This window comes from Podarcis muralis, chromosome 8 (assembly GCF_964188315.1).
Source record: "Podarcis muralis chromosome 8, rPodMur119.hap1.1, whole genome shotgun sequence".
Classification (NCBI taxonomy): domain Eukaryota; kingdom Metazoa; phylum Chordata; class Lepidosauria; order Squamata; family Lacertidae; genus Podarcis; species Podarcis muralis.
In genome coordinates this window covers 39312851-39384939 of record NC_135662.1, presented here as the reverse complement: position 1 = coordinate 39384939, position 72089 = coordinate 39312851, and the positions used below count along the sequence as shown (strand labels likewise).

The 72089-nt window shown below is 41.9% G+C and overlaps 1 protein-coding gene across 4 annotated transcripts; it reads right to left on the bottom strand.

Moving 5' to 3' along the window:
- Positions 1–15527: 15527 nt before the first annotated feature.
- On the bottom strand, positions 15528–48583 carry ALKAL1 (ALK and LTK ligand 1). Of its 4 annotated transcripts, none has more exons than XM_028736973.2 (6): positions 48225–48577; positions 45644–46072; positions 19485–19535; positions 18067–18147; positions 17315–17391; positions 15528–16323 (listed from the first exon to the last, which is right to left on the bottom strand). In XM_028736973.2, the coding sequence occupies exons 1-5, from the start codon at positions 48334–48336 to the stop codon at positions 17327–17329; spliced, it is 738 nt and encodes a 245-aa protein (XP_028592806.2). In that variant the 5' UTR covers positions 48337–48577; the 3' UTR covers positions 15528–16323; positions 17315–17326. The 4 variants fall into 4 exon arrangements, with proteins under 4 accessions (XP_028592806.2, XP_028592805.2, XP_028592808.2 ...); XM_028736972.2 differs by having other exon boundaries at positions 19485–19538; positions 48225–48573; XM_028736975.2 differs by lacking the exon at positions 18067–18147 and having other exon boundaries at positions 48225–48583.
- Positions 48584–72089: the final 23506 nt, after the last annotated feature.

Sequence of the window (72089 nt, the reverse complement as noted above, 5' to 3'; positions counted from 1 at the left end):
TGGAGTTAGGATTGCTCCCATATTTATTCACCGGTTGTCAAGCCTACCACATATCTGCCTCGTCCTTTGAAGAGGCAATCCAGAATGTAAATGCACCTGCAATTCCCTGTGCCAGCTTTGTTGCATCTGCACTTGACAAGAGATGTAAAGCTGCAGACAGGGAAATGGAAGCAGATTTGTGGTTGTTTATGTAAGCAGTTTGACCCATTCATATTATATTATATGTAATATGAAAAGCCTCAATAAATGTTTTGACAGATATGATATAGTGGCAGAGAGCAATGATTGTAGGGTTTTAAGCCAGCCATTCTCTCAGTTCACACTGGCAGGCAATCAACTCTTGTCCACCCCCTTCCTGTCTGGCACAGCTTATTAAACAAGATGGCTTGGTGGAACAGATCCCAAACAATAAGAATCCTGGGCACAATTCAGAGAAATCTAGATAGGATGCATCCTTTTTGTACAAAATTCAGTGCTTCTGATACCTGGTTACATTCCCAGTAATTTTTGCACAGTAGTACCCTTTTAAGTGCTGTTCTCTAACTTTTGAGTTGAAATAAATAGCTGTAAAATAGTTGTATTAATCTTCATGTTCCCTTTTCAAGTACTGTTAAAAACTGGACACATGCTGATGGGCTGTTGGAAGTTGTAGTCCTAAACATCTAGATTTATGGAAGGCTGCAGCATTTGATACATTGTTGATGTTTGTACTGTGGAATTGCTTCAATGTATTTTATGGGAAGCAATTCATAACTGGAATCAAATAAATGAATACAGATTCTATTTTTTGCCGGATTTCATTTTGCACATCCTCCATGCTTTACTTTATGTTTCCCATTCATTTGAGTTCAGAGAGAGAGAGAGAGAGAGAGTTCACTGGAAGCTTTTAGGAACTGGCTTGGACTGACTAATTCTGCATCTGCCTAAATATTCGGCTGTGAAATGCCCAAGACTGATTTCTTTCTAGCCCTTCTGCAACTTGATTTCACCAGCTGTGTGGTGTAGCAAATCACTTTAAGAGCCGGACAAACAATATGAAGCCAGTAAATGTCAGAAAAACCAGTTTGCAACAGAGGGGCTGGATCAAGTTGGAAATTGCCTAGGAAGAAGATTTTACTATTTTGTCAAATTAAAACTGAAGGAGAATTCAAAACACACACACACACACACACAACCAAAAGCAAACCAGTTTAAAGCACTGCCTCTCCCCCTCAATTAAACAGTTCTTTGGAAGGGATACTGTATATGTTTTTGCAGATTTAGTACAGCTGTAGAATCAACATGATGATAATTGGAGAACCATAGCACTAGAAATGTTCATTCCCCAAATAGATCAACTGGAAATCAAAGCACAAAAACACCAGCTTATTTTTTTTATCAGCTGTTTACCTTTTTAACTGATGTCCTTTTGATTTCAGCTCCTAGCTACCCAGTTACTGAAACCTTTTTCAGTTATGGATCTTCTGTCACACATTGACTCACCAAAAGGCTGGACAAAAGAACTGGCCAGATTTGTTGCAGAAACATGCATAGCAGAACACAGAAGACAGTGGAAAGGATCTGAAGATACGGCATGCACAGGTTTGGGTTGGAGAAGACTTCATGCAGAGCTGCTCCCTATCTCCCTCAGAGCTGCTTCCACTGGCAAGGAAACTGCCCCATATGTGCATCTCTTTCTTTGGAACCCTGCCAACAACAATAAACCCAACACAGAACAATGGTGGGGCTGATGTCATCTTTATACCAAGGATAGGGAACTTGTGGCCCTCCAAATACCAATGGACTACAACCCCTATCATCCCAGACCATTGACTATGCTTGCCAGAGCTGATGGAAGCTGGAATCCAACAACATACAGAGGGCAACAGGTTCCCCATCCTTGCCAGGGAATAAGCTCCATTGGACTCAACTGTACTTTCTTCTGAGTAGTCATGTATAGAGCTGTGCTATTTGAGTTTAGGGGGGAAAGGTGTTCCATAACTAACAATTCACAGCATCAAGTTAGCCTGGAGAGTATCTATGCTGAGTGAAAGTCCTTAAGTACCCCATGCAACTCAAATAATATCTTGGAGAGCTTGTTAACCCTTCATTTTCAGCAGGTGATAATGTAAGCTGATATGAACTGGGCACAGAGAGGAAGTACTCACAAACCAACTTCACACACATGCCAGTCTCATCCCAGATTCACTCAATTCACATGCTCCACATACTGATCTGGCATTGTGAGTTTTTCACCTCAGTGAGGGACAATATGCCACTGAGTCTCAGGGACTGGGCAGAGAAGGAAGGGCAGAGACCATCTCCACATCCTGACCCTTCCAGGGAGGAGGAGGAGGAAGACAGTATAGATTTACAACAAGGTTTGAAGGAGGTCATAGCTCAAAGGTAGATGAAGGGGAAAGTTGGGAAATAATGGGAGAGCCAAAATACACCCAGCTGACATGTTGTCATTAGAAAGCATTCCAGACCCTCCATCTCCCAGAACCTGGCAAGCCTTAAAAGTAGGAGAGCAGAGAGCTCAAAGACAGAAGCATCACATAACATCACCCGTAGAGGAGATGATGATGATGATGAATCGGGAAGTGGGAGAGAAGGGAGAGGGATGGAGATTAACTCGGGACAACACCATTATTTGAGGGTGGGTTCTATAGCCTCTCTCTGTAAAGATTGAAATAAAAAAAAGGACTGTAAGAAACTTTTTATTTTCTTTATACTTTCCTGGGCAACCAGCCAGGAGCTGCTGACAGCATCCTGACCATATATCCAAGGTTGTAGTCCTGCTCATACCAGACTAGGAGAAAGCATGTGTGCTGCAGGGGCTGCTGCAGCTTCAAGGTCCATAGATCTCCTCTGTACCTTTTCCTGCATGGAAATTAAAGGTGATATCCAATGTCAGTCATCCTATGAGAGTTACATTGTTGGCTATCACTCCAATCTCTGTGTGGGAAATGTAATGTATGAAGTATGTAATGTATGGGAACATTTTGGATTCTAGCGCCTGATGCTTTCTCTCAAGAAAGATAAGTAAGTATGAATAAGTTCAGAGTAACTAAATAGTGGGGGAAGGAAGGGTAACTATGCAGCTTTGTATGTGTATATGTGACTGCAGATTTATGCTAGCTGTCATTCCCGAAATGTTAAAGAATGACAACCAACATTATTATGTGCTACACGGCTGTGTAGCTTCCATAGTAAACAACAATAACAGCTTATTAATTAGTGTAAAATGTTCAGTCAAAAGAGCATTTTTTCACCGTAAAATCAGCCAATGGCACACTTACAAGTAAAGCTAGCAATGCCACAGCAAACAACGTCCACTATTTTAAGAAGAGGTTTAGGAAAACAATGTATTCATGAGCCAAATTAGATCTTTCTATATGCTGGTCAGTCATTGAGTGTTCCCTTTTTAAAAGTTTTAGCTCGAGAATGAATTGTGCATTAAGTAAAGCCAAAATTCACACAGCTGGAATGACATACTGATAACTAACCAAGACAAGATTCTTGATTTGATGGCCTTTGGCCTGTGACAGCATGGTGGCTCTTTTTATCTTCCACTTTCCCTGGGGTGCAGTAAAAGAAAGAGAAGGACTCGTAGAGAGGACCTCTACACAATCAGTCAAAGCATGCCTGGCCACATTTTAACCTTTGCGCAAGATGCCCATAAATTCCTTTTCAATGACAATGGCATGAGATCCCAGACATAAATAACCAGAAAGAGGAATGGCCTTACTGGGGAAGATAAAACCTCACAATATAGACAAGCTGCCCTTCCTCCATTCTAAAAGGAAAAACAAGTACTGGTATCTAGCAAAACTAGTACCTGAGCTTGTTATTTTCTTTCTCCCTCCGCTTTCCTTTTTCTTTTCATGCTTTTTAGCTTGCAAGTCTGTGGACAGAGGCCATCTTGTTGAACACAGGAAGCCTCTGAAGAAGCTTTTTTTTTGATGGAAGGATGGAGTAAAAACACTTTAAGAAAAATAAAAGTGAATGTGTATTTAGCAGCATCATTTGCCACAACACTGCCAGACTCCTGACATCCACTTACAGAGAGATGAAGGGGGACAAGCCACATATTGGCAGCACAAATAGAGCAGCCAAAAGTAATTTTTTAAAGTGTATTAATATAATACCTGATGATGGGTAAGGTTCTTTTTGTATGAGTTTTAAAATTATGCTTACTTGTTTTTATGATAGGTTTGCAAATCACCATGACAAGGGGATTCATAAATCCCAAAATCACCACCATCCTTTCCATCACCTCCTGTTCCTCCTTGTCACCACCACTGTTGTCGAGGGCAGAGCAAGAAGCAAGTGAGCCAGCCAAGCAGGTGGTGATGGTGAAGAGGAGGACTGGATCTCCTTGATGACTCCCCTGTGGTGGTGGGGCCCCTCAGAAGAGGACCAACCATGCTGGCCCAGGATGCTAACCCACAGGCAGTCGATTGTTTGAAAAAGGGACAGTACTTCAGAGAGCTGAGTATTTCCTAGCTGGACTTAGCCAGAAACTAGGGTGCAACTGTTGGCAGAACTGTCCCGCTCACATCCATTTTAAACACATGGTTTCCCCCAAAGAATCCTGGGAGCTGCAGTTCACCCCTCACACAACTACAGTTCCCAACACCTTTAACAAACTACCATTCCTAGGATTCTTTTGGGGAAGCCATGCGTGTTAAATGTGCTTTAAATACGTAGTGCAAATGTGAGCTTCTGGGGATCTGCCACCTGCTCAAGGAGGTTCTGTGTCTTTCAGATTGAATTCTTGTAAACACATCAGATATTGCAAGGATGCTCTATGTCCACAATATTCACTCATCCAAAGGAAACTAATCTTGCTGGTGCTGCCCCTGGATTTTCAAGAGAGTTGTCCCGGCTCTTCACAGCTCTTCTCTGTACCATCTGTCTGCATTTTGCAAACATTCTAAACGTTATTATTACAGCCCCTCTTCTCCTGGGCTCAGTCTTATCCGTGTTATCCCTGATTATATTCCTGATGTTCCATCGCCCGCCCACCGTCTGCTGAACAATCTGATTGCCAGTATTACTGTCTCAGTGAACACTGAGAATTGGCCCTGGAAAGTCTAATTAAAGGATCCTAAGAGTTTTTGGTGACAATCTGTCAAGTGACATAAATCCGGCAAAAAGTTCTCAAGTCACTGATGAAGGTCTGACTTTCTGAACAACTGTGGAGCAACCTGCAATAGCTAAAATGCAAAACCAGTTAAAGGTTGCATTCTATAATAAACTGTTATCCTCCTATTTTTAGAGGAACTGGAGCCCCATTCATTTTTAGTAACGATTGCACCACTGATCATATCTGTTAGGATAATCCCTCTCTCACCCAGACACATGCTAACCAAACAACGAATTAAAACAGGTGTCACCAACAACTCAGCCCCAAGCAGCACTGCCTTTTCCAAAGGATTTTTGCTGGTTTAATATGTGTTCATATATCAACCTTTGATGTGTGTCGATAGTGATATATCGTGCTTCCAATGTTTATTATTGTAAGGCGCCTGGGGGGATGGTTGTTATGGCTGGGGACGTTGGAAGTTGTAGTCTAAAACACCAGGTTGGTGAAGGCTGCTTTAAGATAACAGTTGTAGCTCAATGCATGTACCTTTAGATGATTTAGTGGGTTGGACCCAGATTAAGGGCTCTTCCACACTTCTGCTTGTGCTGTGCCTAAGAAAGCATGGGTCTGGAGGGAGTTCCATTTTACTTGCACTTTCTTCAAGCAGTTTTCTCCTTAGCCTGCTCCTTCCCAAGGGACAATCTGCTCTTTAGCCAGTGGTGGACTTTGAGCTTTTACATTTCAACGGTGCCCCGAGTGGTGCCAAAATTTGGTGCCCCCTACCTCTCGCCCTCCATATCTTTGTTGTGGTGCCCCCTGCAGCACCCTCTTAGCTTGGCACCCAGTGCTGGTGAACCGGTCACACTCTCCTAAATCCGCCTCTGCTTTAGCAACAGATCATAACAAATGGTAATCCAGGGAAAACACAAATTGCCAGTTGCTCCAGTTGAGTGCTAAAGAGTGGCATTTCCTGGGAGAAAGCAGCAGGACAAGAGGCAGTGTGGATAAGCCCTTAGGCATGCATCAATTTGTCTGCAACCACTACGTATTACATTTATATGCCATCCTTCTTCTTTTGCATTTCAACTGAAACAAATGGCTGAATGCTATGAAAACTAATGCTGTGAAAGATCTGTGCCTGCCATCCTGGATCCCTGCTGCCAGTCAGAGTAGACAATATTGAAACAAGTGGGCAGATAGTTTGGGTTGGTCTAAGGCAGCTTCTGATATGTGTGCTCTGGCTCTTCAATGAATGCACGGAGCAGAACATGGGACCTTCATGGGACCTGTCAAGGCAAACTTCACAAAATCACCATAAATGATCCAGTGAGCCAGATGCTGCCTAATAAACAAGTTCACAAATTTTTGAAAACTCACCATGTCCAAGCGTTTGATAGGCTTGTCCACTGCGGTGTCAGGGAGGGTTGTCTATTTTTGGAAAATGGAGCAACTCAGATAAAAAGCCATGAAATGAATTGTGGGCCACATAAAAAGGTACATCTATGGCTGTGGAGCATGGAATCTGAGCAATCTAAACTTAGTTTATTTGGGCCTCCTGAAAAACACAATCGGGGAATTGATAGGGGTGTTTGTCCATTAAAACTAGATTGGCACAATACAGCATCACAGCACAAAGTATCCCAATATAGAGCTGTCCTGAGATGCTTTTGCATTGCTCTAATGAAAATATTATATATGGCAGGCCGGCACAATTATGCATAACTTCAGAGTGACATCAACAAAGGATGCACTATTAAGTTTTTATAAGCGATGATCTATAAAAATGTCCTGCTGACCAAGGATGACATTGAATAAGTGTGGTTATCAAACTTTGTATGACTTCAACATTTAAATAAACACACCAGCAGGACAGATGCATACTTACCAGATGTGATAAATACTTGAATTAATATAAATGATGCACATCGGTGCCTATAATCTTTTTTCCGAACTCAGTCTGTCCGTGTGTGAAAAAGCAAGGATGTTAAGTGGCAGCAAGGGCAGAGGGCATTGGAAAGGGCAAGATTTCATTTTGACAACTAGAAGAGCCCCTGTGACTTTTGCAAAAAATGGAGGGTGGTCAAACCGAGCCCCATTCATTCACAAATTCATCCTGAAATTATTTGCCTCTGGGAAATTTGTGGACACTTCCTACAGACTGGAATAGATGGGGTGGAGGTCAGCACTTAAGTCATGATGAGGTTGCTTCAAGGAAAGGTTGGGTTTGTTTTAGGAGAACCTTGCAGGTTGCTGTGCAGTTCCTCTGAAGTTGCAAACCCTTCACCCCTGTTGCTTTGGGTCTTCTGTCTCTGTCCACTCTCAACTAGCTGTGTGTGCAATCACATTGACATGGTGCATCAATGGAGGGGGGAAGACCTTGAATCACCCTGACTTGCCTCATTGTGATCATCATAAAGCTGATGCACATTCCTAGCACTTACCGCAAGGGCTGCTACAGAAACAGAGGAAGCTGTGTTATACTAAGCCAGGCTATTTGCCCATCTAGCCTAGAGATGCTGAATCTGACTGGCAGCAGCTCTCCATGGTTTCCAGCAGAGGTCTGTCTTTCAAGTGACGTCATCCCTTGTGCATCAAGAGAATGAAGATTTTCTAAATATTTAATCTCATGAATCATCAGGTATCCTTCTGATTTCTATTGGTGATATAACTGGAAATATAGATGTGCTATTCTTGAAAGACTTAATGAATAGAAATGTCCCTATTGGGGGGAGGGGAACAAAATTGCATGAGCCATGATCCTTCGGTCTGAGGCCTTGGTGCCTACCTGTAGAGGGATTCCTAAACCCAGAGCTTTTCCTTAGAATGCACATATGGATGCATGCAGCACGATGGGCTATTAGAACACATATTCACACACAATATATACTGGACATTTAAAACTCTTTAATGTGACAAAAAAATGATATGCTAACAAAAATAAAAGTATTTTACGAAATCACATCTCTCAGTTGCTTACATTTGCAGCTCTAAACTGAGTGTGTCCAAGAAGCACAACAACTAGTTGCAGAGCTTATTAAATGCCCCAAAATGAGTAAGTGTCTAGATCCTAGGTCTCTTTTTAGCTCAACCAAAGCCAAATGGCCCTTCCTAACCCACCAGGTTTGCTCTGTTCCTAAGTTCCTATCCTGTTCCTCTGGTCAAGTAAGTTATAAGCTTCAAAGCTTGTTGAGCCTGAAGGGAAAGCTTAGATGTGGAAGGGAATTTCACATAAGCCTCGCACTTTCTGTGTGAGTGCCCCAAGAGCTGGGGAGGGGACAAACAGGGATTTGCAATGATCTTCAGAGGCCTCTGTATTCATAGGTGCTGAACCCAAAAGGTGAAGCTTGAGATCCCTTGTTATTGAGCTGACATCTCATTTCAGTCTTTTATTCCTCCCTCTCAGTCGTGAAGCCGTCAGGAGTTGCAGGGGGTTGAAGACTGACTACTATTTCTGCAGCAGGGTCCTTGTATCTAGTGTCCTAGAGCTGCCCAATCAGCATTAAATGAGATCTTTTCAGCCAGTGTATGCACCAAAGCTAAGCATTTAGGAACACTGGAAACACAGGACACTTTGGTTTCAAGAGAATGACGAGCAAGTTCTGTTACCTACAATGGCACTTCAAGGAAAACACAACTTCAGTCACTCCAAAAGAAGCTCTTGGGGCCCTGAAAATCATTTACCAGTGTATGTGCACAGAATATGGTAGATCTAGCTGATCTCTGCATTATTACAATGCATTCCTAATCATTATTATTGTATAATGATAAGATTATTGTATAACGATAGAAAGTTGTATCATCTCAAAATAATAATAATAATAATAATAATAATAATAATAATAATAATAATAATAATAATATCTTTATTGTCAAATGGGTGTGGCTGTGAGGGTGTATCATGAAGGATGCTGCCTTTCTGAATCCTCCACTTTCCCCCTCAGAAAAGCACTAGGTATCTCCACATGAGACAAATAATTACCCATGAATTCAATACTTGATAACTTAATATGAGATAAATATTTAGTTTGAAAAATCTAATCTGACTGGCTTCAGCCATTCAGTTTCTTCCTAGCATTCTTTGACAAGACATTTATTCCATCACAGTCCTCCAGTCTTAAATCCTGAGCTGATTGTACTTTTTTTGGTGGGGGATATATACTCAGTACCAATCAGCTGTGGTTTCCATGGTTTCCTTCTATTATACAAATTGCTGTATGAGTTCCAGACCCATTGTGTTGACCTTGATCCAAGGGTAAACACAGCTGGCAAAAAAAGTAACATTTATTCATTTGATTTAAAACAGAAACAGCTTGAAACAGGTAATTCTTAGGTGAAGAGAAATAGAATATGTTAAACTAATATTTGCACACTTGTAGGAAGTAGGAGGTCAATGCAATAACCACTTGTTCCTGTTACTATTTATAATGTAAATAGTCAATGACTTGTCCTCTCTGGCTCCTGGGGTTGTTGTTTTTTACAGAGAGAGTATTTTGACTGAAATATTCCAGGATCCTTAAGGCAGGGCAATGATGTCCACATTCCCAAAAAGTAGAAATGCATTACCTAAAAAAAAAGGAAGGACACATGAGGGCACACATTTGCCTAGAAAATTAGTATGCTAATTTATATAGCAAGATGCACATGAGGAATAATTTGTCTAAATAGAAATGCAATACATCTCATATTCCCCATAGTAGGGGCAGAAGACTGATCAGCTGTGGCGGGTGCCTGCTCATTCTGCTGCTCAGGTGGTAATTGTTGATGGGCAACATCACAGCCTTTGTTCTCCTTTCTTGTGGTTCCTTATTGCTGAACCAGACTTAGACCAAGCAGTTTTTCAAAGAGAGGACTCCTTGAAATAGTAGATCATCCTTTGTAAAGGAATACATAGCCAAAGTGTTACTATGTGGCTGGTCACCATTACCTGCAAAGTCTCCTGGTGCCACCTGGTGGTACACAGATTATCTCACTGACTATTTTAGCCTCTTCTAAGTTATCTTACACAGTGTGATGGCCTGGGAATCCTATTCAGAGGCTGAACTGGAGGAATCCCAGCCTGCACAGGAGTCCCCGCCTCCAGGGCCGGCTGAACTGGGGCAGGACCTTGATTCTGAAGCACCTGCACCTGTGCCGGATCCTCAGGAACAGGCACCAGGTGAATCCACTCTGGCTCTGGAGGTGGTTGAGGACACAGTGCCTACAGGTGCGCCTCTCCCAGCCCTGTCAGGGGAAGGTGAGTCTCCCCCTGGGTCCAGTAACCCTCCAGCCTCTCCTGAGCTGCAGAGGCTCAGGGCAGAGAGGCGGAGGGAACTGGTTTCTCCCAGGAGGAGTGCTCGCCTTAAGGCCAGGAGAGGCAGGTCTCCTGGGGGCCAGGACCACCCCTGGCCTCAGAGAAGATAAAAGCCAGTCAGCCTGGTCCCAGGTTGCGGGAGCAACGTCGTTGAAGAGCTGTTTCGGCCAGCACCCAGACCGGTTCCCCCAGAGTTCCTGTCCTTGCCCGGCTCCTCACTTTGGACCCCGCTTCGCCCGTGGAGGACTGTCTGCCGACCCTCGACTCAGGTCCTGGACCTCGCCCCATGGTAACCTCCCCCCGGGACCAGCACACACAGCCTGTTGACCAGGCCTGTCCCAGTACCCACCCCTCCTCCTGCATGAGACAAATAAGTCTGAGAATCACTGCTTTAGAGAAAAACTCAAATGCTATTTTTTATGTTGCTAGGGAAACCTTTCTAATAGGGTCTGTGTCATTCTCCTCAGGTGTTCTCAAAGACTCATAAGAGTCTCAGGCAATTGTTAACTCTTGGATCCACTTAAGTGAGTGGTGTTCCATATGTCTTGGAGCACTTTGGATCACTTCACATTTGAGAGTGTTCAAAGAATCATAGAATCTTAGAGTTGAGAGGGTACCCCAAGGGTCATCTAGTCCAACCCCCCACAATGCAGGAATTTCAGCTAAAGCATCCATGACAGATGGCTATCTGTCATTTAAAAACCTCCAAGGAAGGAGACTCCACCACCTCTTGTGGGAGTCTGTTCCACTGCCTTACAGTCAGAAAGTGTTTTTGAATGTTCAGTCAGAATCTCCTTTCTTGTAACTTGAAGCTATTGCCTCGAATCCTACCCTCCTGAGCAGGAGAAAACAAGCATGCTCCCTCTTCCATGTGACAGCCCTTAAGATGCCTATCATATCTCCTCTCAGTCTCCTCTTTTCCAGGCTAAGTATACCCAGCTCCTTCCTTTACTACCTCTTTTCCTATCTTGGGCTGCAGCTCCCTCCTTACATCATTTATTCTATTATCACCAGGTTGGGCATCACTTTTCTTTTGAGTGAAGACAGAGGCAAAGTAGTTGTTGAGTAGTTCCACCTTTTCTCTGTCACCCAACAGCATTTCTCCGTGTTCCCCATGCAGAAGGCCTACCACTTGCTTGTTCTTCCTCTTACTTTGCACATAGCTGAAGAAGAAACCCTTTTAAATTATTTTTAACCTCTCTTGCAAGCCTGAGCTCATTCTGAGCTTTAGCTAGCCCAATCCCCCCCCCCCCTACAACTGTTGGCTACTTGTGTATACTCCTGCTTTGTGATTTTCCCTTTCTTCCATTTCTTATACATGTCCTTCTTAACTCTCAGCTCATCTGTAAGCTTCTTATGCAGCCACACCAGTTTCCTTAGATGCCTTCCACTTTTCTTTCTTGTTGGTATTGTCTACATTTGGTTCTTCAATATTTCTCCTTTTAGAAACTCACATGCTTCTTGGACTCCCTTCTCATTGGGTATTTCTGACCATGAGATCACACCCAGTAGCTTTTTCAGCTTTTCGAAATTGGCCTTCTTAAAGTCCAGAGTGTGTGTCCGACTTCACTCAGTTTTCCCTCACCTTTGTATCCTGAAACCTAGAAGAACACAATCAATTCCTCCCAAGTTTCCAAGCACTACCACTTCATCAATCAGTTCCTCCCTATTGGCGAGGACCCAGGTCCAAGATAGATGGTCCCTTTGTTGGTTCTTCCACCTTCTGGGAAATGAACTCGTCAGCAAGGCAATGGAGGAATTTGTCAGACCTTGTGCTCTTGGCAGAGTGTGAGTCCCAACAGATAGCGGGGAAGTCCCCCATGATTACTATTGTATTTCTCTCCTTTTTAAATGTTTGGTAATCTGCCCATAGCAATTGTCACAACTTTGGCAGTTTTAGGTCTTGGGTGGAATCCTGTAGTCTATCAAAAGAAGGGTGAAGTGGTGACGATACAAGTGTTCCCCATTAAAGGAGTTTTTGAGGGAAGTCTCTGGCCTCATGCGCTCAGCAGGCAGTCATTGAACTCCCCTCAACAGCGCAGAGGGGGGATAGCTGTGTAAACACACGTTTTGCAGTGTCCCCCCATATTCCAATTGATCCTGCTTTGCCTCAGACTCCCAGCAGGGGGCTGAGAGGTATACACACCCAATGCCTAAGCCAAGGTTTCCTACATCTGAAATTAAATAAAGTTGTGGCCATTTTAATTCCAAATTTGTTGTCATGCATATTCATTGATAGAGGTCAGGCTCCCGGAAGGGGGCGGGGACTGCGATTGGGCACGCAATAAAATATTTTGATCACATTCTCAGCTTGGACAATTGCCACATTTGAAAGAAACAGGATAACTTATCCCCAGACACATGTGCACCCACATCATACATAAACCCTCATATTCCATGGTACATTATCATTCCACAATAGTTTTCTTTCTCCAAAATACTACCGGTTCCACATGCAGGGCCAGCTAGGCAGGCAGAGCTTTGTAGTTTGTCTTGGATGTGGAAATGGCGTCAGGAGGAGGAATTTGTATTTGTTAGGCAGTGGGGAACATTCTGGAACAAGCTGGGCCTGTACAAAACAGCCACTTTCATGTTTAACTGAGCCTCTTGGGCTTGCCAATCAGGTCAGCGGTTCAAATCCTTGTGAAGGGGTGAGCTCCAGTTGCTTTGTCCAAGCTCCTGCCAACCTAGCAGTTTGAAAGCACACCAGTGCAAGTAGATAAATAGGTACCGCTGTGGTGGGAAAGTAAAAGGTGTTTCTGTGTGCTCTGGTTTCCATTAAAAATTTGCATGGTTTTTATTGTACTGTACATTGATACTTTTCTTGTAAACTTGCTTGGTATTTTGGGGGCTATAGTGGTATATAAATGTTTTTTTATAAATAAATAGAAAATATAAACTGTTCAAAGATCTTCATATATTATTATTATTAAATTTGTTATTCACTTTATCTTGCCCAAGGCAACCCAAAGTGACTTCCAGTCAAGCATATATACAATATATATTTCAGCTAGATGTATACAAATACTAAGTGTATAACACTGTGGAAATATAATGATGCTGTTTATTCAGAATAAATCACATGGCTTTCAAATTTAGACCCATATTTATATTTGTGCTCCTACACATCAGGGATCCATTTCGTTTGCTTCCATCTCTGAGGGCTCTGCATCTTTCTCACAGGTAGCCTTTGTACCAAATTATGGTACAAAAATAATCTAAAATGTATTTTAGTGCAATGTAATGACTCATTGCTACTTCTGTTTATTTTGCAATTGTGTCACAATTAATATATTAGCAGAAGCGGAAACACATGTGTAGTTTAATAGAAATAATATGACATGGAAAGTTTTAAGAATAAAGTCAGTTTAAGTGCAAGATCCAGTTAAAGATGCAGTTAATAATCCTTAGTTCTCACTTCAGGTATGGCTACGTGTGAATTCTCCTTCTCTCTCTCTCTCTCTCTCTCTCTCTCTCTCACACACACACACACACACACACACACACACACTGTACTTGAGTTTGGCATTATGTGAGACCCTGCAATCCTAGATCTAAAAGCCTATGCAGATACTGCAAATGTGTATGTTAATTGTAAGAATGAGGATGTGAAATGCCACCACAGCTCACCAAAAAACCATGTATACTTTTGAGATCACTAAGAGAAGTTTGATACAGAAACCAGGTTCTCAGAGTGATTTTAGGAGAGCAATTCAACTTTACTTCTACAGTTCACAGAATTTCTGGGTCCAGGTATAAAACTTTTTGAGGAAATATTGCTGGACAGTCATGCCATCAGCTTTGGGACTACAGATATAAAGGTATTGGATTGTTAGCTGACCTATTTGTAAGCCTTGCTCACTTTTTGGTGTATTTTAAATGAACTGGTAATTGTTGGATTCTTATTGTGTCAGTTTACAGTGATAACCTTTATTATGCTTATGTAATATTATAATAGGGTCATTTTATATTATAATATAAATTATGATAGGGCCATCGTTCTACCCAGACACTGAGGTCCAGCGCTGAGGGCCTTATGGTGGTTCCCTCACTGCGAGAAGCTAAGTTACAGGGAACCAGGCAGAGGACCTTTTCGGTAGCAGCGCCCGCCCTGTGGAACGCCCTCCCACCAGATGTCAAAGAGAAAAACAACTACCAAACTTTTAGAAGACATCTGAAAGCAGCCCTGTTTAGGGAAGCTTTTCATGTTTAATAGGTTATTGTATTTTAGTGTTTTGTTGGAAGCTGCCCAGAGTGGCTGGGGAAACCCAGCCAGATGGGTGGGGTATAAATAATAAATTATTATTATTATTATTATATGTGTGCCATTTTCAGCACAAACACGGTTGTGAATAGTTTGGTATATAAATAAATTGACTATGACTAAAATTAACAAGCATGTCTACAGAATTAGCACTGCCTGTGCAAATATGCACAGTTGACTTCAGTTTCACACAATATACCCTTGTTTTTATACTTAATTTTAGAAGTAAAGCACTTAATCAAGAACAGAGGAGGCTGCTTTGTGGATTTGCTTGAAGAATTGACTTTCTACAGTTTGCATCTGAAACCCTGTCATCTGCACACTGCAGATACTTTTCTTGTAGTCTTGTCCTCATTTGCCTGTAGACCAAAGACACAGATAGAATAAGACAGAACTTATATGTGTGGCTTTAACAGAGCAAATCAAATGGGGTGCAGGAAATGCCTTTCCTAACGCCCAGCTGAGCTTGCATGGGGGATAACTTTTTTCTATTCCGAGAGCTTCCTTTTTTAAAAAGGGGGGAGAAAAGCTTACCTCCTATTGATTTCAGTAGGAAGGAGATAAACTGTACCAGCTGCAAGACTGGCATAGTCTATTCGCTGTTCTGTGGGGAGGGGGAATCAGAAGACTAGGAGGGTTTTGGATCCTGCACATCCATGAATAAGCTGGTATGTTCTTTTTTTTGTCCTATCTAACATCAGAGGAGTAATGGCAGAGGACTTTTCCACAGCCTCACAGGGAAGGCTTGAAAGATCGGGTCTCCTCTCCAAGGGTGAACATCTGTCTCTTGCTTTTTTTCCCCAGAAACTAAAAACTAAAATGTCCTATGGCTCCTGGGATGCCCTCCTAGAGATCATAAGACTACAGCATTAGAAAGTATGTAGAAAGCATATACCTTCAAGTATGGAATAATTACTTTAATAGTATCCAGCTGCAATATAGAATATATTTAACAGGTGTTAGAGATAGTAATTAAAAGTCCCAAAATCACCCAAAGGGTCAAGAAAAACATGAAAATATGAGATCTATATTCTTTATTCCACCCAAACTGCATTGCAGTCTTCCAGTCTTTATATTTACATTATTTGCGACTCTTTCTATAAGTGCCAGTACAAACGTAACTGATGATAATCCAAAACAGCTTCACAAATGTTTCCCAAAGCAGTGTGCATTTTTTGAGCAATTTGTTCTGATGTGCAATAATATATATACTATGTAGGCATATATATATTTTACCAAAAGCTTCATAATATGAAATATTTTCCACAGAAAGTAAAACATCCCACTTGCAGCTTATTCAGATTTCAGTTACAGAGACTTCTGCTTTTCAAGTTAGTGCAAATAATGAAAGTAAGAGCCTGAGCAAAATGATGTACAAACAATGAAACAAGAAACAGCAAACACACCAGCCAACTCCCTGCATATAACATTTAATTAGTGTATATTATTAGTAGTCTTTATATACAACATATTTAAATAAATTGGCTTATTTGAGCTATAGGCAACATATTTACAAATACAAATAAAATACGTTCCTTTCACACGAATATGGAATGTCCGACATATATGAAAATAAAATGCATCTAGTAACAAAACAATGCTGTAAATAAAAAAAAGAGCAAGATGTCTTCTCTTTGTCTTGGGACAGATTTCAAGGCACTTTCTTGGCAAACCAGAGTTCAGGCTTAGCAGAAAAGTCTGAAACAAAAAACAGTTCACTTAGATTCCCAGCTATTGAATAATAATAGTAATAATAATAATAGTTTCAATAGAAACCAACGCATTTATAGGTTCTTGCTTACTAAAAAATGAAGAAAAACTTTAATGACTACAGGCTTTCCCAGTGCAAACACGAAATGCTCAGTGGGCAACATAACTGCTGGTACCACCCCACCATTGGCACATTCAACTGAAGATACATTTTGAGAGCCCTGACAAATCGGGGTTCCAGTTGTACAGAAAGTCTTTTGCACACAGAGTGGATATGCACACAGATTCTGTTCCAAATAAATGCAGATTAGCAGCAAAGTGGTGATCCTGTTCCATTTTTGAAACAAGAAATGCTGCATTTTTAATGCTGGCTTATTTGCATACCTCAGAAGTTAATAAATATTTCCTGCCCTCTACAAAATAAAAAGAAAGTTGTAACTATCTCCACCGTGGAGTCATGGTCTGATATTGTTGATAACCTGTAGTGCAGCTTAAAAAGCTAGTTGTTTGGAAAGCTGAAGCCATGTTTTACCTATTATATCAGAAGACTTCTCCATGGTCCTGAAATAGTGCAGAAGTAGCCCACCAGGGCCACATCAACAAGCATTTGACAAAACTGGAAAACGGCAGGTAAGTCATCTCTTTAAGTTACATAATTTTTTTTATAAATTCAAGTAGCCACAGGGGAGACTGATCAGGCTTAAAATGGTGGGAGTGGAAAGGGAGCTTAACTTTTTCCACTCTTCCCATGGCACTGATGAAAACAACATTTCCAAAGCAGGGAGTTCCAGTTCCAGTGCCAACAGAGGCTTCCTCTTGATGAAAAAAGTTGTATGTCTGGTTTTCTGTGATTTTCACTGAATACAAAGTGGGGAGAAGGCTAAATTCTTGTTACTGTTTGGCTTTTGAGAAAAGAAACTAACAGGAACAAACTGGTCATTAGATTAGAAAGGTGTTTCAATTAAAAAAAAATACTTACATAACAGGCCTCCTATGGCTGTGTACACAGTGGACTCATTGCTAATCTTGTCAGCAATCTTGCACACCTTTTATAATCTATTTAAAACCATAAAAATGAAATTAACATTAATCATCATGTGTTTAATTTCCTAGAGTGTAAGTCCAGTTTCATTTGCCATCAGCTGCAAAATGTAGGTGTTTTAGGGAGTTTTTTATATGTCTCCCTAGACGGGCTGCAATAAAACAATCATTTAACAAGTAACATTCCTTGTAGGGTAGCCCAATACAAGTGGAAACAAAGGATTCATATATGTCCCCTAATGAACAAAACATTGATATGAACTATTGGTACTATTGGAAAGTTGAAAAGGAAGGAAGTAGTTTTCAACATACATTACATTCAGCATGGCACTACATTCAGCTCTGGCACCAGGTGAAAAATGCCACTGAAAGTTGACAGCACTCAAGGTCGATTTAGCATAGCTCTGAACCCCAGTTCCTGGGAATCTCAAGTGGAAGAGTGCCACTATACTCACTACCCTACTTGTGGACTTCCCAAAGGCCTCATGTTTGCCACTGGAGAACAGAATGCTGGACTAGTCTAACCCAGCAAGGCTCTTCTTATGTTCTTAATGGCAGTGGACACATGTGTATTCCATTCTCAAGAAAGACTGGGGGAAATGACTTGGTGTTAAGAACCTGCTCAACCCTGGCCTAAGACCAGACAGACAGGACAATGAAACATGGAAGTAGTTTTTAGCTGGAACTTACAGGCTGGTGTTGAACAATCCCGTGTGTTGTGATAGAGCCGGTGGAAATGCTTACTACATTCAGCTGAAAATGTAACTGGACCTGTTTGAGGATTAATCAAACACAACATTTTGATTGCATTTCTAATTCTATTGCAAACTAAGTTGCACAAATAATTAATAAATAGTTAGTTCAGATTTGCTTCGTCTAATATGTTTCAAACCTTTCACCAGGTACTCTCCTTGTCAAATAAGGCAAGGTAGTGGTTAATAGAAAAGGGACCTTTTCAGTGATAGCACTAGGGGTGTGGAATGTCCTGCTCAGAGAAGCTAACTTGGCACCTACACTGTGGTCCTTTTGGCATCAAGTGAAGGTATTTCTCTTCCCCACTCCTGCCCCAGATTTTCAATCTTTAAAAATGTTAAGTGTTTTTTTTAGATATTTTGGGCTACTGTTTTTCCTTAGCTTATTTTGTCTTTATTCTCCTACTATATTCAGCGCTGTGGGTTAAACCACAGAGCCTAGGACTTGTCAATCAGAAGGTCGGCGGTTCAAATCCCCGCGACAGGATGAGCTCTCATTGCTCGGTCCCTGCTCCTGTCAACCTAGCAGTTCAAAAGCACATCAAAGTGCAAGTAGATAAATAGGTACCGCTCCGGCGGGAAGGTAAACGGCATTTCTGTGCGCTGCTCTGGTTTCGCCAGAAGCGGCTTAGTCATGCTGGCCACATGCTGTACGCTGGCTCCCTCTGCCAATAAAGCGAGATGAGCGCCGCAACCCCAGAGTTGGCCACGACTGGACCTAATGGTCAGGGGTCCCTTTACCTTTACCTTTATATTCAGCTTTTAGGTTTATTTATATGCTTTTAATTTCTATACTATAAACCACCCAGAGAACTATGTTTCATGGGTGTGTGGGGGGGGGGGTGATAAAGAGATACAAATATTGTGATAAATAAATGTTCACAGTACGATTTTACTGGAGTTTCTGACAAAATTACATATAACCATATTAATGTAATTAAAGCTATTGGAATAATGAAAAAGAAGGCCAGTGATGGGTGATGGGTTACAACTATAAAGGCTACAAAATTTTATCACCAAGACTTTTCACACCGGCTCCTCAACTCTATTGAGCCTTTTCCAATCTATTGGGGGAAAGGCATCTGAAGATATTTAGGGAAGTTAAAAGTTGGGAGTCACTTGCCAATGGAACAGCTAGCCTTTTAATGGGCCTTAAGATTCCATGCCCTAACCTGTGGGTCCCATTACAACCTGTTGGGAAGCAAGTAGGAAAACAGCAGCCCCAAAGGTTGGACCTAGTAATTTACAATATAGGCTTCCTTCATTGGGAGAGGAGATAAGACACGCTCCTTTATGTAGGCAACATCTGGCAAGAGATTAAACACAGAATTGCCTTCACACACAAAGTGTTCTTACCTGTGAAATGTTTGATGAACTTGTCCTTTAAGTTGGAATCTCTTGGAAATACTTCTGGGGAGGAAAAGATATTTCATTATCAATAATGTGTTAAAGAAAAGTCTACATCAAAATATGTGCATGCACAGAGAGAGAGAGAGAGACAGAGAGAGAGAGATACAGTAACTGTTTTTCAAAAGCTGTGTTGTTTTCCACCCTGAACTCCTCCTTTAGGAGGTTGGATGAGATTAAAAAACAACAACTAATCATCATCTGAGTATGACTTAGATATCAACATATGGGTTTAATAAATATAAACTATATTTGTCCATAAGCTGTTTCAAAACTAAATCTGATACAAAATAAAACCGAACAGCAGTATTTACATAGGCATGCTATACAGAGAATATATATATATTAGTTACCATTTAAATACCAGTCTCAATACAAAAACCTTTCTGCAGATGCAGGAGCTCTTCTGTATATACAGAGCTCCACATATGTAAGGCATATGTAAGGCCAGTGGAAGCATATATTTATTTGTGGGCCTAAAGCTGACCCCTCCAATGAGTTTTTGCTGTAAATTGTCCATGAATCAGAAGACCAAAAGAGTCTGAAACAATGTGAGGTGTGGGAAGTCCCCCTTTACTGTGAAGGTCCATGAATGTTACAATACACTCACAGCAATGGTACCCCCACATGGGGAGAAAACTGGCGAGGAGCAGGCATTACCTATGTGCTATACAGCATCCCAACACTTAGAGTTGCAGGGGGAGCAGTATTCAGCAAGAGTGGGGTGGCACCTGGTTGGGGGGGGGGGAGAGCACTCTTCCTTCAAGACTACTTCATTCCTTCACTCCCTTTCAAGAAGCTGCCAGCCGCCCACTACACAATTATTTTTGCATTACATTTCTGATAAATGATAAAAACAAAAAGCACCACTAAAAAAGAGAAGTACCAGATATGAAATGTGTTCTCATCAGTTCTGGTAAGTTATGTTCAATCAAACAATCAAGATGTAATTTGGTATTTATGGTGAATTTTTTTTGGGGGGGGGCACAATATCCACACAGAGTCCCGTCAAAGTTGTTAACATGGATCTTTGCTGTGCATAAATATCAACAAACTGAAACGACATTTAAGGAAGCATTTTGAAAAGTGACTAACCATTATATTTTTATTATCAGCCCTACCCTCTCATGCAGAAGAAAAGCAGCATGTCATTTTTATACAAAACAGAGTAGTTCTAAAACGCGGTGTTCCGCAAATAAAAGCATCTACTCTTATTTGTGCAGGCTTTATGGACTTGCATCCTCACAGTTATAGGCAAAGTTGCATTATATAAGCAAGAGTTTCATCCCTTGCATAATCCCAGTTAATAATAATAAGTAATCTTCTTTATCGGGGATTTCTTTTTTATTTCCAATGGGATCTTTCAACTTGTATGCCTAGTCTTCTTTAGATAATTAAGCATTATAGAATAAATCCTGCCCCTTAGTCCACAGCAGCAGTAGCTATGAAAAGCTGGAGGAGTGGCCATACTACTGATCTAATTCTCTGACGCTTTGGATATTGTTGTTCTTGTAGGCACCAGATGGGGCCCCAAGATTAGCTAGGTTCAGCGGCACAATGCCACACAAGACCTTCCGAGTGACCTTGCAGAAATGCAATTTGTTTTTCTGCTTTAATCCCAAAGCCACTGCCTTTGGAGTAAAACTTCCTGAGGAGAGATTATTTCAGGGGAAATAGCTTGAGGATGGTCCCCTTTATAGTTTAATTTGTATCTTCAAAGGAAAGCTTCTTCTTTCTCTTAGTGCATGGTGAATACTTCTCTGAGAAGCAGTGGATCATCAAAGCAGACACATATCAGGTGATAAAGCCTAACTAGCTCTTTAAAATCTGCCCCCGTGGCCCGTTCACAAAGCGATGCTTACCACATAACTGAAGCTAATAAATCTAAGCATAATTATGACAAGATGCTACCACAATTAAGTAATCATGGATTTAGCGGAAGCAGACTTACGAAATGGTCACACTTGTCACCACAGTTCTCATGATCAACTGAGAACCTTGCCAAGGTGAAACCAATAAATATGTTCATAAGATAAGACCTTTGGGAAACAAAACCCATTTTAAATCACCATCTGTGATATACATGTTAAAGACTGATCTAATAGTGTTGAGTAAAGAAAACATTGCTTTGGCACCTTAGAGAGACTAAGGATGCAATCCTCTACGGTCTTACTTTTGAGTAAACTGGAAACTAATTGACACTGTTGAATTACTTTGCAAAGGTTTTGGGCTGTAACTGATTTATTGAGCCATGAGCTCTTATGAGCAAATTCAAATCTCTCTCTCTCTCTCTCTCTCTCTCTCTCTCTCTCTCTCTCTGTGTGTGTGTGTGTGTGTGTGTGTGTGTGTGTGTGTATAACTAGGTGTAACAAGGTTGAGGTGATTTAGTGGATATGGACAATATAAGAAAAAATATCAAGAAAACAGGATTGCAAACAATAACTCCAGTGCTAACATATTAAACATCAAAACAATATATAAACTAAGTATTTGCTGAACATTAAGTAACCATTGGAGCACTGACAAGTTGGGACAGCCATCCCTTTCCACCCTGCAAAGCCTCATCATTTCCACTGGAAATTTCAGAGGACTGAAGAATGGGGTGAGCTGCTTGTTGCATCTCTGATGTTGCGTGAAGCAGCAGCAATGCTTGTTCCATAACTGCTGTTCTGCCTCATCTCAGTGGTAGCCCCCATCCATCCACCCTCACCCATTACTAGGATTCACCCTCACTCTGCAATCAGGGCAAGCCTTAGCTTACCGTTTTTGCTTCCCAACGTCCAGGACAACCACTACCATTAGGCAGAGTGGGATGACCACCTCAGGTAGCTGATTTCAGGTTGTAAATAACAATAACTATATTACTAAAGCTAGGAAGTAGAAAAGCTTGTGGATTTTTTCTGCCATAGGTGGCAAAATAACTTAGCTGGTCTTGGCTACTTTACACATTGACCAAGATGGAGAGGGCAGAGTTCCATCTGCTTCTACACCTCAAACAGCACAATGTCTCTGATCAGTCCTGCCAACCTCACTGAAAGTGCTAAAAAAGAGGAAGCTAGATAACTCAGCCTCTGATTCCTTCTGTAGAAGGAGATAATGATCTACATATGGCTTGAATTCCAGCAGCAGATTTTGACGCACAAATTATGCTAGGCTTGAAAGCCATGACTAACGTAACAAAATATTTCCCCCCCATAAAAATCCAGAACGGCTGCAGGATCTGGTTGCTCTAACAGCTGCCTTAGATCCCCATAGTGAGTGTTATGAGGCTTGCATTAGTGGAAAGACAGGAGATGAGTAAGGAATGGCCAGAAAGTCGCCATGAGACATTGAACCCCTCCTTTGGCTTGTCCTGTTAATACATTGAGGGGGCAATCCTATGCACAATAAGCTAGTGTGAAGTCGCACCAGATCCAAACCCTATTTATCAGTAGGGCTGCTGCTGCTGTTCTGGCTAAACCTGGCAGAGGAAAAACAAGTCTTTTAAATAATGTTCTGTGCTAGGATGCCAGGTCACATACAGTAAATGAGCTGAATAGGCTTAGGGTCTAGCCTAAAAGTCCTCCCTCAGTGGCCCCTTTTTGGAGGCCTACACTGGCCAAGGTGAGTGGGTTTTTGCCCTCCTGATCTTCTCTGAGCCAAAGAAGCATTCAGTAACATCAGGTACTCATCTCTCATTCAGGCAAGCGTTGTTTTTGAGCCTGAGGATGATGAACTTTACCACCATCATTGCTACTAACACTACCCACATATCATTAGTGGCACATAAGCAAATATCCACTGAGCCTTGTCTATGTTATATCCAGGGTATACATTGTGGCACGGGGGAGCAAAGGGCTTCTGAGAGACCTGTTGGAAATTAGTGTTCTGAAAATCCTAAAAATAAATACTACTTTGCATATATGGTCATTCAAAAGAGTGAAATTCCATAAAACATTTGAATTTACTGGAACTATGGTGAAGGAATTAGGTAAACCTGGTGGACTCATTTTTAGTCAATCTTAATTATTTCTTCCCTTGGGTCTTATGGCACTATAATTTTGTCACTTTAAGAAAGAATCAGATTGTGTTGTTCGGTCTTCACTTTCAGTGCACATGCATAGATAATCAGTATGTTGAGCACTGATTTTACACAAATGATTCTTCTACACAACTGAGTTGTCTGTAAATTGATCTGTGGAAATTAGTACATGCGTATGATAGGATAATTGCTGCCCACACATAAAAAATTCAACCTGAATAAGCTAATGTCATGCAGTGCACAAAATCAACCCATATCATTTTAGACTACACATGTTAGATTTTACATGCGTAGAAGACATTCAAATGTTCCATCCTCGCATTGGTATGTGTGGCTGGTGTACACTAAATCCTTTCCATGCAACAAGCTAAATCAGAAGGGCAATACTGTGTGATCCAAAACCTTAGTAGAAGAAAGAACTTGCTGAATTAAAAGAGAATGGCTATTTTCTTCTGCTTCATTGTTCAAAATATGTGGAAGTATGTTTGCTTGAGATCATCACAGGTCAATCAATAATCTATATGTTCAAGGCATGACATTTCAGAAGAGAATAACTATGTTCCTCTATGTTGCTCATGAGGCTCTTTAGGCTCATGCTTTTTGACATTTCAAGGGGGCGAAAATGTAAATGAAAGTTAATTTTTTATTCAAACAAACAAAACATCAAGCCAAAAGTAATAATAAAAACAGCTACAAAAGCAGGAAGAATAAAATTAAGAGATAATAAAATAATAATCATAGAAAACTTTAAAAAAGAAATGAATTTGTGGCATAAAATATATTCCATAGTGGAATAAAAGGTTCATATTTGTACCAAACATAACCAAATAACCATGAATGTTGCCAAATAATGTGCTAACCATGAGATTTGGTTATATAAATCACAAACGGTCCCTATGCAAGCAAAGTTGGAGGGGTCCACATTAGCCCTGGTGGCACGTATTTTATGAATCAGTTTTTCAGAAATTTCAATGTACATGACTTTTTTAAACCACAGATCCTTAGAATAACAAGATGCATCCTTAAGAGATCACCAGATGAGCAACAACTTTGCAATGGAGACTTGTCAGAAGCCATAAGACCACACCTTCGTTGGTCTATACAGCTTGCTTGCTTGCTTGCTTGCTTGCTTGCTTGCTTGCTTGCTTACTTATTTGCATACTACTTAATCACAGTCATCTCTAACTGGTGTACAGAAGACTCAAATCAATGAAACTAAAAGTGAGTTAAAACAGCAAAATCAGAATTCAATTTTAAAAACCTGCTGGAATAAACAGGTCTTCAGTGCCTATGACCCCTCAGTGGGAGTTCCGTAAGACTGGGCCTGCAATACTGAATACACAGGTACCGGTAGATACAAGCCATACATCTAAGCTGAGAGGGATCACTAACCATGATGCACTCAGAGACCTCAGTGATCAAGCAGAGAAATAAGGGATCAAGGATCCCCTTTTCTCTCTTGAAAGATAGGAGAAATATTATGGAAAATTGACACCTATCTATTAGGGTCTTCCGGTTTCCACAAAGTTACGCTAACATCCACAACTAAGGTACTCTGGAAGGCCTGTACCTCCCTTGTGACACTCAGTTTTTATCATCAGTGACACAAATAACAGGGAAACTGAGCTCACAATGGAAGTGCTAGTGTACGTAGGTGTCAGCATGGGACCAGGGAGAAGAAATTACATTTTGTAAGTAACAACAAAATTCTATGGAAATGTAATCTCTCTCCCTCAATGTACCTTGAAAACATAACTGGACCACTGAAAGCAACAGAGCAACAAGTAGGGTGCCTTTAAGATAGATATCAGACATTAGAAATGGCAGTATCTATAAACCAGTGGGAGAACATTTCAACCTCCCGGGATATTCTGAAACTGACCATAAAGTGGTCATTCTGGAAAGAGAAACTTCAAAAGAAGAAAAGAACATGAAACAGCTGAATTATCAAGAAGTTCAATGTCATCTCTTGTGGGTTAAATAAAAACTAATCAGTTTTGTTACATCATGTGTCAATTAGCTTATCAGTGCCAGAATAGTAATTTTGCTAGCAGCCTGGATTCAAGATGCTTCTGAAGGGTATAGGTATAATCCAAACCATCAATCAAACAAATTTAATACCAGTATTCAGACTCACATAGGCTTAAGGAGGCTTGAGGAATATCAAACAGAGGGCAATCCTCATGTTACAATCTTAATTTCAAAATACAATGATCCTTATTATTTTCTGATACACCCAATAGTCAATACAAAAAACTTTGGAATTTCTACATATGACACACACCACCACATTTTCAACGCCTCAAATTTCATACCACTTGAACTAAAAGTTCCAAAGGTCATGCTTATTTTATAAGTAAAACTCCCAAACTCATCTGTTCTCCATGAAAAACAGCCATCCATTATTTAACACACTATGTGGTTAGTGTTCTATAACATGCACCATGGTTAAGTTTCACAAACACTGAGGACCGGCAACCACACAGTAAGCTGAATTTCTCACCGATACAGACGCACACCTGCTGTTCTTAAATTTAAGAAACCTGGAATGAACAGCACAAAGCTAATGAGCTGCATGTGCCCCCCTAAGGCAGTTGTGTATGTCTTCCACTATCCTTGAGTTTCAGATCTTTCCCCTTAAAGTTATTGTATAACATTTGAAGTTGTATTTAAAAAAGAAAGGCGGGGAGGGAAAAAAGTGATGCCTGGCTGTCTGGAAAGCCTGAAACCAGAAGCCATATAAGTCAATCTCAATGTTTATTTTCAAAGCTCAAAACTTCTCTAAACTATCATAACAATTTTGAATACCTCTCAAATGAGTTTGCACATCCTGAAAAAAGTAAAAGAGGAAACCTGTAGATGGGAAAAGGATAGAAAATGGGGGAAAACATAGCTGGGGTAAAGCATTTCACAGGATTTATAGAGTGGAGTTAAGAAAAGAGGTAATATATGGGAATAGTAAGGATGGTTGAAAGCAGTGAGCTGTGCTTTTTCAGAACACAAAAAATTGATAAACAGGTTTTGAAGGATGGGATGCCAAAATAATGATGGGGACTAGACAGCATTTATATATTGATATAAACTAAGGTGACAAATCTTTGCTAGTCCTAGTAGAACTATTTCCCACTATACTTAAGCACAGTAAAACAGTAATGGAGTACACATTTTTCAGCCTGTAACAGTAAAAAATGATTAAAATGCAATATCTGTTTTCTTTGACACTTACTTTCAAAAATATTTCAATTAATTAATAAATCTTGTTCTGAAATTTTAGCCTTTTATTGCTAAGCTTGAACAGCAGATGTGAATAAGACAGGGCTGGACCAAAATATCTGATTTCCTGAGAAAGAGCGGGAAATAGTGCCTCCCATTCTAGTCAAGGTGAGGTGGAAGCCAGAGCCAGCCAAGTTATTTTGGTGCTGGATAAAGAAAGCCCCTCCCCTCCAATCCCTGGCTCAGCAGTAAAAATACAGTAACTGATTGTTTGCTGCCCTTTCATGACACCCTAAGTCAGCTGCCTTCTCCAGGGTCCCCAAGTGACAATGCCAGAGAGGGTGGCAAAAGAGACACAGTGTTTTCCTGGGTATGGGGGGGGGCATTGGTGCCACTGTGTCAAGTTTGCATTAAACTTTGACTCTTGTATTTATCTTGAACCCATTTAACAGAAACAAATCTGAAAAGCAATACAGTCATACCTCTTCTTGCAAACGCTTCATGCTGTGCTTTTTCGGGTTAAGAACGCGGCAAACCTGGAAGTGTTTACTTCCGGGTTTTACCACACGCACACACACAAAAGCGTTCTGCATACTTTGCACATGCGCAGAAGCACCACTCTGGTTACAGACTTTTCAGGGAGCGCACGGCACCCTGGAACAAGTCGTGTCCGCAACCAGAGGTACCACTGTAGTTACTGGTCACAAGTTAATATCCAGAAAATTTAATGCTATGTTTACATACAGAAATCCATTATTACGAAAAGCTCACTATTTCTCAGGAGAAATAGCTGCAGGTTTAGTCCTTCAAGTACTTCTCTGTCATGAGTTTTTGTAATATGACTTACACTGGCAGGGTGTATTGTGGCCCAGATCCAGCTAAGATTTACAAAGATCCCACAAAAAGAGTCTGACATCATTGCATTTCATAACAGTAAAATGTCATACAAGAAAACGCCACCACTAAAGCAATTTATAGGGGGAGGGGAGAGATAATTAAAAAATTGTGGCAATAAAAGAGTTAGTGGTTTAATTGTGGAACAAAAAAGATAGTTATTTTTTATTCATTGTAAAATTAAAAATGTTATTGTGCTTTGGCAGCAGTGCTGCACATGACACTTTACACAAGGGCAGACATTGATGCCGAAATCCAGCATCGCCTGAGCTCTGCGAGTGCAGCTTTCTCCCGACTGAAGTGCAGAGTATTTGAGGACCAGGACATTCGCAGGGAAACCAAAATGCTTGTTTACAAAGCTGTTGTACTACCAACCTTACTGCATGCTTGTGAAACGTGGACCACTTATAAATGCCATCTCCAACTCCTCGAAAGATTCCATCAACGGTGTTCTCCGAAAAATTTTACACATCACTTGGGAAGACAGACAAACTAATGCCAGTGTAGTGGAAGAAGCAAAGATCACCAGTGTCGAAGCAATCATTCTTCAACACCAACTCTGTTGAACTGGTCATGTTGTTCAGATGCCTGATTATCAGCTTCCAAAGCAACTACTCTATTACTAACTTTAAAATGGAAAGTGTAATGCTGGTGGTCAACAAAAGAGGTTCAAAGACTCTCTCAAGGCAAATCTTAAAAAATGTAGTATAAGCACCGACAACTGGGAAACACTGGCCTGCGAGCGCTCCAGTTGGAGAACAGCCCTTACCAAAAGTGTAATGGGCTTTGAAAACGCTTAAACTCAGGATGAAAGGGAGAAACACGCTAAGAGGAAAGTACACTTGGCAAACCCTCACCATGATCAACTCCCACCCAGAAAACAGAATTGGCCTCCACAGTCACTTACGGACTCATTTTTAAAACCATGTTTATGGAAAACAATCTTACTGAGCTATGAGTGATCGCCAAAGAAGAAAGCACACTACACACAAAACACACTCAGTCTGGTATAATCCTGACTGAATGATTTCAAACAAGCATGTGTAGGATTGCTAGAATCATAGAATTGTAGTTGGAAGTGACCCTGAGGATCATCTAGCCCAACCCCCTGCAATGCAGGAATATGAAGCTGTCCCATAAAGGGATCAAACCTGCAACCTTGGTATTATCAGCATCACACTCTAACCAACTGAGCTATCCAGGTTAGGATATGGTACTGTATCTTTCTACTGTATCTTGTAGAAATATTAGACAGAGATGAAGCCATAAAGATCGCAAACACTTTACTATCCGAACTGTACAATGTTCATGCAGAACCACCTACGAACATTTGTAAACTGTTTGAATTCTTTAAGCCAAACATTTCAGAGAATGTCCTTACAATAGGAAGGATCTACTTGAAAGCTCCCTTAAACGAAATTTAATGAAAGGATAGTGAGACATACTGTACTAAAAACATGCCTGTTCCTTGATTGTGTTAATTATTTTGGGGGGCCGGACCAGGTGGTGAGGGAAGCAGCTGGTGCCAGAATGTTTCAAGGATAAAAACAAAGATAGAGTCTTGCTGCCTGTTTCTATCTAGAGCAGAATCAGGTCCTCAAACTTTCGTTCCAGGCTTTTGCCATATTTTTAAGGGGCATTTGGGGGCAAATACCAAACTTCAAGGGAGAAGAGGGGCCATGAAGAAAGAAAAGAAAAGAAAAAAGGGGGGAGAGTGAATTCATGCTTTCACTGCTATGGTAAGCCCTTCCTCCAAAAAACTATTTTGGGTGCAAAACCACAGCCTCTGAAACAGCTAACTGGAATTCACTGCCTTCAGAATGGGGTGACAAATTTGGAATAAACAAATGTCCATTCCTAGACAGGAGGCAAATATGTAGCAGTGTGGAGGCCGAACAGAACTGGCTTCTGTTTGTAGTGTTATACTGCCTCTAATAAGTTAAAAAGCAAAACAAGAGAACATGTGAACACCCACATCCAGCAGAATAAATTCTACCAGGTCATTTGACCCAGGTTTCAAAAACATTCAACAAAATAACTATTAGAGGTTATAGGATGGGTCAAATCATTCTGGTCCTCCTACAGGTTTCTGCAAGTCAGGGCCAGCAGCTTCCATTCAGCAAGCAGCAGAAGCTAGCAGCAGTTCATTGTGTCTAGATCACTTCCACAATATAAGAGACCCTAGGCATTTATCCAACCTTTCCTCATTTTTCTTGGAACTTGTGCGAGTGCAGAACTTGGAAGACTAAGCCTGAAATCTTTGCAGTATTCCTATTACCGTGGTACCTCGGGTTACAGACGCTTCAGGTTACAGACTCCGCTAACCCAGAAATAGTACCATTGCTTCAGGAGGAGAACAGAAATCGTGCAGTGGCAGCGCAGCGACAGCAGGAGACCCCATTAGCTAAAGTGGTACCTCAGGTTAAGAACAGTTTCAGGTTAAGAACAGACCTCCAGAACGAATTAAGTTCTTAACCTGAGGTACCACTGTAATTTCATTTGGACTTTCTCAGCAGCATTTCTTGGTCAATTGTACACCATGAGTTTTACCATATTCTACAAATGTGCTACTTAATATTAAATATATATTTTGAAGATATTATATTCTGAAGCACATTGCTTGATTAAAAGAATGCAAAAAGCCATTTGTTTGATGGCTACAAACATTTGTTTAATGACTATTTGGTCTTTTAAACAACATTATTCTGAAATAAATGCAACTGTTAGAGAAATTTTTTATTGTTTTGTAAAACATTTGGGAATATAGAGACACCACTTAAGATGAGAACAAGATTGTGTAGGATTGCACAATGCTTTATATAGGTTCTCAGCAACTTAGTAGGATCAGCATAGTAAGGTATATTGGATTTGTAATGATTTAATTTGCTTGATTGTGGGACAAGCAGCTGGAGGCTCAAGCAGATAATTACAGCCCTAAGCCATGAAGTAATCCATATGTGGGGGGTTGTAGAACAGTCACACATGATAGGAAGCTTAAGTTAGAAATCAAGTTAAGCTGACATTCACAACACTTTTTAGTAGTACAAACTTCAGTGAATGATTAGCATTTAGGTATTCAGGGAGTTTGAAAATGCATAATACTATTGTTTCCTGAAAGGCAGAATAAAAGACCTTGCAGTAGGAGGGGAGGCACATGACTGATATTTCTTTGGCAGGAGGGATGAATGGTCACAGGGTCAGGTTTCTAAATGCTTTCCCCAATAGGCACATAAAAATAAAAATTGCCTGCTATTTAAACAGCCCCTCCCTCCAAAAAAGACCCCAGGATGCACTTATGGCAACCTAAGACAATTTTCCCTCACATTGTCTTTATTCTGAATGCCTGTCTCTCTAGGGTTGTTGCCTTGAAACCCTAAAAATAAGAAGTGTTTGCAAAAAGTACCACATATGCTTTCAGTTCAAGCCTAATGAACATATTTAGCATCCTACATATAATTATCCTGAAGCCTCTTGACTGAGTCCGTGTTGGATTGTGCCTACGCGATGCCTTTGAAAATATTTGACAGGCAGCAATGGAAACTGTAGCCCTAAATATTATTAACAACACAGCAGAGATACTTTTCCTTTGGCAAGCAATTGTTACTCAAATTAGTAATGAATATTTCTAAGAATAAATGGTCCACATCAGTGTACATTCATTCCTTTGCCTGGCTACGTATCAAAAGCATGCCTTTCAGCCAGACATTGTGCAGTCCAGTTCAACCAAATTCCTTTTCTGCCTCTGCAGGCTTCCTCCCTTGTCCCTATAGGTTAACATCTTGTTGTTTTGATGATCATGTTCTGTGCTGCCATTTATCAAAATTCTGTCTTTACTTCCTCTTTTCCTTACTGCACCAATCCAGGGCGAAAACATCCACACACATTTCTTCAGGGGCTGCAGCTGACTAGCTGAGTGCAAGTTTTCCATTCAGAAAGTCCAAGCTTCTAGAGTTATCCGTGATTTCAGACAGCAGGGCTGAGAAAGAGCTTTCAAAGCTCTCACCAGTCAATATAGATAGCCCTTTGGACACATCAGCCAATGATCCAAGTTTATATATGTTAACCTTAATCTAATATCTCCAGCTTTCCATTCCCTTCTATATTATCCTACTGCAGTGGTGAAACAGTCCACACCCATTACAATCCTATGCATGTTTACTGAGAAGTCTCCTGAATTCTATGCAAGTGTGTATATGATTGCAGCTTTGCTCTATCCAGTGTTTAGCTGTTAATTTTAATGGATTATTCAAACTGATTTAAATGTTTCTTTTATCCCTCCATTACTTCATTTCCCCTGGTACAACATACACATTGTCTGCTATTTATTCTTCTTACTTTCTTTCTCCCCACTGCATTTTCCATTTTGCTGCTCTCTATGTGTAGAACACCCTCTGTGTTGTTTTCATACATGTAAACAAGATACAGAACTGTGTTCTCACTTTAGGCATACTTGTTAGTTTCTAAAGTTATATTTTGAGGACTCTTCAGAGTAGTCCATGCTGAGCATGTCTTGAGGATGACCTACAAAGGCTTGCCATTTGGTACCTCCTTTCCCACCCCACCCCCAATCATAGCTATAAGAAACTAAGAAATTCTGATTGACACACAGTTTGCAAGCACGGAAAGGTAGACTGTGTCTTACATTCGGGGATTCTTGATTCACTGTTCCAGACATACAGAACTGACTCCAGACTCTTGGGCACTGTGAAATGGAGGAAACTTATACTTCTCTCTTTTGAAGAGTGTTTCAACCTTTGAATCCAAATTGAGACTCAATGGATTTTTGCTAATTGTCCCTAGTAATAAAATTATAGCTCTGCTTCCCTGTGACATGCTCCAGTTAGCAGCCTAAAACCTTGAAATATCAACTCCACAGTGATATGTGTGTATATGTGTAATATATGATCCGGAGGTCATGCAGGCTTGGTTGGTAATAGTGAATATGCTCAAACTATGAGCATATATTATAATACCCACTGATATTATTATTAAAACTGCTTACATAATAATAATAATAATAATAATAATAATAATAATAATAATAATAACAACAACAACAACAACAACAACAATAATTGTTCGTAGCACTACAGAACGAATTAGGAGGGATTACAGCTGCACTTCTGTGGTTAAAAATATCAAAGAGTTCCTTGAAGCCTATCTGCATTAGAAAGCATTGATTTGCACTTATGAACCAGTTTGTGATACAATAGAGATGAAGGTGAGGGACTGAATGTCTGAACTCCCTGTATATACTATCATTTAGAAAGATAGGCTATGATAGAGCCTTTCCCCCCAGCATGCTATTTTGCATCTATCAGAAATTCTCCATGTGCACATACATTTAAATTTATTTGTCCTTCCCTGTGGTTAGTGGTTTAGGAACAGATTTAAAACTTGAGCTGACTGTGTACTCCATCTCTAAGGATCACTGGGCAGGAATATGAATGGAAGCAGCCAGAAAATGTATGCACCAGGAGTCACCAATCCAGTGACATTCACTGCACCCAAGAAAACCATCACTGGCATCGCAGAAAGGACTCCAAACTCTGAACTTTCATTTAAAAGAGAAAGCAAATCTCTAGCCCTCCTTGAAGGAAAGCCATGAAGCACAATTTACGGGTACCCTTCTAAGCAATTTCTGTAAAATGAACTAGACTTGCTGCTTCTGCTTGTTAGTGTTCTTAGCCAATAAGTGAAGTCAGAGCCGTAAATGAAAAGTTAGTTGTTTGGACACCAGGCAATAGTAATCCCTAGGGTCCTATGCTTTCCCCTCCCGTTTAGTGCACTTTTCCCAAATCTGTCTTATTTTCGAGTGCTTAGAATCTCCACTTTGCCCTTCCTTTTCCCCTAGCAACTTGGAAGCATCTTCCCTGTGATGGTTTTGTCTACGATTAGGTAGTCCCTTATAGGTGATTTTCTGCAAATACTACTACACAATAGGTGTAGGTGTTAAAGACCTGCCCTCCCAATCCCCAAGAAGGCAAATGTAAAAACATTGTGAAGAGGTTCACATGTCTTCTGCTGTGCCAGAGCTAAAGACCAAGTATTCACTGGTCCAAAAAGGTTGGTGACCCCTGGTCTACAAATAAATGTTTCCAATTCAGAAATCTGATTTAGTAAAGTGATGTAAACCCTTTTGCGAAGTTCCCAGGACGACATCCACAGTTTACATATCCGTACTATAGTTATTGCTATTTTATTGTTATTTTACCTTTTACTTTTTTGCTATGACATGACAAAAATATGCATTTTGTCACATTTCCAAACCACTAACTTTTACTCAGAATAAACCCACTGAAATTAATGAGCTTAGACATTTTCATTCATTCCAATGGGTCAACTCTGAGTTAAAATTAGTTGACTACTGCCCAAAATTATTAATTTAATTTACATCCCACCCTTCCTTCCAAAGGAGGGGGGGGAAACAGCTTTTTCATAGAAGTCCTTTGTTCTAGGAGCATCTTGATTAATAACCATCTAGTATGAACACTAAACAGTTTTTATTTGTTTTGCTTTTGCTCTAAATACTTAGGACTCACCCACTATTTAAAAATTGCAGGACATGACTAAAACAAAAAAACTAACCCTAAAAAGGAAATATTTTTATTGTTCTATGTCTATTTCTGTGGTCTCAACTTTGAACCTATACTTCCATAAAACTACATAGTAAAGGTAAAGGGACCCCTGACCATTAGGTCCAGTCGTGACCGACTCTGGGGTTGCGGCGCTCATCTCGCTTTATTGGCCGAGGGAGCCGGCGTAAAGCTTCCAGGTCATGTGGCCAGCATGACTAAGCCACTTCTGGCGAACTAGAGCAGCGCACGGAAACACTGTTTACCTTCCCGCTGAAGCGGTACCTATTTATCTACTTGCACTTTGACGTGCTTTCGAACTGCTAGGTTGGCAGGAGCAGGGACCGAGCAACGGGAGCTCACCCCGTCGCAGGGATTCAAACCGCCGACCTTCTGATCAGCAAGTCTTAGGCTCTGTGGTTTAACCCATTTCTATTTGCTATCTACTTTTTGCATTTTTCCTATGCATTTACACTGCACTAGTCATGGAAATACCCAGATACAATGACACCAAAAAAGTACAGTGGCCAAATTTAGACATAATGCTCATGTTGAGATATAACACTAAGTCATGGTTTGGCATTACATGAGTGCTTCCCTGTCCTCCTCTCACTCAGTAAATAATAAAAGTTCAAATGCTTTTGACTTTCCCTTGTTGTTTCATCATGTATGAGATAATGGATTGTCTCAAATTACGGTTATTCTAAACAAGCCAACTTCATAACCCATGGTGATTGCTAGAGTGAGTAACCATAGTTTCTTTTGACGTCTAAACTGGGAACCATGGTTGCCAGGTTCAGATCAAACCAGTCTTTGAAAACATGAGCTGGTGTCAGTTTCTAGTTGGCCCAGTTTGGTCATAACAGAAGGCCATTACTTATTATCTGAACAAGTCTTAAATCATGGCATGGAGAGAAGGGTACAGGAAGTGGGAATGGATTGCACAGGCACATGTCTCGTGTGTAGCTCAGCTTAATAACATGTTACTGTAATGTACATTTAAACCAGGTGTTTATCCTCTCAAAATAATTTAGTCCCTTAAGTCCATCCCTATACTATTCCTTTTCTAGAAAGCTTTCTAACACAATCATCTACACTGCTGCTTATTTCATTCCAAACTTAATTGAACGTGTTGCAAGAATGCCATCACTGATAAACATACATCAATACATATAGTCACCAAAAACATAAGGGTGGCCCCTTATTCTATTTGATCATTTTCTATTCTTTGTTTATTGCCATTCTCTTAATCAGATTAAAATGCCTTAAGGCAGAGAGGCCTGTCACTCTTACATGTTTGTTCATATCTAAAGCACTGAGTAAAATCAATGTTTTGATTTTGCTCTTTCAACAGTTTGTTCATAGGCCTTCTTCTAAGATAGATTTATTCAAACTGATGACCTGAAAGCAAATATTCAATAGCAAGGGCCTCTGTTCAACCGCAAATCTGGTATGAAATTGTTCATCGGTCCATCACTTATTTCCCTACATATTGATTGGGTCTAATTAATTTCCATGTATTGTTAAAAGCATACCTTGCCCTTCAAAATTATTTGCCCATGGCTACACACTGATCACAAAATTCAGATCTCACATTGATGTGTTGGGAAGCAGTCCACCTTGGCCTGTGGTGTTTTGTTAGCCGCTTGATTTTGACTCAAGTTCAGTCTATGTCTACTTCATTTCTCTCCACACCCACCTCCATTCACTACTGGCAAATCCAAGAATATCTGCAACTTTTCCAGAATTCAATAGCAATGTCAAGCTCTTATATTTTCACCCACCCAGATAAAGCTTAGCAAATTACGGAAAATGAGTGTAGGGACATCTGTGCTAGGCACAATTAAATTTTACTTTTTTAAAAAAAGAAAATTCCCATATGATATTTTTATTTTAGGATAGAATTGGGTGAAATTTGCAGGCAAAGTCACATCTTCTGAGCACATGAATCCTGACAAATGTTAGAAGGATAACTGTAGTAATTTTCCTGAAATTGCAGCCATTATAGTTTCTGGATTTATAAATAGGAATATCTTAAACTTCCATAGTATTTTGTGGGTAATTGGTCTGAAAATTGAAGAGATAGGGAGAGATACTCTAGAGTAAGACACATGCCAAACTGCAGACAGATAAGACCCAGGGCTTTTGTGCTAGGCAGGCTGTATAGGTGATTCTGGAGTGGGCAAAATCATTCCCTCTGATTACAAGCTAATTCCACCTTCTTGATCCTGTAATTTTTCTTAAGCTAGAGACAAGTCTTTTAATTTTGCAAAGCTGCTCCCTTTCCCTCCTCCCGCCATAGCTTGGTCTTTTCCTTATATGGTAAGCTTGGAGACATTTACTAATTGCTTTTTATGTATGGCTTGCTGAGGCACAACAAGGCATTTCAAGGGTCCCTGCTTTGACTTATGCAGCTTTGCACACATCCTGCTTCATCTCAGACAAACTCAAAATCTCTCAGAAGAACCCTGCCTTGGCTTGGAATTCATCCATATCCAAAGCACATCTCTATTTCCTGCCAGGTTTTATTGTACTTTTCCCCAGGTTACTTACTCCCTGTATTAGGTAAAGGTAAAGGGACCCCTGACCATTAGGTCCAGTCGTGGCCAACTCTGGGGTTGCAGCGCTCATCTCGCTTTATTGGCCGAGGGAGCTTCCGGGCCATGTGGCCAGCATGACTAAGCCACTTCTGGTGAACCAGAGCAGCGCATGGAAACGCCGTTTACCTTCCTGCAGGAGTGGTACCTATTTATCTACTTGCACTTTGATGTGCTTTCGAACTCCTAGGTTGACAGGAGCTGCGACCGAGCAATGGGAGCTCACCCCGTCTCAGGGATTCGAACCACCAACCTTCTGATCGGCAAGTCCTAGGCTCTGTGGTTTAACCCACAGCACCACCCGCATCCCTTACTCCCTGTATTAGGAAGTTTGTAATGTTTGACATCTCACTGTGCTTATGTTATGTTGGAAGCTGCCCAGAGCAGCTGGGGCATCCCAACTGGGTGGGAGGGGTATAAGCAATTAATAGTAGTAGCAGTGGTGATGGTAATAATCAATTTTTTCATCCTTTGCATGAGAGTAGACTTTTTAGCTTCAATTTTGTCCCCCATGCCTTTTAACATGTACACTGAGGTTGAGAACCTCTAGCCCATGGGCCAGTCTTGGCCCACCAGGGGATCCAATTAGGCTTGTGAGACCTTTTTCCTGAACCCATGCCTCCCTGCCCATCAGATGATGGCCAGAAGGACAGGATTTAATCCTGCACAGGCTGTCATCCACTGAGCAAGGATAAAAGCCCTGTGCAACACACCCTTTGAAGCACCTTGCATGTGACAGATGCTTTAAAGAGGCTTCCACAACGTAATGTAGCCCCTATACTCCTGTTTGAGCCTCTGGAGACCATAGTGGCTATTTTAACGTATTCTACAAGTTTCTCCACTCCCTATGAGTTCCTGATTCTGGAGGCTTGAAATGGAAGCATGGGGAGACTTTGGTTCCCTCCACTTCCTTTTTAAGCCTTTGCAACTGAAAGCTTTAAATGGCAGTGCAGGGAGGCTTGCAAACCACAGTGTATGACCACTGGGAAGAGTGCAGAGTGAAGAAATACCATGGGGCATCTGTAGCAGTACAACCAGATGCCTTCATCTGCCCCACCAGCAACAAAACATGTCTTTTCCGTATCAGTCTCTACAGCCACAGCAGACACCGCAACCTTCCAATAGTTTGACTTCACCCCCAAAGGTAAACTCCTCCATTGTTCCCCCGATACAGATGCCAGAAAGACACTATACACGTATCAAATTTGACCTAGGAGGCAGATCTTGATAAAGATCTTGCCCATGTAGCCAAATGATTAACCACCTCTCATCTACATGAAACCAATGGGGCAGAGGGAGAGTGAAGTATGGGATCATCAGAATTCTATGACTCCAATACCTGTTTTTCCTTTGCATCAAATCCAAGTGAGGGAGTGCAATCCATGAATGCATATCTGGCTGCTGCTCTGATTATATCTCCTGTTTCAAAGGCAAATATTACTGCCTGAATCTATTTCCACCCCCCTGTTATCACTGTATCTTTTGATGTAGTCACTGGCACCCAGTGTCCAAAATTGTATGTGACATTTAATAACACTTTGTTCTGCATCTGTTTCATTTTCTCTGCCTTGAGACTCTAGTATCCAGTGCAGGTGCATTTGCACTCAGTGGTTATTGCTTATTCCAATGTTAATAAAATCATCAACCACCCACCCCATAAATAGTGAACGGTAACTAAGGAAGTCTCCACAAAAGTTAAGTGACCCAAGCTCCTTCTGGTTCCCTTGTAATTTGAGCAACGGACCTTATGGTCCAAATGCTTCATATTATTATTAAGACTACTATTATTGGGTTGTATCCAGTGGTGGCTTTGAGTAAGCACTAAGCATTTCTGCTTGTGCAAGGTGGGGCTCCCAATTTTTTGCTGATTCCTCAACTCACTGCAGTTTCCCATGCCCCCCATGCTACCCCTGAGGATATGAGACACAGAGGAGGCAAAAATAACAACAAACGAAGTTAGAGCAGAGTCAGAAAGGCAAGAGAAATAAAGGATGATTGATGCATTTATTTATGCAAACCACTGTCCAGCATATCTGATGATCAAAAATGTTATGTTTTCTCTCAATTTAAAACCTTCTATCAGCAAGAAACCTACACATATTGGGTCAGTTGCTTATTTAGGAACTGAACTGTGAGAGATTTAGTTTGAAGCCATTAGTCCAATTAGTATATGCTATGCTTGCTTGTAGTATATTTTGCTGGACTGGGATGTTTGCCAGTGAAATGAGGGATAGCATGTCAGCCCCACAGTTCGAAACTGACATTATAAAAGTAGGGCAAATAAATTAGGTCTCAGTCATAGTAAGGGGAAATCAAAGCAAGAAGCAACCCAATAACTATTTAATAAGACTCATACTATGGGAATTCAAGAAAAACAACAGGTGCTGTGATTCAAGCATCAAAAGAATATACATTTGTGCTCCTTTTTCTAAAACATGTGATTACCTTCTCACATTTTCTATCAAGTAGAAACCACCTCTGTGGTTTTAGGGCTATTAATTTAAGAGAGTCATCAGGGAAAATAAAGAGTAACTAAGGAACCTAAGAAGTATAACTATACACTACCAATTGTATGTCTCACAGAATAGCAAACTTCAGAATTCACCATGCTTTACAATTCTTATACTTAATCATTGGTGGGGCATCCACATGTAACTAATCATTTCAATTTAGAATTGGTTTGGGTTTTCCCCAAGCCTTGAGAATGCTTAGAAAAGTATTCAGCTTATGATAAAAATTATCCAATGCATGACAAGACCCACCAGCTCTTTCATCTGCCAATTTCTATCACCATCTCCTTTACTATATTTTCCCCAAACTTATGAGGGGTGATGGGATGGGAAGGATATGGCAGCCAAGCACTTCTGCAAAAGCAGAGGGCTTTCCCCAAGTTTTTAGCTCTGTGCAGTCGAGACCTCTGATCATGCATGGGCCCACCATTTTTACAGGAAATGTGGCAAATGAGATAGCTTATCAGAGTGAACTGAAGGCAGTTCCAACCAGAGTCAGAAATATCAACCAAGCACACCAAGAAGGCTTTGTTGCTTTGGAATGGAAATGTCTTCAACTTACTGTGAGAAGAACTTTTTGTTTTTGTTTTTAAAAAGCCTTCTGGTCAATGAATAAAGAGGATGAAAAATACTATGCTTGCTAGAATTCACGTTGGCAGGAATGGGCAATGAAGTATGGCATAGTAAGTCCACAAACTATACACAGTTAAAGACGAACAGATTTGTTGTAGCATTAGATTTCATAAACGAGAGTCCACTTCATCAGATCTGTGATGAAGTGTTGCATATGATGAATTGCACTCCCATCCATACCAGGTTATCTCATACCAGATGTGCTAGTCTTTAAAGTACCACAAAATTCTTCATTGTTTTGGAAACAAAGGATTTTGTTGCATATTGTCGATAAGGTATGTCATACAATCGGGTGGGGCAGAGGAGCAAGGAATCATGCAAGCAAGATAAACTGCAGGAGAGGAAGCCCCCGATGAGAAAATGCCTCAAAACCACTGAGAAAAAGTATCAAAGAAAAACAAACAAGCAAATTGAGCACCTGTGTGAGATTAGCAACAGAGTGAGGAGACCGGTACAGACAGACCACTCTTTCCCATTTTAATATTACAATTAAAAATGTAATATTACAAATTACAAATTCCCAAGTATCACGTATGTTGCACAGAACGGCACATGTACCTGCTGGACAGAAGCCTTGAGAGTGTAATTAGTGCAATGAATTCTTGCCTCTCAGGGAACAAGTTTGATCCCTTAAGGCCAAAGTAGTCAACCTGGAGAAACAGAGAGGCAGAGAAGTTTGTGGATGAGGTCTTTAAAGACATGCCAAAAGCATTTCACTACCATGGACTCTATTGTCACAGAGAATGAGAACCAGAGAGGAACTATTCATGAGGGAACAAACAACTATCCTCTTGTGCCAGGAATCCACCACCAAGGACCCAGGTTCTACTGATAGTGAGTGATCTGATTATAATGGAAACAGACAGTTGGATTTGTCCTGGCCATGGAGATGGCACAATGATGTTCCTGCATGCCAGGCATGAAGGTAACAGATATCATACTTCATCTAGATAGGTTGGCAGATAAAGCTAGGGAGGCATCAGCAGTCATTCCACATGTCAACATCACTGGCAGGAACAAATAAAATGTGGTTCTAGAACCAAAATTTAGGATGATATGTAGAAAACTGAAATCCAGGGCCTCTACTGTAGCTTCCTCAGATATGCTACCTGTTTCATGCATAGGACCAGTTAGAAAGGTAGAGCTGAGAGGTCAATGAGCAAACAAAATTGTGGTTTTTTGTTTTATTTTTATTGCTTCTTTGAATTCTGTGGAATTCAAACTGCAATAAAAGAAAAGAAATAAAAGAAGCAATGAAAATGCAATTAAAAATCAATACTGTACAGATATTTAATGCAATAGATGCACCACTTGTGGTCTTCAGCCATAAATCCAAAGACATGCCATGGACCACCTGAATGGGAGCCCCTGATGTACATGAAAAGGTCACATTACAGGAGTTCATTTAGCTGCTCCAACATAAACTTTGATTAAAGAATAAAATAGTGGTTTCAGATTTATGCCACTCCCAATCTTTTACTGAAGGCTTTTCTAGTACACACTATATCTCCAAGTAGTCCTTTCTTTAAAACAAAACAAAAAAAGGTTGAACGTGTGCTATTTGAAGATAAAAGCATGAGATCAGTAAACATTCCAGAACAATTCTAAAGTTAAATGGAATGAAATTAGAAACTCAGTGTAATACTGTACATATAGGTGGTGTCCAATGTTGTCTGTCTGCAAATGGAAGTTATTTGTCAGCAGAAAAAGCCAGAGTGGCAATTCTCAGCAGTTTCCCCTCCACTCTGCAGCCTCCTATGCCCCCTCTAAATTTGCTCCGGAGGATCCTCAAACATTCTAGTTTGCACCAGGGTGCAGCGGGCTGCAAGACTGGATACTACTCTGTAAAAATGTGATCACTTTAAGATATGTTAACCAGTGGCAGACCTTGGGACCTCAAATTTGAGCCATGCCCTGTGAAAATCCAAAATCCCCCCCCACCTCCCCCTTTCCATTCTACATAATAGTTGTGGTGCCCCCTAAGCTCTGCACCCAGTGTGAGCAAACCATTCATGCACCCCTAAATCCACCTCTGTGTTATTTTATGGAATTTGACATCTTGGGGGGGGGGCGCTGTGCCCTTCCACCAACCATGCTAGGATAAAATATTAATAGCCGAATTTGCTTTCTTGAAATGTGGTACCAATGGAATGAAAACTACTTTTATGCCATTCAGACTGCCATGATAATTGTCCATAAGGTTCTCTCTTTGGTTATCAGATCCTCACTCCACTGAGAACATAGACTGCACTGACTGTATTCCTGGCATTTTGGCAGACATGGGGATAAAGGAAAATGGTGGTTGAACTGACTGCTCCAGCAAGAATTCAAAATGAATTCTAAAGGGCTCCAAACTCAATCAGCAGCAGAAGCCGAGTCCACAGAAAATAACTATTTTTAAAGTCTTTTTGTTGGTTCATAAAAGGACAGATTACCATAATGTATTGTGTTTTCCATGGAGAAAAGTTTCTAGAAAGCCCAACGATCTAATGAATTGTTCTTAATCAATGACCAATTGTTGTAATTTCTCATTGTAGCCTGAAATCTTCACATAGAAAATAATGGAAGTTGTTTAAAAACAATGGCTTCTAATCTCAATTGTAATAACTCACAAATAATTGTCAAAATCCATAGTTTCTTCATGCCATGTTTATGCTAATTTAGCTCGACGAGCTGATTATGTCTGTTACTATCTTCCTGATATTATATCAGAAAAAGGACAAACTAAAAGGCACACAGAGTAGATAATATGTAATCAACTAAAAATGTGGAATAAGTAAAAAGAAAAGGCAATTTATTGGCAATTGAAACTGAGCATTCCTTCAACGATAGGTTGTTATATTAAATTTCATATTTGGACGTAACCATTTCTGTGATATTGATTGTGTGTGTGTGTTTGCAGAAAATATTCTAACAGATGATAGTGGTAATTTATGACTAAACTTACTTAACATTTGTCAAATTTTACTTGAATGCGGTGGCTCTTGAGTAGCAGCTTCATGCCAAGCATAATGGTAAAAGTGGTGTCAGAGGGCCTTGGACTTACTGGGAAACGAAATGTGCTTTTGTGAGCATGGTATCTTAGAATATCACGAGATTTTTAATATTTCCCTGTATTAGCAAAATATACAAATTCAGCCATCTTTGTGTAAACTGCATAAGGCCATGAAAGTGTAATTTGCATTAGCTTCTCTATAGTTTATCTCCAGAAAAGAAAAACTTTAATGAGTTTTATATCACTGAAAAACAAACTCTTCTGTACCTGTTGAACGTATCTGAGAATTTAACAATAATTAAATTACTTTAGCAATGAAAAAAAGGTGGAATAAGTATATGTAAATAAAATGTGCATCCATTTTTTAATTTACATCAGTGGCTGCACCTCTACTATCTGGAGCCGCAGTGCTGCAGGAAGCAGGAGAAATGGTTGAGATGCAAGAATATATTTTAAGACAAGATCACATTGGCATGGGATATTTTAACACCAACCCTAGTCTAGACACCATGAAGGTACAGTGGTACCTCGGGTTAAGAACTTGATTCATTCTGGAGGTCCGTTCTTAACCTGAAACTGTTCTTAACCTGAGGTACCACTTTAGCTAATGGGCCTCCCGCTGCCGCCGCACGATTTCTGTTCTCATCCTGAAGCAAAGTTCTTAACCCGAGGTACTATTTCTGCATTAGCGGAGTCTGTAATCTGAAGCGTCTGTAACCTGAAGCATCTGTATCCCAAGGTACCACTGTACTGCCAAAGCACCTTGCCTACAGTGCAGATTGAGTGGCTCACTTGCTTGCATCTGACAGAAAACTTCCCAAAGGCATTGTATAGACCAGATATATCAGTTAGGCATTGACAACTATACAATGTACAACTGAACTCACACAGATTTGTCCTCGTGTAGATGCAGCTCTTGGGAAAGAAAATGACTATTGTCTTTGGGTACAATCCAAAGACAGACTCGTGTAAGTTCCGATGAGTCAGAACTGAAGCAAAAAATCACATAAATCATTCTATGCTAGGTCCTATGAACTCCAGATGGAGTTAGTTGCCTCCATCTCATTGCAGCCTCCCGATCCTGACATCCAAAGACCCTTAGGAATGGTGTGATATGAGACATGGGGTGGTCACAGCTGGAGGAGGACCAGCAAAAATAAGGACAGCCTTGTCTGGTGAGCAGGAGCTCCTTCAGTTTACACAAGCCGTCCGTTGGATCAAATCCACTGCCTTCATTTGATGTATTTTAGTGGGACTTGGGTACACCTAGCATTCTGTGCATTGTGCCTCTTATTTGCAAACCATCACTCTCCACTTCCAGCCACTTAGGCACTAAAAGAGAAAAGAACTTATCAAGATGGAAAAGTTTGACAAAAGTCACCACTAAAACTAAGTACTTACTTAATCACTTCCTCTGTCTAAAAATCCAGGAATGTGGTGGGTTGGTGTCAACTGTGTTTTGCCCTTTAAAATGTTAACTATAGTTGTTTAGGAAGGCTTTGCCTCTTTCTAAGTGTTAAAAAGAGTAACACGCTTTCTAAACAACAGATACATTTTTTTATCTTGATCAGTGTGGAGCCAGAAGCAAAATGGGAGTAATAAATGCCAGGGGCCAGGTTGTGACCTGAGAACACATGAAAGAAACCTCCACCTTTTAAAAACTAAGTCAGTGAAGGAGAGGAGATGGGTGCCTCCTGCCAGGGAACACAGAGAACAGAAATGCCAAGAGCCAGTGTTGCTTCTCCCTTTATGATTGCAAAAAGGATTTCTTTGGGGTCTATTTGCCTCCACAATGAAAGACAACAGCAGACTCTCCTGGAACTCCGGCTGCTATGTACATAAAGCTGGAAGGCTTGTGCCTTAAGGTTTTAGCCTCAGAAGACCTGTACCAATTAACAGCTCAATAGGCACTTGCCTTTCAGCCTGAAAGTGAATGAGCCTTGCATACCCTGGAACTTTTCAGGACAAGGCAGGGAAAGTTAGGGAGATCTGCTGAGGATCAAACACCACGCTCTGTACTAGACACAACAAAACCAGGGCTGTGCAGAGCCAGCCAGAGAAATAAGGCTTGTCAGAACAGCCGGAGCAGCAAGGGAACACACCGAAACCATGAGCGACAGTAAGCAAAGCAACAGGTTAATTTGCATTTTAAAATGGCCTAAAACTCAGCTACCACTTGCAATATGTTTGGGAAGCACCAAGTCAGCCTGGCTGTTTACCAACCGGATCCTATTTCTAACAGTCATCTGGAAGTAAAGTTAAAAGTAGCACCGATTTCAATAAAGTCATTTCGAAGTCATTAGGTCAAAGTAAACCTTCTGTCCTGAGTTCAAACGATGCCCGCTGCATCATTGTAATAGCGGTGAGCAGGGATGGTCCTATTTAAAAGCCTTCTCCTTTACTATGCGAAACTACTAGCGATGAGGAAAGCAGAAGGTAGCACCATCGCGTTGAGGAGGCGCGCGTCAGCAAGGGAAGGCGGAGGCTCATTCAAGCTTACCTGGAATCCAAGCCTTGAGATCTCAGTCCCAGGTAGGAACTGGGTTGAGAAGGGGGGGGGTGGCGCTTTGCACCTGGACAGCGGCCGTCGTGTTCTTTCCCCTGCCCCCTGCAAAGGAGCTCTGACTCAAGCTGCGAGACCCGTCAGGGGTTAGGCTGTTCTCCGCTTACCTGAATGCCGGGAAGAGGTGAAGAACCTGGGTGCCTGCGCGCCTGCTCGCTCCCTGGAGGAGGAGGAGGACGACGACGAGATCACTCTGGCTTCTCGATCCACCGAGGCGGAGGAGTAAAGGGCGCCGCCGGTCGTGTAGCGCCGAGCGATGACCCGTTCCGCCCCCAAGGGGTGAAAAGGCGCCTGGTGCTGAGGGCGGCTGTGGCCGCTGCCCCTCTCGCGAAGGGCTCTGAGCAAGAGTTCCAGCAGCGCCTTCCTGTCCGCCGCCGCCGGGCTCTGGAGGTCCCGGGTCTTGTTCTTGGCGGCGGCGGCGCCCTCGGCTCTGGGCGCCCGTCCTGAGGTGAAGAGCAGGAAGAAGAAGAGGGCAGGCAGCGCGTGGTAGCGGCGGCGGCGGCGGCATGGCTTGGCCCCTTGCATCTCTCGGCCTCCTGAGGGGAAAGAGAGCGAGGCGGCGGAGGCAGCGCTCGGCAGTTAGCTCCTGCTGCTGCTGCTGCTGCCCCTTCCCGCCCTCAGCTCCCGCCTCATCGTGGGGCCGGCACTGGCCGCGCAGCCTGGGGCTCGAGCGGAGGGACAACACGCCGAGCCCCGCGAGCGCGAGGCCGCTCTGGGCGGCGGGTTGGTCGCCGCTGATTGCGGGCGCGCCAAAGGCACGTGTCGCGGTTGCCGCGCCGGGGAGAGAAAGTAGGGCGTCCGCGCGGCGGCGGCGGCGGAGGCTGCTTCCCAGTGGCTGGAGCCCTCGCTCCTCTCGGCTTGGCCGCTGCGAGGGGTGTCAGGCCAGCTCCCCAGGCGCGCGCTCGGCTAATAGTCCCAGCGGGGGCCTCGCCAGTTGCCAGCCCGGACGCTCGCTTCGCGCTCGGGTCTGTGGCGGGGCGTGTGAAGGGAGGAGGAGAAGGAACACCAGGCGGAGCGGGAGGAGGAGGGAGGGGCTCTTGGGGCTGGTCCCGCCGCCGCCCCGACCCCGCCCACCATCGGGCCGCCGCCGCGGCTTCCCTTTTAGACCCCGGAGCCCTTTAGGGCACATTTATAGACACGGATTATGAGGAGGGCATTAAGCAGGCCACGCATTTCGCGATCCGCGGGGCTTTAGGCGGGATTTGCCTGGCTTTCTTTCCCAAGCGCTCCTGGGGCTTTAAAGCGCTCGACGGACGAGTTTTAACTCGGAGCAGGGGGGCGCCAAGTAGGGTGCGGGGGGCTCCCCCCGACTCCCCTCTCCCGAAGGAGAATTTGTGAATGAATTTGTAGGAGTGGCTGCTTATTTCTTACCCGGATCTTTAGGTCTGTGATCAAATAGGGGACTCCACACACGCATTGCTCCGGTTATCTATCTCCGGGGCGCGCCGTTGCACCAACGTTGCGCGCACCTCGAAAGTGATTCTATGGGGCGGGGTAGTTATTTGTTTTTGTTTTTTTCAACACTGCACAACGCCTGGATTTTCTACCCCAGTTTATTGATTTCCCCCACCCTGGAATATGGCAATTTTAAAGGATTTGTAATTTGACATCTTTTCTAGAATGGGCACCCAGGGCATGGAGGATTCGTCCGAGGTGCGGTTCAAAATCGAACTCCAGGACTTGGAAGCAGCAACCTGATTTCGATTTTTAAGCATCTCTGTTCAAACCTATTAAGAAATTACACCCTTAACCCAAAATTCAGAAGCCAAAGTCTCTCTTTGTCTCACCCTCAAACACAGCTAAAATCTTTTGCATCGCGAAATACTATATTCTCATTTTTTATTTTTAACCCTTCTGTAAAATTCCTGCTTCGTTCCTTTTTCTTTTTTTTTACAGCGCAATCCTATGCTTGTCTACTCGAAAATAAACCCTAGGGAATAAAATGGGGCTTGGTCGAAGTGTTCGCAAAATTGCAGGTTTATATCCCTCCGCCTCTATCATCGACGGCAACTACAGTATTTGGATTTGTAATCTGTCTTTATAGGGTGGGGTTTTTCTTCAAGCTCTGATTTGGGTGGTCTTACGCCTACACCCACCCATACCTCTACCGCTTTAAATCCAGCCCTGCCCATTCTGCTGAGTGGGGCCCTGGGCTACCTTCTCGAGGACACCCATGTTTTAGACCCCCTCGGAAAAAGAGAGAAGCGATTGGAAACCCGACCACGAAGGGACTCGGGCTCCCAAGCTCGGTACTTTATCCCCCTAAGTAAGCTCTCCAAATATAGCGAACAATGAGGATTAAGGGAGGGAGAATATTAATTCAGTTATTCACAAACCCACTTCTTTGGGTTCTGTCTCTTCCAACTCCCTTTCGCCCAGTGTTGTCTTTGAAAAAAAAATCTAACGGAGGGAAAAACACAGAAACACCCACCCACCCACGCTACGTCTGCACAAATGCAAACTTCTTCCATTCACCTTCCTCCTTGGCAGGTGCATCGCCTGGGAAGCGATTTCACTGTTCCTTCATACCCCCCCCCCCCGGGCACCCTGATTCATTTCAAGCAGAAATATACTAGTAGACAGAAACCCTCAGTAATACCCAAGGGGCCCCCGTCCATTCACAACAACCTTGAGAGACCTGCCTAAAGCCTGTCATGAGTCTTTTCAGGGGCGAGGAAAGGACTTTACCGTGCCAAAGTTGCCTCTTCGGTCCTGCGGCTTCCCCGCTTGGAGGCTGGTCTGCGATCCGTAAAAACTGCGTCCTGGGCGTCGCGTCGCAGCCGTCGGAATTGGCTGCCATACACCTGGCTTATATAGTTCCGCCTCAGCCAGTCCGCTGGAGTGCTATCGACTTTAGGTGGGTGGAAGGCAACGAAGTCTTCTCTTAATCATTCTTCTTCGGCTCAACGAGGGTCTCCCCCCTCCTTTTCCTGACAAACTTCCTCCTCCCCACTTTTTTCCTTCCCCTGAGGACGCAGGTTCAAACTCATGGAGATGACTCCCCTCCACTACTTGTGAAATGAGATTGTCGTCCAGATTAGAGGATGCTCAGAGCTCATATATCCGAGCGCTTTGCTTTCTTAGGTTAGTGGGATTCCCTAGCATTGATCAATCAATAGCATTGATGACCGGAGTGGGTGGGTGAGACACGCAGCAGGAAAAGTATTTTTTCTCTCCTAGAAACTGAATTGAGGATGAAAGACCTTCATTTCAAAGGACAGGTTGTGTATAAATTGCTCAAAACTAACGGTGAGTTGATCTTGGAAGAAAGGGGGGGCAGTAAAGTTAGCATCAAAAGGGAGAACAACAAAAAAAAATCGAGCCCATTCAAAGTTTTATCTATGGCTGCAGAATGCAGACACACCATTTATTCAAAGTACACTCCCCACCGCCATCCTGCACCCCCCCCAAAAAAAAGAATAGTTCCAGCACCCAAAACTACAGTTCCCATGATTCTTTGTAGGACAGGGATTTATTTGGAATGCACTTTAAATGTATAGTGTGAAGTGACAATAAAATATCTTATGACACCCACAACTATAATTCATTAAATCAACCATGCTGGTGTAGGGGAAACAGAACGGCCTCAGTCCAAGGAGAGCATTTTAAACCCACCAAAGTCAATGTGCTTTGAATATAATTTAAAATGTCTGCAAAATAAAAACAAGAAAATGTTTTTTTATGCACAGAATCAATTGTTTTGACACGGCCCTGTTTTGAAAATAAGAGAAAGAGCCACTTTCCCACCATAGTGTTTACTGCTGCAAGAGAGCACTGGGGCAAAGGTTTTAATGAGATCCAAAAACGAATGGGGTTGTGGTCCAAAAAGATCCAAGCATATGTGTGCCTACTCAGAAATAAGTCTCATTAAATGCAATGGGACCTATTCTTAGGGAGTGAGCTTTAAGATGTGCTCCTTTGTCTTCCCCTTCCTCTACTTTCCCCATCCCTCTTCCTCCTCATTTTGACTCTTGCAGGTTCTGCCACATTTTCCCAGCAGCTTATTGGATGTGTGGGAGAACAAAACATTGATCTGTACTGTATCCCTCTGAAAGATAACATCTATCCGAGCAAAATCATTCGCTACTAGGGGTATCAACAATGTCACGATACTTTCTGACATTTTGTTAGAAGTGTTAGAAAGCTGACATTTAGTAGATACATAGTCCCAATGCACCTCCATCTCACTTTGCTCCAACAGGAATTTAATGTGAATGATCCTGCATTTTAGAGGAAGGCCTCATCTAGACTGGAGTCTGATGTGATGTTGAAGCTGCTTAGGTCACTATTCTCTTTTGCGGCTTAAACATGGTGTCCTCTTCCTCAGTGGCACCTCCCACTTACCTCCCACCCCCCTCACAGATAATCCAATAAGGTGAGAAAGTTTGATACAAAATCGCACATTACATGTCAGTGGATGTACTGAAGCACATTGTGTGATTCCCCCCCCCCAAAGCGTACTTCCGCTTTACTGACTGCACCACCTGCTAGATACAGCGTTTCCGTGCACTGCATCCTTTCCCACCAGTTGTTGTATCTTTATAATTAAAACCACTTTTTGTGCAGAATGGCTGTTCCACAAAGTAAATGTATTAAAAGCAAAAAATAAAATTTGCCCATGCAAGTACAGGAGGCAGGAAAAGGAAAGCAGAGAGGAAACGAAGAAGCAGCCTCTCATGCCAATAATTTCAAATGATTCCCTGGCTTTTTAACATTATTGCTCATTGGTGCAAATTTGCTATATTGAAAAACTTGTAGAGGAATGGTTGTTACAATTATTGGACTTAGCTGAGATGGCAAAGGTGACGTGCTTAATCAGTGATAAATCATTGTTAATATTTAGTAAAGATTGGAAACTCCTTATAGACTTTTTGCAAGAAAAAGCAAATGAACCTATGATATCTGGGTTTGAGGATTGAATAAAATATCGGTTTATAGTAAGTGGAATGGTTGGGTGTTATCTTGGAGTGGATCTTCAATTGAATTCAACGGGAAAGTGGGCTAGCTTTATTTCTTGATACTTTTAATTGAATCTTTCTTTCTTTCTTTCTTATACTTATATGCAACGGTGTAGCCAGCAGAAATACATAATATACTTTAGGACAGTGGGATAGCTCAGTTGCTAAAAGCATGAGGCTCTTAATCTTAGGGTCCCACATTGAGACCCACATTGGAGAAAAAAATCCTGAATTACAGGGGTTTGGACCCTCATGTTCCCTTACAATTCTATGATTCTAAGACACAGGATACACACACTGGTTGATGTAAATTGGTCTGCAGCAGGGATGGTTGTCTTAGGAACACAGGATGCTGCCTTATACTGCATAAGACAAGTGGTGGTTCAGTATAGTGGCTGGCTCAGTATTGTCTACAATGAGTGGAAACAGCTCCCCAGGACTTCAGATAGCCCTCTCTCCCACTCCTGCCTGGAGGTGCTGGGGGCTGAACTGCAGACGTAGTGCATGCAAGGCAGATGCTCTACCACAGAGCTACAGCTCTCCCTGTATGTTGTGAAACTGAGTGAGACTGATCCTCAAAGGTGGCCTCACTCAGCCTCACCCCATGGCTTGTCTTTTTGTCCTTCAGGTTTTTAAGGCAGGGGTTGGGAACCTTTCTCAGCTGTGTTCCCTTGTAAACAATCTTTTTGGGAGCTGCTGGTAGGACAAGCTAATACATTTTTCTATGTACCAGATTTGCACAAAAGAGCAGTAATATATATATATATATATATATATTTGCTTTCGTAGATTTTCACGGGTATAGGTATGCAGGTTTTGGTGTCCTCGGGTGTCTTCCCGTGTAGAAGTTGGGGTGTCTAGGCGACGTTTCGACGAGGTCTCACTCGTCATCTTCAGGCTGGTGCTTTCGGCTTCTTGTTACTGGAACAGAGCAGGATCTCAGTGTTTGAGTTCCTATAAATACTGTTGAGGGGTGTGGTGTATAGCCTCCAATGTTCTGGGCCGAGAGGAAGTTCCCAGGCTAGTGTGCCTTTTCTTCTTTTGTTCCTTAGTTGCTTGAGGGATATCTTGAGTGATTTCTTGAGTGATATCCTGAGTACCACTTAGGTGGGTCATTAGGTGTGGATTAGTTGCTAAAGCCTTTGTGTCTTGACCTCTTGAACTTTGTGAAGAGTTTTTTCTGAGAAGATGGCTGTAGTTGTGCTCTGGCTTGGCTTCGTGTATAGGGGCGAGCTGTGGTTTTGTGGCCTGTGCCAGCCAGATCTGTGTAGGGATTGCAGGGGGTTGCAGCATCCGGAGGTGCCATCATGGTTTGGCTACTGGATGGTGTCTGTAATTTATCTGTGGAGAGGGTCTGGGTTTGGGTCTGGTGTGGTTGATTGGTGATGGCGTTCTGTGTGCCTCTGGATCTGGTGTCAGTTTTTGTGGGGAGGGCTAATTTCCAGATGTCTGGCAAGCGGGATGTGTCGTCACGCTTGTTCATGTTGTGAGGGTGTTTCTCTATCTCGATGGCTTCCATGATTATTCTCTTGTGGTGATGTTCCATGTTAGAGAGCAATTTGGAATCTGCAAAATTAATTTCGTGTCCTGTTTCTTTCATGTGTTGGAAAAGAGAGGAAGTTTTTTCTTCTTTTTTGACGGCATTCTTGTGTTCTGCGATACGTGCATTTATTCGTCTGTTTGTTTGTCCAATGTACGTGGCTGGGCAGACTTTGCAGGGTATTTCATAGACCCCTTGGTTTTCCAACTGGATTTTATCCTTGGGGTTTCTGAGGATATTGGCTATCTTTTGGTTGGCGCAAAAGGCTGTTTTGATATTGTGTTTATGGAGGATTTTGCTAATTTTATCTGTAGTGCCCTTGATATAAGGAAGGAGGGCCATGCCATTGTTTTCTTCTGTGTCTTGGTTTTTGGGGGGTGTTTCTTTTTGGATTAGCTTCGTAACCCTGTTTTGCTGGTATCCATTGGCAATTAACACATTTGAGAGATTCTGTAACTCAGTTGTCAAGTGGTCTTTGTCAGCCAGGCGTTTGGTTCTGGAGATGAGAGTCTTGGCTACGGAGTTTATTTGTGCAGGGTGGTGGTGTGATTGTGCATGTAAGTAGCGGTTGGTGTGTGTTTTTTTCCGGTAGATAGTGTGTCCTAGGGAGCCATCAGGTTTTTTGTAGATTAGGACGTCAAGGAAGGGAAGTTGGTTGTTGGCTTCTATTTCCATAGTGAATTGTATTTTGGGGTGTAGGCTGTTGAGATGTGTGAGGAAGCTGTCCAGTTTTTCCTTCCCGTGTGGCCAAATTACAAAGGTGTCGTCAACATATCTGAGCCAAAGTTTGGGTTTGTGTTCTGACTTGTCTAAAGCATTGGTTTCAAAGTGTTCCATGTACAGGTTTGCGATGACCGGTGAGAGGGGTGATCCCATAGGTGCTCCTTCTATCTGTTTGTATCTTTGTCCATTGTGGATGAAGTACGTGTTGGTTAGGCAGTGGTTGGTCAGGTCCAAGATGTATTCGGGGGGATTGTATTTGTTTTGAATGGCTGTCAAGGCTTCATTAATGGGCACTTGTGTGAAGAGAGATACAACATCGAAGCTCACAAGTAGGTCATTGGGATGTAGGTTTTGCTTCTTTATTGTTTCTATGAACTGGAAGGAGTTTGGAACGTGTGAAGAGATGGATTCTGCATAGGGCTGAAGTTGCTTGGCGAGAAATTTAGTGAGATTTTGTAGAGGTGAGCCTATGGAGCTGACTATTGGTCTGAGTGGTGTTCCCTCTTTGTGTATTTTGGGGAGGCCGTAGAGTTTGGGGCATCTGGATGATTTTTCTCTGGGGATGATTCTTAGCTGGATTTCTTCACTGATAGGAGAGGCTTTTATTTTGGATTTGGTGGTTTTTTCCAGATAGGTGGTGGGATCTGTTTTTATAGGTTGGTAGGTAGGGTCTTGGAGTAGATTTGATAGTTTTGCTTGGTAGTCCGATGTGTTCATCACAACAGTGGCATTACCTTTGTCTGCTGGGAGAATGATTATGTTGTTGTCTTTCCTCAGGTTGGTGAGTGCTTTCTGTTCTTCTTTGTGTAAATTGCTTCTGGGTGGTTTGCTGGAGCAGAGGATGTTGGTGACTTCAAGTCTGATTTTATTGGCTTCATCTGGGTTGATTTTGGTTAGGCTAGCTTCGACTCCGCATATGATGTTTTCCGTGGGGATGCGTCTCGGGGCGACTGCAAAGTTGAAACCTTTGGAGAGTACTTTGGTTTCAGTTGAGGTGAGGATCCTGTCTGATATGTTATGTACTGTTTGTTTCATGGGTTGTTGTGGAGGGTGGCTGGGCTTCTGGCGTTTCTCTAGTTTGTGGAGTTTGTTGGTGTGTGTGTCTGTCTTATGTGAGGTCTCCGTTTCAGCTCTCCAGACGGCTAGTTGTTTGCATTTGTCCCAGAGTGCAGGGTGGATTTTGTTACAGAGTTTGAGGTGAAGAGTGAGCAGATCTTTGTTGGTTTGGTTTAGTAGGTATCTTTTCTTGTGTAGTTCGTTTCTGATTAGGGATAGTTCAGTTCGTTTCAGGATCCTTTCGGTGGCTGGGGTTTTAGAGTGGAATTTAAGTTGGAAGCATGTGGGAATTAAGTTGTTGTCTCGGCAGTTGCGTAGGAACAAGAGATCACATAAGATGGTGGCTCTTCGGATTTCTAGTTTCTCGTAGGTTCTTGTCAGCTGGAAGGTTTCCTCCCCGTAGAGGTGAGATATTTGCTTTCGTAGATTTTCACGGGTATAGGTATGCAGGTTTTGGTGTCCTCGGGTGTCTTCCCGTGTAGAAGTTGGGGTGTCTAGGCGACGTTTCGACGAGGTCTCACTCGTCATCTTCAGGCTGGTGCTTTCGGCTTCTTGTTACTGGAACAGAGCAGGATCTCAGTGTTTGAGTTCCTATAAATACTGTTGAGGGGTGTGGTGTATAGCCTCCAATGTTCTGGGCCGAGAGGAAGTTCCCAGGCTAGTGTTCATAGAAACAATAAAGAAGCAAAACCTACATCCCAATGACCTACTTGTGAGCTTCGATGTTGTATCTCTCTTCACACAAGTGCCCATTAATGAAGCCTTGACAGCCATTCAAAACAAATACAATCCCCCCGAATACATCTTGGACCTGACCAACCACTGCCTAACCAACACGTACTTCATCCACAATGGACAAAGATACAAACAGATAGAAGGAGCACCTATGGGATCACCCCTCTCACCGGTCATCGCAAACCTGTACATGGAACACTTTGAAACCAATGCTTTAGACAAGTCAGAACACAAACCCAAACTTTGGCTCAGATATGTTGACGACACCTTTGTAATTTGGCCACACGGGAAGGAAAAACTGGACAGCTTCCTCACACATCTCAACAGCCTACACCCCAAAATACAATTCACTATGGAAATAGAAGCCAACAACCAACTTCCCTTCCTTGACGTCCTAATCTACAAAAAACCTGATGGCTCCCTAGGACACACTATCTACCGGAAAAAAACACACACCAACCGCTACTTACATGCACAATCACACCACCACCCTGCACAAATAAACTCCGTAGCCAAGACTCTCATCTCCAGAACCAAACGCCTGGCTGACAAAGACCACTTGACAACTGAGTTACAGAATCTCTCAAATGTGTTAATTGCCAATGGATACCAGCAAAACAGGGTTACGAAGCTAATCCAAAAAGAAACACCCCCCAAAAACCAAGACACAGAAGAAAACAATGGCATGGCCCTCCTTCCTTATATCAAGGGCACTACAGATAAAATTAGCAAAATCCTCCATAAACACAATATCAAAACAGCCTTTTGCGCCAACCAAAAGATAGCCAATATCCTCAGAAACCCCAAGGATAAAATCCAGTTGGAAAACCAAGGGGTCTATGAAATACCCTGCAAAGTCTGCCCAGCCACGTACATTGGACAAACAAACAGACGAATAAATGCACGTATCGCAGAACACAAGAATGCCGTCAAAAAAGAAGAAAAAACTTCCTCTCTTTTCCAACACATGAAAGAAACAGGACACGAAATTAATTTTGCAGATTCCAAATTGCTCTCTAACATGGAACATCACCACAAGAGAATAATCATGGAAGCCATCGAGATAGAGAAACACCCTCACAACATGAACAAGCGTGACGACACATCCCGCTTGCCAGACATCTGGAAATTAGCCCTCCCCACAAAAACTGACACCAGATCCAGAGGCACACAGAACGCCATCACCAATCAACCACACCAGACCCAAACCCAGACCCTCTCCACAGATAAATTACAGACACCATCCAGTAGCCAAACCATGATGGCACCTCCGGATGCTGCAACCCCCTGCAATCCCTACACAGATCTGGCTGGCACAGGCCACAAAACCACAGCTCGCCCCTATACACGAAGCCAAGCCAGAGCACAACTACAGCCATCTTCTCAGAAAAAACTCTTCACAAAGTTCAAGAGGTCAAGACACAAAGGCTTTAGCAACTAATCCACACCTAATGACCCACCTAAGTGGTACTCAGGATATCACTCAAGAAATCACTCAAGATATCCCTCAAGCAACTAAGGAACAAAAGAAGAAAAGGCACACTAGCCTGGGAACTTCCTCTCGGCCCAGAACATTGGAGGCTATACACCACACCCCTCAACAGTATTTATAGGAACTCAAACACTGAGATCCTGCTCTGTTCCAGTAACAAGAAGCCGAAAGCACCAGCCTGAAGATGACGAGTGAGACCTCGTCGAAACGTCGCCTAGACACCCCAACTTCTACACGGGAAGACACCCGAGGACACCAAAACCTGCATACCTATACCCGTGAAAATCTACGAAAGCAAATATATATATATATATATATATATATTACTGCTCTTTTGTGCAAATCTGGTACATAGAAAAATGTATTAGCTTGTCCTACCAGCAGCTCCCAAAAAGATTGTTTACAAGGGAACACAGCTGAGAAAGGTTCCCAACCCCTGCCTTAAAAACCTGAAGGACAAAAAGACAAGCCATGGGGTGAGGCTGAGTGAGGCCACCTTTGAGGATCAGTCTCACTCAGTTTCACAACATACAGGGAGAGCTGTAGCTCTGTGGTAGAGCATCTGCCTTGCATGCACTACGTCTGCAGTTCAGCCCCCAGCACCTCCAGGCAGGAGTGGGAGAGAGGGCTATCTGAAGTCCTGGGGAGCTGTTTCCACTCATTGTAGACAATACTGAGCCAGCCACTATACTGAACCACCACTTGTCTTATGCAGTATAAGGCAGCATCCTGTGTTCCTAAGACAACCATCCCTGCTGCAGACCAATTTACATCAACCAGTGTGTGTATCCTGTGTCTTAGAATCATAGAATTGTAAGGGAACATGAGGGTCCAAACCCCTGTAATTCAGGATTTTTTTCTCCAATGTGGGTCTCAATGTGGGACCCTAAGATTAAGAGCCTCATGCTTTTAGCAACTGAGCTATCCCACTGTCCTAAAGTATATTATGTATTTCTGCTGGCTACACCGTTGCATATAAGTATAAGAAAGAAAGAAAGAAAGATTCAATTAAAAGTATCAAGAAATAAAGCTAGCCCACTTTCCCGTTGAATTGAATTCTATAAATTCCATAAAAGTGAGTGCATAAATGTGATCTTTTAAATGCAGTCAGTTATTCAGTGTTATGCCCGTACCAAAGAAAATTGTGACACAGGCAAGAATGTTTCTGACCACATGTACAGGATGTCGCTGAAGGGTTGGCTAACTCAACCTACTTTTAGCTCCAATGAAACAACGGGAACACAGACTGTCTTGACTAAGCATATCGAGCAACTGAAAACCCATCTATCAGTCTTGGAAATGGAAGACTCAGTTTCAAATCCTGAGTCATCACGGTGATTTGCTGGATAACTATTGGCAAATGACCGCCTCCAACCTCAATTTCTTGTGTATAAAAAAGGAACAATGGTGCCTGCCTCAGTTGGCTACAGTGAAGATAAAATATAAAGCTGTTTCTGTGTTAATAGAAAATGAGATTTTGAAAATGAGAAATTAAATTGAGAAGACTGGTAATGTGGGATGATCTTCCAATGGCAAAGTGGCAAAGTTCTGATATCTAATTAATTTTCACAACAGCAGTATGATAATCTAGATAGAGCTCATCTTTAATGTTACCAGGATCACATAAAAGGTGCTTAACTTTCAAATTCGTGTGTGTGTGTGTGTGTGTGTGTGTGTGTGTGTGTGTGAGAGAGAGAGAGAGAGAGAGAGAGAGAGAGAGAGAGAGAGAGAGAGAGATCTAGAAGCTGTAGCTCACACTACAATAAGTGGAATATCATAGGACTGTTGATCAAATCTGGATTATTGCTTTTAAATGCATAATTTGGTATCTCACCTTATCATATTGATTTAAAAGGTGGGGTATATATTTTAAAAATCATTGAAGTATGGGACTTCTTCAGCAAGTGACAAAAACTGCAAACAATAAACTAAGATGCAGAAAGAAAGAAAGAGGGTGGTGAAGGCCAAACCTAATAGAACCATCAAAAGTCATAGATGTAGTTGAACAGATAAAGCCTAATAAAGCTGCCAGAAAGGATTTAATAATTACAGGAATACTAAAGGCACTGAGCGATGCCTGGAAGGTATGGAAAGTGAAGGTATGAACTCATTCCTAATCAAAAGCAGATGCAACCTGGGTTGGGGAAATATGTCCCCACTGAAAAAATATCAAAGATAAATGCCCTAGACAATAATTTAGAGCTGAGTTTCCTGACCCACTTTTCAGTGTGCAAAACTATTTGCTGTGGCATATGGCCTGTGCAATCTAGAGGGATAAAAAAGCTAATTTGAAATTTGTCAAAGCACTGTGCAGCTTAATCCAATACATGTTTCTTCAAAAGTCTCCACAAGCTCAATAGGAGCTTCTTCCATTGGTTTCACAGTCTTTGAAGATTGCAAATTGAAGGCATATGCATTTTATTATTAGCAATGTTAAAAAGGCATTGCAACATTCTGCAGATTCAACATTTGCATACTGTAGACATCACTTCCTCCTCAGTGCTGCTGTGTCATGATCTGTTAAGATTTTCCAAAAACGTCTTCTTACACAGTCCATCCATGTCCTGTATCTGGACCAACTTCACACAGGCTAAAGAATAATGCAAGGGGATGTTGAGGATAATCTCTGTAGCCTCCAATATTGTAGTTATTATTATTCACCCAAAGATTCCAGGGCAAGTTACAACAATTAAAACATTAATATTAGAACACAATATTACACAATATTAAAAACAGTTTGAAACAACCTAAAATTACAAAGGTAAGGTGGCTACTAAAAATACACATCTCAAGTGTCAAAAGCCAGGGTGAAAGATCCACAATGAAAGCCTTTTGTATCTGTGGAGGTCACCCAAACATTTAAGAACCCAGGAAAAGAAGGGGGTCTAAAACAAGCAGGGAACCTCGTAGATAGACAAAACAAGGCCAGCCCACCATTAGGCAAAATATGAGGCAGCAGACAATTGCCTTCCACAAATTCAATGGCAATGGGGTGGAGGAGAGAGCTTTCACTTGCCCCCACTGCCTCTTCTCTCGTGATTTAACTTAAATCTGATGCCTGCATGAGAATTTTATTTTGTCTTAATAAGAGGGCCAGACTCTACCATGCTAAAGGGAGCTTCTTATCTGACCCTTCCCAGTAGAGGTAAAGAGGAGAGGGTACATTTCTACTGCAGCTGGGGAATCGGCTGTGGGTCTTCAGTCAGGAAACACACCTGGTTTCCATCAAAAGTGCTGGGTGCTGGAGAAGAGGCTTTAAAACTTCGGTTAGAAAGATAAACACTACTGTTTAAGAACACTGTTACCTATCATAGTTATACACTGTTTCTAGAAGGTTGTTTTTCACTGCTTTGAGAAGTTTTAACTGTATCACTTTAGTATTGACAAGTTTGCTGCCCTTTGGTGAAAGATCACAAAATAAATTTAATCATTAACAACAGCAGGCATTAGAAAGGCAGAATATAAATTGCTTCTCCATCTAAATAAGTAAAGTAAATAATTGGAGGTGGTAGATTCTTCCATATTACCTTTCTCTCTAAACCTGCTTTCATACAGTATATTCAGGCAATGTACACATGAGCAGTCTCTGAAACTCAGGGAAATCACTTCTCCCTGCTGTGTTTCAAGTGGCATTCTTATGTTGCTGTGCAAACATCAGGAATGTCTTCACCTGATTTGTTTCTCCACACCAAACCCCAGTTCAATGTGCAATGGCTGTCTGAAATGTACACACCTCAGCTTAACCATGGCTTATGTGTTCGAGTTGGATAGAGCTGTTTGAGGGAAAGCACATCAGAAAGGAATATTTCTCAAGACACCACAGAATTGTGGCTAATGTCATGCATACTTGGCTTCAAACACCAGCTGTGGAAATGTACTGGTGCTGGAGTAAACAGTCTATCCAGAGGGAGTAGATAGTTCCCTGACTGCCCTCCAGAAATTTTATATCAGCATGGTCGGCTATTATTCATGACACTGCTCAACTGGGGAAATGACACAATGTAAATATAATCACTCCCAGATTTTTTGCCACCACAAACTAGGGACTGTTTTCCTCCTAGAGAGTTTAGGGGCTACAAAGCTCTAGGTTTGCCATACAATATGTTATTGAAGGAAGACTCAGTCTGAAGACTCGGTCTGACTCCAATTACACACAGGTTAGATCACAATTGAAGGCATACTGTCTCGCTGTCACAGCCGCACCATACCTTTTAAGCGCATGGCTTAAAGAATCCTCACAGAACTACAATTCCCTGCACCCTTAACAAACCATGGTTTCCAGGATTCTTTGGAAAAAGCCATGGGCTTGAAATGTGGTTGATATGTATGGTGTGCATGGCGACAAAGACATCTATAGCACTGTTCGTGTGATCAAAGAGCAAGTGTGAGCATACCGTGTGGAGGAGGCAGGAGAATGTGCTCACCAGCTGTGCCCCCAACATCACCATTCCCACCACTCCAACCCGACTGCCTCATGTTGGATGGGAAGGTCAAACGTGTGGTTCTTCATGTATGAACTTACCTTCCTGCAGTCGAGAACCTTCCCAGTTGCATGGAGGATTCTAAGCACATTATGCTGAAAGCACTTAGACTCCCCTTTAAGAGCTTCCCACTCAACACGAGAAATTGAGGGGCTCACAGGGACACTGGAGGTGGTGCGTGCCCCCCCCATATGCACTTTCTGCCCACATGTCTTATTTGAGCACAACGCTATTGTGTCTGCTCAGTCTTTGCCTGCAGAGATTTCCTGGGTGATAAAGAGCTTATTATATGCTAAGCCCTGGGATGGTTTGCTGGAACCTTCAGAGGCTTGCTGTGGCTTATTTGCAAGGCACTTTGTGGATAAAATCACTCACATCTGTTTCAATGGATTCCACTTTAGATGGAGTGGTTCATGCACATACACTGAAAGAGAGACAGACAGAGACACATCACTGTTCCTTCAGTTAGGCTTTAAAGTTCAGCACCAGTACTTTGAATTGAGCCTGAAAGCAATTATGTGTCTGTGAATATGGCTTCATACATGGATAATATTATCTAATCTGCAGGTGCCAAGCAGCAGCGAAATTATGAACCAGATGAAGTTTCTGAATTGTCTTCAAAGGCAGTTCCAAAAAGAGTTCATTACAGAGATCAAATTCCAGTGTGACTAGGGCATGCATGACAGGTGTCTTTTATGGATCACATGCATTCAGGTTCACCGGGGATGTTACTATATACAGAATCCAAAAAGGAGCTGTTTTCTGTATGGACCTTCTCTGTTCCTTACCATTTGAAAGCATCCCCAACCCCATTTTGGGCTTTGGGGAGGACACTTTTTACCAAATAGTAAAATCAATGGAGTAAATGGCTTTCACCCCAGGCCCACTACGAACTAAATCAACAGCTTATAAATTATGCTTCCTAATTTTTACTACCATGCACTTTGTTTAATGAATTTTTAGGGTTTTTTTGTGATAAGAAGCACATAATTATGTGTTCCAAAATATCACCCCCTTCCCATGTCAAATTTGATACAATGACCTTTTTCTTATCATTTAGACTGGAATTACATCTTGTTCCCATAATACTTCCATGCCAAGCCAATGCGATGAGGACAGTACACTAGGCACTGGGTGCAAAAACTATTCTAGATGAGTCCAGAAACAACAAGCAAGGTTGCAGTCGCAGCCCGTCATATAATGCTAAGAACTGGCTAAGAACAGTATAAAATGTAAGCCTCCACTTTAAATACCTTTTCCTATTTTTATTTTTTTTAAGAAAAAACAGGACCAAGGGCCTAAGAGGTTTTAGAGATTTATTTTCTGTTATTGTGCAAAGCCTTATCTCTGCTTAGAGTGTTTGGGCATGTGTTTTCGGCCCGTATTTCAAAAAATGACACACAGACAGCACCTGGGAGAAGGAGGCTGTTTTCCTAATCCCAGACAGTTTTGATGAGTTGAAATCCTATTCTCAGCCCCAGTCTGCAGGCCCTATCTGGCAGTAGCCACAAAGGGCTCCCTCCATTAATCTGCTCAAAAAGAATCCCAGGGTGAGCTGCACAGCAAAAGCCTCTGAAAGAGCAGAGAAGACACAGATGCCTAATCCCACCAATTGACACTGCAATTTAGTTAGGAAATAAGTAAAGCACATAGCCCCAGTCATCGTAAATCACTTGCTGTAAATCAGACACTGTGGCAGAACTGGAGGGGGAAGACCAGAGAGAGAAGGAGAGCTCTCTTTTCTATTTGCCCGTTAAAATTACAAGAGCAGTCAATACAAATTCCTTCAAGTTAATACTCTCCCCCTCCAAAGTACAGAATCGTAGAATTTGAGTTGGGAGGAACCTAAAGGGTCGTCTTGACTAACATCTTGCAATGCAAAGATGCAATCCTGGGAACTGCGAAGATCCTTTAAAGAAAAGCATTTCCAGTTTGAGCAGGGACCCTGGCATCCAAGGCCCTGGGGCCATTTTGGGCAGGGACAGACCTTGCCCCCATCTCAGGGATGCCTTATTGCAGCTCCCTTGACTTCCATGGGAGAATACCATAAAACCCAACATTCACTTTAATGGGGGGAAATGAGGGAGCTCAGTTTAGGAACCCCAGAGACTCTGTTGTCAAGAGCAAGGTGAATTTTATACCCACCCCACCAGTTTGCATGCATTTGGGAAGTAATTGCACAAGGCATTTCACTGCCTGAAGTGGAACAAATGCCCAGTGTGGCCATTGGCCAACTATTAACTTTCCCCGCCCCAACGGTAGCACCCTTAAACAGGTTGCTTCATTCTACTACTTAAAGACTGTCCTGACATTAAACGAAATATAACTAGATGGTGATTGTTTTAAAAATCCTGCTGCATGGTAGGGCCAATCCTTTTCTTCAGATAAGTCATTTTCAATGCCATCTTTTCAGTCAAATCCCATTCAATGCAACTCCCATTGCATAGTAGTTGTATGTCTGCAGCTTTCTGTTTGCAGTTTTGACCACACTCCCTGATAATTCTCTTTTCCCACTGTTTTTTGAGCAAAGCAAATACTCTCAAATCATTATTTAACTGTATTTAGTGTTTTATCAGGTGCAACACCATGATAGAATACAGGCTTTTCTAGATTAGAATATGGATAATTGCTTTGGATTTGGTCAGAATTTACCCTCAAAGCTTATCTCATAACAATATCCTTTAGGTGAGCCAGTGATGGCTTCAGAGCAAGAAATAAATGAAGGGTTGAAATTGGGAGAATAGAGCATTACCCCTCAGGCAAGTTATGTACCAAGAGTGGGGCACTTGCTGAAATCTTTGCTTTCAGTAAACAATATGCTGTTTGGATAAGTTCAGGGTGGTAAGCCTTTCTAAATTGCTGGAGATTTGCAATAATTGCAAATAGGTTTTACAGGCAATTACAGAAAATTGGATGCATTGAGTTAAGTAAGAGGACAATTTCTCTTGATGTTGCAATATGATCTGGGTTAGGGGGGTTAAGGGGAAAAAGGGGGGGAATCATTCATCCAATTCACCACAAGCTCTCCGGCTTACAAAATTATGATGGTCACCTCTCCATCCATATGACTGACAGAGCAAACAGAAGCACCACTGTGAACTGTTCAGCCTATACCACTAGCACCCTGTCTTGGCACAGGGATACCCCACCACATATCTTTCTAGGGAAGCTTTCCATAGCTCCATGTTGTGCATTAACATCACCAAACTGAGGGCCTGAGAAGCTCTACAAAATGCATGATTAATTTGGTGGTGACAGTGCACTGGATGCAGAGTAAATAGGAGTGTATACATATCCCAAATCATTAAAACATGCCCTTCTGACTGTGCTGCAACCTGTAGAAATTCATTTGGCAGCAGCCAGGGCGAGAGCCTTTGGGGTAATGACCCCTTTTCCTTGGAATCACCTCCCCTCTCAACTAAGACAGGCACTGATATTGTTGCCATTTTGACACCTGCTAAAAACTTATTTATTCTCCCAAGCCTTTGCTGGACATCAATCCCAGTTGATTGTAAGAACTTGTTATGCCTATTCAGCCTGCTACACTATCTTCTGTTTTATTTATTCTGCAATAAAATGTAAATACATCACACTGCCTTGTGGTGCTTAAGTGGAAAGTGGTATAGAAATCGTGTTAATTGATAAAGTAAATATATTTGGTTACTAAAAAGTAAAAACTGTGTTTAGTAAATAAAATATTTAACTAGACTTTTTAAAGTTGGGTGAAATTAAGCTTAACAGTTCAATTGCATCCCATATGTTTTTTGTTTTGTACATTGTACACCCTGTACTGTTTTGGACAATGTTACAGTTCTGTATCATATGAAATGTTTTTGTTCCTATGGCGGAAAAGAAAACCTCAGCTATATCTAGTTGGCATTTTCAAAATTCTTTACATGTTTTGTTTTTACTGGATAGGAAGCAAAGTTTCCAGAAAATCCCTCCTGACACACGAGTCTCCTGGTTTCATGATGCCCTGTGTTCCTTAACCTTCCACTGCCAACTGAAATAAGTTTATAAGGCACTTTGGAAACAACTACTAGAGTTTAACACTCGGATCTACTGCTGCTGCTATGTCACATATACCCAAATCACATTTAAATTCTACTTCTGCTTACCAAAGCCCTATAGAGAAGGAATGTGGAGGGGGGATTGCCTTAGTATTATTATTTTAGTGTTTTATTTATTTATCACATTTGTATATCACTGTTTCCCACCCAAGTTTCTTCCCTTCCTCATTTCATCCCTGCAAGAACCCTGTGAGGCAGGTCAGGCTCAGAGCAAGTGACTGGTCCAAGACCACCCAGTGAGCTTCATGGCCAAGTGGGGATTTGAACCAGGGTATCCCAGGTCCTAGTCTGACACTCTAACCACTACACCAGAGTGGCTGCCTAATGTTCTACCTCACTGTCTGGGGTAGTGTATGCTTCTGAATGCTGGGAGTTGTTAGTGGGGAGAGTTGCTGCTGCACTCAGGTCCTGCTTGTGGCTTCCCAGAGGCAACTAGTTGGCCACTATGTGTACAAGGGACTAGATGGGTCTTTGGTGTGCTCTAGGAGAACAGATTGTGAAGCTGAGGCTCCAATACTTTGGCCATCTCATGAGAAGAGAAGACTCCCTAGAAAAGACCCTGATGCTGGGAAAGATTGAGGACACAAGAAGAAGGGGACGACAGAGGGCGAGATGGTTGGACAGTGTTCTCGAAGCTACAAACATGAGTCTGACCAAACTGCGGGAGGCAGTGGAAGACAGGAGTGCCTGGCGTGCTCTGGTCCATGGGGTCACGAAGAGTCAGACACGACTAAATGACTAAACAACAACAACAACAACAACAAGGAGGGCTCTCATTATGTTTTGTTGTGTCCTTCTGGCTGTTTGTCTCCTCCTGCTAGTGTAGGCAGGAAACAAACAACGATACCTTGCTTAGCATTCCATCTGAATCAGAGATGAACCATGATCAGTAAACCAAGAACAACCATGGCAAAAGGTCGTGGCTTGTTAGGGAGTGAAACAAACATAATATCTGATTGAGATGTGATGCTAAGCAAGAGCAGACTTTGGTTTTTCAAATTCCAGTGTGTAAAGCCAAAATTCCCCCTGCCCATCTGTCACCTTCCATTCGGCTCAGTTCAATATGTCATAGTTGCAATGCCCTGCTGCGCAGCGCCTCGGTTTGGTGCCCAGTGTGGGGAAGCCAGTCGTGCTGCCCTAAATCTGCCTCTGAGCTAATCCAGAGACTGTGGTTTGTTTCCTCCTAATGCAAAGGAGGAACAGGCAAGTGGTCAATATTGGCATGTTCCAAATGAACCATTAACTATAGTTACCTGCGATGTGTGAACAAGGCCATTGTCTATCACGTATGTGTGATATACGATTGCCATCATTTGTTACATGCCATGATGCTTTGCCCTCTTACAAGTAAGGTGCTACAGCCCAGATCCAATAATTGCTTGTGGGTGCTTCCTCTAACAGTTTAGCGGAAGAGAGTGGATCTATATAGTCAAGGACACTTTCAACCTGATCAGAACCAGGTTCATTTGGAAACATTTCAGTGGGACTTCCAAGTAACAAGGCTTGGGAACATGATGCAAGTGTGGTAGGAATACCCTGTTATGCAGACACATTATGCCTCTCAGATAAATGCCACAGTTTCTACAACTCTGCATTGATGAGAAGGTAATGCAATATTCCATTTATTATCTACCAACAGATGGCAGTGATCCCCTAGTTTGCTGCAAGCTTAATAAAACTCAGGTGTGTTCAAGTGGTCCACTGCATATGGGTCAACATTCTACCCAAATAATGTTTTCTTACCTGTGATTTAATGTATTTGTGTAATTGTGCAAACATTGATATATCTTTCTCATTTTCAGATATGAGAGACCAACTTAATGCTATGTCCTAAGTAGGTTGCCATCACTAGTTTAAAGTTTAGGATCTTTCCTGCTTCAACTTTATATAGCCTGGGCTAGATCCAGCCTTGGTCATATTAATTTAAGTTAGTCTTGACTAGCTTAATTCCCCTTAGTTCCAGTGACTGTACCCTAAGCATGATTTAGCTTATGTTTGGGACTACAACTCCCCTCACCCATAAGTACTGGTCATGCTAGACTGAATGGAATTGTAGTCCTCATCATCTGGAAAGCACCACATTGCTCTGGGGTTTATATCCAACTTCCTATGCATTTTTCCATTGTTTTAGTTGGTCTTTGGAATTACTTTTCTTTAATGTACTCAGTAAACCGAACCTGTCAGGAAAACCTCTATTTTCGCCTCATGTTTGTTTTCCTCATCTTTCTATGGAATATGGCTGCAAAGAACAATTGACCACTAATGACCAGACAATTTGGTTGGGAGGGATCCCACAGTAGAATGTCTGCATGTTCTTAGTTTTCCAGTGAAATGTTGCTGAGCCATGACTGATTTAATACTTGTTTCACTCTGTCAGCTTCCTTTTTGTGGAGATGCTTAAACAGTCGAAAAGAAGCAAACAAATGCCAGTTCTGCTATGGAGCCAACATCAAAAAGGGAATTGAGAGAGAGAGAGAGAGAGAGAGAGAGAGGTCCTATTTAAATAATATTCATCAATTTGTCTTATGCTGAGGAAAGACTCAACTTCGTACTTGAAGCACTGATGAAATCATCACCCTGATTAAATAAACATTTCCCCCCATAACGTTGGTGAAAGAATGCAGCATAGATTTCTGCTCTCAATTCAAGAAGAAACTTTTGGGACTGTGTACAAGAAAAAGTTCAGAAAATGATGCACAATTTGGGAAACCGGACACAGGTAAAAATTTGGGGTTTTCATTAATGCAGCTTACTGCTAAATTTGGGAAGGGATCACTGTGTACATGCACACAGAGATGGCACACCTATGCTATGACTCCCTTCCTTGACTGAATCTCATGAGCTGAATTCTTGTTACTCACCGCTTTTTTCAGAAATTGTTCACTCACAATCAACGCATTTGCATAAAACATTGGTAGCATATCAAGACATTCCTAGATAGGAACAGGGAAAGTGGAGAAACATTCTTGTAAATTAGTCAGTGTCTGGATATAATTTCCGATAACCAAAGGTTATTTTAGCACGTTTCGAGTATGAAAACAGGAACCTGTAGACATGCGGGAGTAAGTATCTGTCTGTGCAAATGTCAGTTTGGCCCAAAGGATTCTAAACTCTGACTGGTGACTAGACTACAGAAAATTCATGACCTTGACATGGCCCATAAAAGTGTACAAGAAGCGCACTTCTCATCTTAGTGTGATTTACAGTTGCTACGAATTATCTGGAATTCCTAAGCTAGTGCAATGTGTCAGTGAAAGGATTTGCCTTATCTGCCAGAACCCTGGAAGATAAATGGAGATAATTATGAGGTTACTTTGCAGCAGCTTCAGCTAAAAGAAATTTTGAAGTGAAACACTTCAAACACAGAAGCAAATTGAATGGGACAGTTTCCAAGCAGTTTTGTTTCTTTCATAAGCTGAAACCTAAAGATGTAACAGGAGCGAGGGGTGGGATAGGTTTGTATCAGGTGGGATGCTGATTATTTTTTGTAGAATTTTCAATGGGCCAGATCAGGCAATACTTCTCCCCTGATCCCCACACAAATTACTTGCTTGGAGTTCTGCAACTCTAGGCTGACCATTGGTAGACTTTGGGCTCTAAACATTCTGTGGCATCCTGTGTGGCACTAAAATTTGGCGCCCCCTGCCTCTTACTCTCTGTTCTCTGTCATTGTTGCAGTGCCACCTGTAGTGCCAGCACCCAGTGTGGCTGAATTGGTCACACCACCCTAAAACCTTCTCTTGATGTGCTTTGTGCCTGACTAAAGCATTGTCAGGCATCCATCATAGACCATTGTGCGGAATCCATCATACTGAATGGATTCCTGTTCATAGTACAGACAGAGCACATGGACCCACCCCAATTCCTTGCACTAGACCAGATCAGAGGGGAAGCATAATCTAAACTAGCCCTAATCTAAACTAGCTCTATGAAACTCAATAATTAAATGATAGTGATAACTGTTGTTTTAATGCTTATATATTGAAATGGTGTTATCAGATTTAATGGCTTTAGCCACCACAGGTTCCCTTCAGGTAAAAAACCTGTGATTCCCCTCATAGGGTCTGATATGACTTCTTGATTGATTTGAAACTATTATATGTTGTCATTTTACTAAGTCAGTCTTCTCCATCCTAGTGCCCTCCAGTTCAGGGATAGCCAGCATGGTGCCTTCAATAAGTTGCTGGACTGCAACTCAAAACTTCTCTAGCCATTGGCCATGCTGGCTGTACTGATGGGAGTTGTAGTTCAGCAACATCTAGAGGCAACCAACTAGCTCCCCTTGCTCTGCCAGCAAAAGCTCAGTGACCACAGATAATTCAGGTTGTATAGGAGCATCCTGCATTATCTTATAAACCAGTGGTAGCCAACCTAGTTCTCTTCAGATGTTGCTGAACTGCAACTCATGTCAGTCCTGTGCATTGGTTGTGTTTGCTGGGGCTGATGAGAGTTGTAGTTCAACAATATCTGGAGGGCACCATTGTTGGCTATTTTGATATAAACAAATTCTTGGAAGAAAAGGCTGCAAGGCTACATACTAGAGATGTGAAACTGGTCTGTTCTGGGGCCAAATAACAAAGTGAATCAGGATGATTTGGGGTGAATTTTGCCTCCTTCTGAATCAAACCACAGTGCCAATTATTCCCCTCACAAGTATAATCAGAGACTCAACAGTGTCTCATGTCCCTCTGTTTTTCTGTACTCTCTAGTTTGCTGTACACATTATTTGTTTTTCTGTGTCTCTGTGTGTCTCTGCCAAAGGTTTTGCAATAAGTGATGTAGCACATGGCCTTTTAAAAAGTTATTTGTAAGCCATAAATAAAATAATAATAATAATAATAATAATAATAATAATAATAATAATAATAATATAAAATACAACCTGAAATGCATTTCTCCCCCATCCCCATGACTGATCTCTCAAGCACAATTGCTCTTACATGTTATGGTTATTTCAGAGTTATCATCTTAAGTTACAGGATTTGCATCACAGTAATTCTTCTCAGTGCTCTCCCACTCCCCTTTACTACAAAACAACACATTCCACATGGGCAGGACTGCCCAATACATCTGAGGCATCTGAGGCAAACCACAAAATGGTGCCCCCACCCCCACTCCACCAGGAAAGAAAGCATGAGTGAATATCTACATCAGGAACAAGCAAGAAATCAGGATCTTCACTGGGAAGAAGGAAGGTGGAATCAAATCAACCTTACCCAACAGCTGAAGCGGGAATCAAAGGCTGCCCCGGGGGAAAAGGGGTCTGCTCTGAATCATGTCAATCAGATGAAGACCCCAGAGGACAGCCCCTCCCATTTCCTGCCTAGGGTGGAAGGAGACCAGTTGTGCCTCCTATTCACCCAGAGACCACAGTAGAGATGGCATGGAGGAGGGCTGCTGAGGAGGAAGCAGATCTGGCCTCCAAGGACAGCACTGCAGCCCTTGCTGTCACTACAGTAATGCAGCAGCAGCAGCAGGTGAAGCCTTCCTTGGAGAATGGATCTGCTGCCCCCGTTAATTCTGCCACCAGAGATGGTTGCCTTACCTCTCCTCATGGGTGGGCCGTCCCTGCATATGTCGAAGCTGGAAAGTGTCTAGGACAATCACAGCAATCATTCTTGACTACCAATTCAAGTTCCTAGCTGATTCAGAGCCAACAGTCTCATATAAAAGTTCCGCAAATAGGATTAATATTGGGAAACAGCCTTTAACTATGGCCAAACCACAGAACCACAGAATAAGGGGCAATTTGCAAGCCTATTTTTCTGTTTGGTGCACTAGCATGGGAAAACACGGATAGTGGCCTCAATAATTTTGGTCATGTTCCCAGAAGAGAGCCACTAATCCATTATCTTGGATTCAAAGAATGCCTTGACATGGTCTAGGACGGAGTGACTTTTTCCTTCTCCAAAAGCTCTACTCTGGTTTTCACTGCACACAGTTTTGAAACTGTTGCTGGGGTGGGGTTGAGAGGACAAGAAAGTGTGGCGCCTCTAAGTTGCATGGGCTATTGCCAGGGACCGTGCTGCACTAAGAAGGAATCTTCCCAGGAGCAGGAGGACAATATAGATTTGGAACAGTGGTTTGCAGAGGGACATAGTTCAGAAGTTGGGAAGTACTGGGTGGGGAATAGCTTGGAGGAGAAGAACTGGGAGGGAGAGAGTTAACAAACTCATTGTCACTGGAAAGCATGCATCTGCTCAGCCCAAGGTCAAGAAGAGCAGATAAGGTGACAGCACAGAAAGCACAGTGGCTGCGAGATCAGGTTGCAAGATGCGAGAGTGACATGGGTGACTAGGGAGGAAGTGGGTGGAACCTTGAATTGGGAGCACCTTCATTCCATGGCCTGTGTATCAGATCAGCATCTTTACCATGTAGGGGGAAGGAAGAAGGATTGAAGCAGGGGATGGATGAAAAGCCCTATGAAAAAATAACCATCATTCTGTTTTCCTGTGGTGTAACTCATCTGCAGTAGTTGAATACATTCCTGTGCATGCTTACTCCCAGGTAAGTATGTACAGGACTGTATTCTCAACTACTGCAGATGAGTTGAACCCAATGGGACTTACTTCTTTTGAGTAGACATGTAAACTGGGATTCACTGCTAGACTCTTACAGATTCTTCCTCCCTTTTTAAGTACAGAACAAACAGGCCCATAGGAACCTCTGAACCACCAGCTTTTGAGGATTAGGTTCCTTGGAGATGTTATTTGAGATATAACATGTTTTGTTTTTTTAAATTTTGACCCACTCGATGTCTTCGTTGCTGATGAATGTTCCTTCAGTATGTATAAAGTACATAATAATATGCAACCAACAGTGCTTGAAATGATCATGCATACAACAACACAAGCTGTAATGAAATCCTCAAAAATGGCAGGCAGGAGGGGTTAACTTGGTTATTTTCAATTCAATTGTGTTGCCTAAGGACAGGACTTCACTGCAAGTGACTCATTTTAATTATTCCATCACACGAGAAATCATCTGCTGCTGTCAGAAACATATGTCTTCCATGTCAGAGTTATATATAGATTCAAATAACAAACTTATTAACAGAGAAAACAAGAAAGTAATTGTAATTGATGTCCATATTGCAAACACATCTTCTCATTTTAATTAATTAATTAATACATGCATCTCTCTCTGTGTGTATTCAAATCTTCATTTTATCCTACTCAGTATCCACCAGTGCTTTTCATAGGTCAAATGCCTTTGAAAATTATTGTCCTTAAAAAAATATTTTATAGCACTTAACTTGGTGATTAAAGGATTGCTTGTTTACTTACTTATATCTCACTTAATGCCAAAATAGGATTCTAAGCAGTTTACCAGTATAAGAACCAATTACATAAACATTAGACTATAAACATCCAAATTAAAACATCTAAGAAAATTATCCCATTAAAACATCAAAATTTGTATTTAACTCAAGCAAAAAAAACAACACCTTGTATCATTAAAACTTGCAAGTAATGGATAGGGATCATATTTTCCTGTT

Excerpts from the sequence above, each read along its gene's own strand:
- ALKAL1 (XM_028736972.2), bottom strand. The coding sequence starts at position 48,336 with ATGGCAGCCAATTCCGACGGCTGCGACGCGACGCCCAGGACGCAGTTT. Across the intron at positions 46,073-48,224 it reads GAAGAGGCAACTTTGGCACG|GAGGCCGAGAGATGCAAGGG; the intron begins GTAAAGTCCTTT and ends CTTTCCCCTCAG. Across the intron at positions 18,148-19,484 it reads GTTCATCAAACATTTCACAG|GTCCAGTTACATTTTCAGCT; the intron begins GTAAGAACACTT and ends ATCCTCAAACAG.